We start from the raw sequence: 72,089 nt of genomic DNA on the forward strand, positions 1-72,089 counted from the left end.
TTCTCCTATGCTAAATTCCTCTCAATCTGGCTGCTCAATTGTAGTTATAACACTGGTATATATGTATATATATATATATATATATATATATATATATATATGAATTTTCGGTGCGGGGGCTAACGTACTGGCTTCCCACCGTGAGGGCGCGGGTTCAAATCCCGGCGGTGTTGAATATTTTTCAGAGGTATCTCGATCCCTACTTGAGGTGCTTTGTGGAGGGCACTTTGAGTGAGTACGCCGTCCGTCGGATGGGACGTTAAACTGCGGACCCCTTGGCGCCTTTCGTAAAGAGTAGGCTAATGCCGACGCCGGGTTTCTCTCCACCCTTCATCCTTTCCTGTCCATCCCCTATGGCGCAAATGACCTTAGCTGTCGGTCGCCTCCCCTCAAAACTACTACTACTATGAATTTTCGATGGACGTTAAACCAAGCGTTCTTAATCTTATTAAGTGGGGAATTCAGATGATGACTAGCTACCGTTGAGTGTCCTCAGTGCGAACATTACCGGGCCACCCCCTAACGAACAAGTGACCGAGCCACCCCCTAAACAATGCGAAAAATGTATTTACTCGAGTTAGGGATAGCTAATTTCTTCCAGATTTTATCAAAATGCGTTTTAAAAACGTCCCGCCGTATTGGATCTTCAGAAACGTCCACATCATATTTCCTTATATCAATGTTAAATTTAAGCGACGGATATATCTTTCTGTTAAATTAATAAAAATATAAAAATGCGAATTTCCCGCATGTTTCACGAATAATGCAGTCCATTACAAGGAACCCATACAGATTTCAAATAAAATTAATTTTACTAAGCAGGGCCATTTTCGATATCGCTGCGAGATAATAAAGAGGGACAAAATTGAAAAAAATGGAATAATTGGCGCAAAGATTGAATGGGCAAGTAGGCGTGAGAGGGAAATAGGGGAGGGGGAGCTTTGATGCTTCGTTTATTGCGGTCGAGGGTTTCCCCCACTCCCGAGAGTTCGAAGGCCCTCTATTTTATCTCTCCGATCGAGTGCCATTCATGAAATATTATAAGTCCTTTCATTCCTTCCAAATATTACTAAATGGCCCCGGATCCCTTTCTAGTGTCCTCTCAATTCTTTTAAATTCTCAATGCTCTTTCTTTTTAATTCTGTGTAACCTATCTTGCTATGTTGAAGACCTGTCGTCTTTTTTTACTGTCGGTTGTGGTTAATTTTTATTCCCTTTTTTGTATAAGAACTAATTTATTAGGTGAAATAACCCTTGTATTGAATTGAGTCTTCCTGCAGCATGTATACACCCATATGCTCCCATATCACCTGCCCTTTCTACCTGGTTCTTGAGCCCCCTACCACACACCTTTTTGGTTGATCGCGGTGTATTTAAGTCAATGTAAAATTCTTTTTCCCCATCGTGTTATTTTATTTTGTTCCTCCTTCCCTCTTTCTACTGACCTCTAGATATCTCTGCATCTTTTTATCAGACAGATTCTCCCGTGACATCTTTTATCGAGGCGAAGGTGGTCAGCGAACCTCTTCCAGCCGTTCTTCACAATTTTAATTAGTTTTATAATGGAATCGCAATCTATTCTTTAAGGGAAAAAATACACTATTTTTGGTGATGTAAACATTATAATCGCAAACAAGGGTACACTGAAGTATCTGATTTTATCCTTGTATGGGAGGAAACTACTTTTCCATTTATTGCTCTATTGGTATTAATAATTTGTATATTTGCATACATACAGGTATATTGTATTGTGTATATGTACAATACATATAAATAAATAAATATATATATATATATATATATATATATATATATATATATATACATACATATATATTTATATACGAAGGTAGTACAGGTTTCATATGTAAGTGAGATGGATGGCCAACAAAAAAAAACAACTGAGCATTTGGGATACGAGGGAGGTCAGAAAATTTTACTGCCTAAAAAATAAACGAGAAATGTTTTATTTAAATTAATTTTCATTTTTCAACCTAGAATTCTATTGATTCGATTCACTTTTTCCAGCCATGTTCTGACTTTTTAAACCCTTCCTAATAGAAATTGCCATATTTCTCCGAGAAATTAGGCGTTTGCGTATGCGATAATCTCCTCGTCCGATGAAAACCTCTGTTCTAAAAGCAAAACGTTAAGGTTTGGAAACAGGAAAAATCCAATTAGGGCCAGACCTGGTGAATACGGTGAGTGGTCAAACAATTCGAAGTGCAAATCGTGATAGCCGTCCCGAATTTTGAGCGAGGCCGTCTTCACCTTTTTCAAAGCAGGTTTACTCTTTTCAGTCCACTGTTTTGACTGCTCTTTCGTCTCAGAAGTGAATTGGTGGATTCAAATTTCATCAACAGGTATGGTTGGACGGAAAAAATCTGATTCGCTTCACTTGAACTGGTCCAACAGGCGCTTGGAAATGTTCAATATAATGCGTCTGAGGCCCAAAGTGACCAAACGCGACGCCCATCACGCGGACATCTTACACGTCCAATTCTTCAGCCAATATATGACAAGCGCGTTCTTTGGGTATACCCATATTATCTGCTATCTCTCTAACCTTAATTTGATGGAAATGCAGCACCTTTTGGTGAACTTTTCCGATTCTATCAGCGGTTGCCACAGTTTCTGGTTGTCCCGAACCCTCATCACCAGCCAAGCTGGTTCCACCACCTTACATTCAGCTGTCCGAAATTTTACGAATGCAGATGATGCTGCAAAGTCCCCGTACGCAGCGTCAAACTTGTCTGTTTATTTTTGTAGGCGTATTGCCTTTGAAAAACAAGTATCTATTAATAATAGATTTTTTCCATTTTCACAAAAAACCCTCACAATGACTCACTTATAAGTTTATCAAACAAAAGCTAAGTGCACAAAATGGCTGAAATTTTGGTGAGTTGAACAGTGCTACCGTCTTCGTGTTGATGTCGAAAACCTTTCAGACAACCCTCGTGTGTTGTTGCGGAAATGTAATAGAAATAGCGTTGAAGAAGTCCTGGGAAGGGTAAGGATATAAAGAAGGTGATAAAAAACAGTGCAGACGCAGGAAAATCTCATTAGACCAGCAGATATGTGTGAAAAGTTTCTTATTCAGTATAAGTTCACTTATTAATAGGAAGAAATAAAAGAGTAAGAGAAATAAATATGGTAAAGGGATAAAAGATGTTAAGATAGTAACATTTAAAATAAACGTCTAGGGGTGCTGAAATGAAAATGAATGGAATGGAGACGCTGGAAACCAATTTTTGGATTGGCTTCCCTTGGTTCAGCTGTAATTTCCACCTCCGTAGTTCTACGTTTTATGCAACATTTAATAATGGACCAGATTCAAAATTACCCGTTTATTTAACAAAAAAACGAAAGAGAATGAGTATGGAGAAGCACTTTTATGTTTCATCAGGCGTCCCTTATTAGTTTATGTAGGCATAGATTATTCTTAGGCTATAGTTTTCGTTTAGTGTTAAGATAGTAAACTATACCTAGACATGGGTCTGAAATGGATATATAACTCTCTACATTTCCTATTTCAGAGCAAAATGTTTTTATATAGAACGGAGCCGTAACTTTCTCGGAATTGATTTCACATGGTGTAGACTATATGTGTACTAATTCCACTCTGTTTCAATTTAAGGTTCAGTAAGCTGGAATTATTTAGATATTTTTTCCTGCATTCGGTGGCGTCTTCCTTAGCCGAGGCGTATTTTAAGATTTATTAAACTTTCCGGGTACCTGAATGAAAGAGATACACGAGCGAACGAGTTCAAATTACGTAGCGATAAAAGTGTTAAGATTCCTCTGTGTTTGTCCTTTTCTGCCGCGGCGACTTCTTTTTTATGTCCCGGTGTTGCGTTCGTTTCTTTCCCTTCCAGTGTGCATTTGGGTCAATGCTATATATATATATATATATATATATATATATATATATATATATATATATATATATATATATATATATATATGTATATATATATATATATATATATATATATATATATCCTCATTTATATCTGTGCATGTATGCGACGTTAGGGTGTGGGGAGAGGGATGAGGGGAAGTCGCCCGTTTGTTTGCTCTGCCTGTTGCTGTACTCTTGCCTGCAGTTAAATCAGGTGAAGGAGGCATTACAAATCGAATGTGCGGTTGCGCGGAATAGGAGCCGGCCAGATAAACTGTTCCGTTCGGAGATTTTTACTCGAGGCTTGGAGTTTGTTTCTTCTCGTTGAGATGTCACTGTGGTGGTAAACGTACCATATTTCACTTGCAATGAAATTCTTCATTGTATTTTTGGTGGATGCTGCTAATGATGTTTTTGAAATATAACTTCAACATTGCTACATCATGGGTAATGTCTAAAGCTTGGCATTCAAGAATTGCCAGGATTTTGTTATGGACCGATAGAAAGAAGATAACGATTCACGTTGGTCCTAGGTCGGAATAAATATTTTTTATTGTGAATTACAAAAAATATCAATAGTTCTATCACGCACAAAAATTAATGAAATTGGTTCATATGACAAACATAAAAAGCCAAATTATGACTGATACTGGTATACCGTATAAAAGAAGAAGAAAAGGCAAATATAAAGATGCTGTACTGGTCTTCCAGAAAGTAATAGGGTAGGTATATGACACAGAGCATAAGCCAAATAAGATATAGAAGCCACCTCCAAAGGTATGTAGTCGTCGTCGAGTTGAAACAGGTTTTAATGTTATACAGCTAGGTTATCACTTGCTCACATTACTGAAGCATTCAACTCAATCATAAAACTCATTTCGTCGTACAATTTTGCATTCTAAATGCCATTTCATCTATAAACGCTCCTTCTAACAGTGGAACATCTCAATATAGAGATTCTTACGGCTCACAATTTCATGTGAAATAAATATTTTCATTTTCATCAATTTGTAATCATTTATAAATGAAGACCTCTCGCATGGTAAGGGTTAATTTCCCACAGCTGATCGAAGCGTGTAATCTAGCCATATACGAAATACGAGGTTACCACTCGTACGGTACCACTTGTGGAACAATTATTTACAATGGCTAAAATTGGCATAGTAAATTTCGCCAAATGATTGGTAAAATTAAATTATAATTGCTCGCATGCATTAATTTTCCTTCAAGAGCCGCCAAAATGTCTTGCATGTAAGGAATAGTGTTATATCGAAATCATTTGTTAGCAGTTACCTATCATTCCCTTGCAAATGCAACAGATATCCTCCGAGTGAAACAGATGCGAAGTGGTTGCAGCCATATAACTACCATTCAGTGTATTTTCAAATCAAACCATATGGACGCACATTTTAACGAATGAGTTGGTGTTTTTCTAAGCTATAATAAAAAAAACTTTGTTAATGTTAAATACTGGCTACATGGCACTCAGTTCAACATTAAAGTGCTCCAAAGGGAAGCACTCTCTCGTCAGATACAACTAGCCTTACCATTTTAACTGGTATTTTAGGTTAGGAAAATGTTGTCTTTTTATAGGATAACAATGAGAAGTGACCCAGTGAGCCACAATGAATCAAGTGACGGGTTTAATATCATTCTTCTGGAAAAAAGAGGGATATGGTGTTATTTTCGTTCGCAAAAAATATAAAAAATATTACATTGAATGTTTGATATGCAATATTTATTGCGCCGGAATAATTTGTGCGAGCACGAATACGAAATCAATTTGGAATGAAAAATTAAATACAGTGGACAGAGGATTATTTTTAAAAAATCTTACGTATCATATATATATGAATATATGAGTTTTCCCTTCCATTTACAAGTTAATATTTAATGTATTTTTCTTGGTTTGTATTCACTAACTTTATCACTTCATGAAGCGTCAATCAAATATTTTTCATTGAAAAAATTCATTCAAGTAGACGCTGGTAAGTATGATGAGAGCTTCCAGAATATTTCGATTGCGGGTTAGAGATCGCTGACGAGATGATTTTACTACTTTATCTAAATTATTATTTCTTATGAGATACAGAAAAATTATAAATGAAATGCCATTCATTTTTGTCTTAATTCAGGCTTACGAAGTGATAAATTTAGATCATGTTTAGTTTTTTATCATTTTTATTGCTGTATTATAAAGATGGCCTTTAGGTATTCACGTTACTATTATCCTATTTGCTCACACATTTTAAACGCTTTTTCATAATTGTTTTATTTAGGCTAATGATATTTATTCCCCTCATACAAAATGTTCATGTTTAAGGAGCTATTCGGCTTGGGTAGGACGCAATTCCTTGTTTTTACAATTTCCCCATAAAGATTCAATGTGCCTGCTTGTTCTTTGGATTTCACAACAGTTTTTTTTAAGACGCTAAGCAATAAATGTTATTAGTGCATGAGACTCAATAAATGATTAACTACGCAATGTTTCTCATGCCTGTCACTTCTAGCCTTAAGGAAAACATTTCCCTGTTCGTAATTACTTTTTTAGAGAATATGTTACATAAAAGGCCCGATGTAATTCCCTTAAAAATCAATTTGAAATTCTTAATTGCAGAAATCCCTGTAAATTTGTAGCATAAGTATATTATAAATCTTTACTACCTACACAATATTGTTTATTCATTACAATTAACAATAAAAAAATATCACTTTTAGAAAAAAAATATATTTTTCACTTGAGTGACTTATCAGTTAAAGTTGCTTACTTGACTTTAGAGAAAATATAAAATTACGTATTTTTACAGAATTCTATTTTTATTGTATGAAGCATGGCTGTCATAATAAAGCTAGACATTGACATTTCATTAAAAATTAAATGTTGTCCTTAATATAATGGGTTATGTGTGTAAAATTGTATAAAATTGTGTCAAATTCTTACTCAATGGTGGGGAGGAATTAGCGGGTCTATCAGATTCTATTTCGTTCATAGTTTGTGGAATGGAAGTAAAAATATTAATGCTTAAATGTGCGTCACAAGGCTGTTCCGATTGACTTACAAATGCGCTAATCATAAATATAATTTCCTCTTGATTTGGGTCTGATGGTACGTTTATCGATACCTAGATTTATGAACGAAATACGGCAAGTAGTGGAATCTAATTTACCTTGTTTGGCGCCCAAGCAAAAAAAAAAAGCAATTTTTATCTCTCGGATTGAACTGGCCTCGTTCGATAAAGCACCTCCTTTTCTATATTTTTTTCCCGTGATAAACCTCCCAGTTTATTTGTTCAGATCATTTGCAAATTAACATCACTTTGTAATTTTACCTTGGAATATATTGCCTCGCAATTAAGTCCCATATGCATCACCATTTCCTATCTATGGAAATCGTATTTTACGAACCATTATCAGACTTATTAACACACGCATTTTTGGCACTTTTCTCGTTGTGTGGTGGACGTTCAATTTAGGGGTAGGAAATTGATGGGACAATTTCAAACAGTCAGAGAATAATAATTTAGATTGCAGTGGTGTAGATATATAGTAATCGGTTTCGATGTCCCCTGTCCAGTCAAAAAAAAAGTCGAAGCCCAAATGACCCAGAAAGCTGAAATTTTCCAGACAGGTAGTAAAAAGAGTGTTGGGATTTTCTCTACACCCAAAGGTCGCTAAAATTCGAAAATTTCCTTAAGAACGTTTGACCAGAAAATCCAATTCGGTCTATAAATTTAATCCTGTGCCCAGAAGCGTGTAAATAGGAATTAATGGGAAAATATGAGCTTTTCCGTTTATGACTCATTTAATATGATAATGACTTTCAATAAATTCGTTAAATTATGAAGGTCTTGTGTTAAAAGAGAAAGATACTTGAATGAAAATTTGCGATGGGATTGCATTAGAGTGTGGCCATAAGATTAACGTTATTTATAGAAAAAAATCCTTACAATTAGGTGGGTAAGCTTCAAAAAATCAGTGTGTGTCTGAAAATTTGACGACCAAGTTTTGGGATATCGCATCGAAGGCATTGATGATTGTGGTTCGGGACGCACCTATCATTGTGATTCGAATTGGAGAAGACGGTCCCGTAGTGATTTTAAATGGCTGCCTATTATTACACATTTTGAACACCAAAAATATTAAGATACTTAGATTATATATTTTGATAAATTTAACCTATACGTGAATATTTACCACCGCTAAACTCACCGCAAGTGCTGATTTGGATGAGAATCTAATGACTATCTTATTTTCCGTATCAATTAGAATTAAATGACGTTTAATGCTCTTATTAATTTAGCAGTGGCAGTGTATCTTCTATTTAAATCCTCATCTGAAGTACGAAACATGTTGACAAAGCAGTCTATCGGTAGGCATAAGCTATCGGTAATCACCAATTAACTAGGGATTAGATTTTTTTGAAACGAATTTGAAAAAGTACTATCAGTACGATATCTCCAAACATTATCACCCCTCTTCAGTGCTCATTCGTTCGTAGCATTGCTTGTTGAAAAAAACTTCTTTGCGGCATTGTTTCCCATTAATTTTCGATCATTAGAATGATCACGATGACCCATCACATGCAAACTAACTTGATTTCTTATCAGATGCAATTTTATGTGTAAAGTCCCCGATGACCACGTGCACACACTAATAAATTATGAAAATATTCTGTGGGAATTTGTTCTGGTCAATTTTTGAAATTAATTCACCAACATTGACGAATTGGCAGACATATCCTGGAACTGAAACAAGAAACTAGAGATCTGTAAATATTCGTTCCTATAAAATATGGTATATGATCAAAATGTCTAGAAAGTGGGAATCACTTGTCATCATTTTTAGTTGATTAGACTCAGTTGTATAAAGAAGGTTTTTTTTATGTCAAATAGCATGACTTAGCGCACCATTACTGTGCATAAATTACTTGACCGTGAGAATGATGCTGAATAACGGATGAAATGTCAAATCATTTTATTCTACGTTATTTATCTGTTTTATCGCTTTTAAAAATCTTAAAAGCAAACTTTTGCAAATTTTATTTAATTTTAGGAAATAGTGAGCGTGCACAACATTGTATCTCTTGGTGATTATTCTCAGATTGAAAGGAACAAGGGCAAAATTTGAATACTTAACTACCATTAATATGTATTGTGGTTTCCAAAGGCTTTCAAGCCATTACCTAACTCATCGTCATCTGGTTCATTCGATAAATATATACAAAACGCAGATATAAGAGTAAAATTTTAAGTATATAGCCGGAATCTGGAATTGAAACAATAATATGGTCAATGCAGGCATCCGACTCAAGAATAGCAAATACATGCACTAAAAACAACTTAAGCCAGATCCAAATGGAAATATTTTGATGCTGCTTCCTGGGTATAATTCAATTCCAGAATTTTCATATCGAAATATCGATATTGCTGGTGAGTACATATTCATAAGTTGGCATCAAATCTAAAAAATAATTTAGTATTCCTAAATTGAAATTATGCTATAAAAGGCATATAAAAATGGTATTGGGAAAAGTTACGGAAAAATAAATTTATTTCAGATATTGCCACAATGCCTCAAAATTCTTCTAAAAGTATCCCTTGAGATCCCTTGTATGCTGAAATTTCTCATTAGAGACTAGATTTAAATGGTAAGTGTTTTCGGAATATTTTATGCATAATTAATCGTAATTTTAATGATCAGTACATTAAAAAACACGTGATTTAGACTACGAGGATAATGACATGCATAGCTCTAGAGCGCATATAATTTTATTAAATTTGCATTAGATAATACGAATTAACTCGTCCGTAACCTGGAAAGATAGTTGTTTTCTATTATCTGAGGCTTACGAAATGATATGATATGAAAATAGTACAGAAGCACAAACTTTACGCTCAACAGAATGTACATTTAGTATTCAAACAACTTCATTTGCTTACTAGTCCTGAAGATATTACGTGCAGAGTAGAGAAAATAGAAAAATAATGAATATATTTTCTTTCAAACTCAAAGTTGACACTGTGTTTCTATCACGATAATGGATTACCCCTGTCTCACCTTCAACTATCTCTCCAAGTGATGTATTTAAACGTTGTTTGCGACGCTCGGGTTTGATTTTTCTTAAAAGCAATTCATTATTTATCATTCTTCTTATTAGTTGCCAAGGGTTTTTATATGGAAAGTTTCCTCCATAGATTAAAGTGGCATAATTAATGTAAGAGTATTGACGCTGGCTGCTTACTTAGCGTGATGAAATTCCTGTGCAATCTGTTATATTTGACAGATGCGTTGGTCCTGTTTGATCGGTCGTGTTTGACATTAGAAAACGGCGAAGGAGCAAATAAGACGTTCATCTTATGTATGAAGAAGAAAGTTTGTCTCCCCACTTCTTATGTATATATATGCTCGGGCTCCGAAGGAAGTAACGAAACCAAACATTGATTGCACGAATGTACCCTCAAGCCACTTCATGGGGACTCCCGTCTTCTGATTGTGAGAAGTTACTATTGTCCTTTGCTGGGACATGAAAAGAGGTCTGGTGGCCTGGAGGTTGTACTTTTCTTAAGACGTGATACACGCCCAGGCACTTAAGAGCTGATCTTAGTACGATAATTGTGGTAGGCTGTTTTGTGATAACACAAAATACATAGTTGTTGTATGGCTGTCATTTCCCATAGTAATTTACTGCCCTCCCCAGGTTTCAACAGTAATTTTGCAAATATGATGCATTATCGTTTAAACCCGTCTCGCGGAATGGATTCTTTGTAGAAAATCACAATCAATTATAATTTTGAGAATATAAACCTACGCAAAAGTTAGGGCATGGAAATATTATGCAGGGTGAAAAAGTCTTGAACAGTAATATAAATTTGTCGGGTAGCAATATATTTCATGCATCCCTGCCGTGATATTATAATCCATATTTTATTGTCCACATCCAAAGGAATTCTATTTAATATATAATAGTAATATAAAATTATTATTAAGCACAGGCCCTCTTATCACCTGATGGTGACATCCATTGTCGAAACCTAGGTCGTGTCTTTAATAAAGTTAGTGTGGAATTACCTACCGGAATTAACTGCTTCAATTTCCATCCGTTGAGTGAGTTCCATATAGTTACACCTGAGGCAACAAAAATCACACTCGGGTTCACATATTTAGGGATTGATACATACGGTGGTCGATCATTGGCCTTAAATTGCAATAAATCTGAGCAACAATGTAATTATATTCAATGGCGAGTGGTATGCACAAAATGTAATACGGAATATGTGGTTTCCTTAGTCCTTTTCTATGGAAAAGTCAGTCATGATAGCCGTCAGCCCGGAGGCTAGATTAGACTATTTATGTGTTTTGCCTGGGAATAGCAATGTTTTCATAATTTGTTCAAAAGTTCGGGTAAATGTTAAGCGTACAACTCTTGGCCAACAACAACATTCATATTTTCCCTGTTATAGTCTTTGCCTCGGTCAAAATGAAGTGCTGCTTGCCCTCTCACTCTGGGGTTCTCTATTGTTCAGGGCCTTGGGAAATAATGGAAACTAAGAAACAGCACGGATATTTTGTGTGCAGACTGTACGCACATGATATAATTAAAATTGAATAAAAAGGCTTTAAGATAAAAATTGTAAAATGAGTAAAAAATATGATGCCATAAGTATAGTTACTATTGACTCTACTATTTCCACCGTTACTCTGTGGAATTCATCCGTTTTATAAGTAAGAGGAGCGATTCCACAGTTAATATTTATTGACGAACATGGCTTTGCCACAGGTCTAATTATGCCACCGGATGATGCCACACAGATTCTAAACCATGGTTGTCCATAAATATTAACTGTAGAATTTCTGCATTTCTCTTATCTATACAATAATTACTAATGTAAATAGGATGTAATGGAGCCAATAATTAACGAATGTTTTTGATATTTTGGAAGAGAAAAGGAAACGTTAACTTGCCTTTTGATCCTTCGTCCATTTTGAAGAAACTGCAATTTTAAGCCTGAGACCGTGTTCGATTATTGCCATTTTGTTATTAATTATAAATTATTTGTTTTATTCATTTATTATCCATTCGCACCAGCAAATGGACTATATCCTAATAAATGTCTTACTTCTTCACTTACTTGTCTTTCTTGTAAACGTATAACGAAAAAAACGACATAAATAAACTCGTGCAATAGATAGGAGATAAATAATCTGAGGGCAATCGAATTTCCAGATATGCAATTCACTCCATAAATTATCAAATGTATTATCCACAGAATTTTATTCGGTAAATAAAACTCTATGTTTCATTTACTTCCTTTCAAATATATCTCAGACATTTTTTTCATAGAAGTATGTATGAAAAATTACGTTCACTCTTAGTAACAATTCTTTTTCTGCTATAAAAAATATACCATCATCATTCATTCTTCTATTTCATTCGAAAGGTTTACAACCCTTGTTCTCATTGTGTTGAATGATTCGTAAGGCTTACTTCTATTTATGATTATAAATTTTAATAAAATTTAATGGGTGTACTTTAAATTTTGAATTCCTTATCACGAAAAAAATGTTGAATATTTTTCTGAAAATATTCTTTAAACATTCGTTTTATAAATGTTCCTTTAGTGGTTCCAAAGCGAATAAAAACGAGGTGACTAGCAGGTGAGTCGGAAAAAAATGAACGCAGAGCCCAACATAAATACCTCACCGATGAAGATGAATAACGACTTTTCGTAATGAACATTAATATTAAGTTGGTTTAAGAGGCAGCAGAGGTTTTTACGAGTAAACTTTCCCCCTTGCTTCATTCAGCTGCTAGGTTTTTCCACAGGCGTAATAAAAAAGGTTGATGGATTGCATAGTGTTGTCCTGGCTTCATTTTGTCTTAATTCTAATAGTGAATGATGATAAGTTGGAGGGCTAAAAAAATATAAAAGTTACTTAGGTTTAATCTAACGTAAAATCGTGAACATTGTAATTTCCATGTTCCTTTTTTGCACTGGTTTTGAATCCCAGGTGAACTATAATATAGCATGAGAGCCATAGTAAAGGAAGCCAAGGCTATTATCTAAGACAATATTGACGTTACGCGCTCAATTATTGGGCTGGGATTATCCGATCTTTCGCGGTGAAAATACGCCTCTTTCCAAATTTAGTGATTGTGAGTTAATTTTGTGACTGATTTAGAAAATAATAATTTAAACATAGAGGCAGGAATTTAATTTTCTCATATGAACAACAGTAATCCAGTCGTCAGAAAACGCGTTGTTAAGCTGAAGTCCACATTGAACTTTTCTTATTCTACTTAGAAAGGAAGCAGATAAGGTTAGCTGTAAATGTTATCATTAATATTTATGCTAAATGCATACGAGAACCATCACCCAAATGGAAAACATACCAGAAGGTTATACCCACCCAGTTTTTTTTTGCCTTTTCACTTTTTTGGTGAAATGAATACAACTGGACATCAATATTTATTTTTGAGCAACCCTAATAGTAATACCTAATATGTTATTTGCACAATTACTTTAAAGGCTTTGGCAATGAAATGAAGGTATACTGTGCATAGATTTATTAAAATGCTTATTTAAAGAAATTATAGCATTTGAAGCAATGGACTACATTTTAAAGCTAATATCACCATTCACTCGTATCTCTTTAGTCTTTTTCTAGAAACTTACATTAAATTTTTTAGTGCGGCATTGCATTTTGGGTTGCTGACATCACTGGTAAATGTTTAAGATCCTATCGGGAGAGTATGACAGAAAGTTAGGGCGCGATATTTTTTTTCGACCCCTTTTATTTCAGACAATTGCATTTTATAACATTAACTTATCTAAATATTGCATTGTAACAACGAAAAATATTAATGTATTCTCATGTAAACAGCGGTAATGTAAACCCATTAGTTTAACCACCTTTTGAGCATCACATTTCTCGGTATAATTTTTAACAATATACAACTAACTTTATTTATTAAACAGTACAGTTTGAGGAGTCGATTGGTTGATGTTTTGCGTCAGCAACCTTGCACATGATTTGGGAAGCAGAATTTTCACAATAACTAACCTCCCCTGAAGGACTTCAAAGGGGGAACTCCTTTTACTCCATTAACTACGATAGTTAATGATAAGGGTAGTTAAGCAATCTAAATTAAGTTTAAATATACCTTCGTGCTCATAAGACATTTCCGCAAACTGTAGATTACACTACCTAATGTGCCATGGGTTGTAAGGTCAAGGCCCCTATATGTACGTGTACCGTTCAATACTTTCATGGATAATCCAAGAGATCTGCGTATCGAAAAGGTTTGCTTTTAGTTAACCTCATCTCTTAAGAGACTTTTGTTAAAATTTCATTTTTAACCATCAGTGATTTCATTTTCGTAGTCGATTGAAGTTAGAAACTTTTGTCTATCTGGAAAAATGAAAAGAATGAGTTTCGTGGGGATAAAACACATCTTTTGAAAAGAATTAAACCTATTAGAGATCAAAGCCAAATTTGGTGGAAGTTCATGATATTTGCTCCTGCATTTGCGACGGTTTACAATTGGGTAAATGATTTGAATGTGGCTGTACATTCACAAATGATGAAAATTTACGGGAAGTCCAGAGGAAATGCCTTCCTCCGAAATAATCGAAAAAGTCCGAGATTTGTTTTTTAGTGATAAAGGAATAAAATTTCACGAAATAGTTGAGGTGACAGACATGTCCCAAGGTACGTGTACTCTTTTCAATTTTTCGCGAAAAATTTCACGCACGACGGTGAAATCGGCCTACGAGGTGATGGCCACGGTTTTTTGGGATGAACGCGGAATCGTCGGCATCTATTACTTACAAAAAGGACAAACGATAAATGAACAGTGTTTTACGCTGTTATTGCACCAGTTGAACGAATATATCAAGAGCAATGTCCTCATTCGGCAAAGAAAAAAATTCTCTTCCGTCGAAAAAATTCACGGGTGCACATCTGCAACTTTTGAATGATGAAAATTGTGGAATTAAAATGCGAATTATTACAACACCCATCGTTCCAACAGATTTGGCTTCCAGTGACTCAGTTTCATTTCCAAACTTGATAAAAAGGCTCGGTGAAATACGTTTCACGCCGAAAGATGAGTACATCGCCAGAACAGATGCCTGTTTTGAGGACCTTCAGAGAACCTTATTTTTGGACGACTCACAAAAGTTGGCGAATCATTGCGAAAGTGTATCGAGCAAAAATGAGAATATGCTGAAAAATAATCTACTCAAAATGCTTTGTTTTTCTCTTCTTTCTCTAGGACTCATTGAAGGACCCAAGTGCATTTTGCTGAGGAAGCAACCGCTTTGCAGGGTACAGTCATATGACCTCTGCTAGCAGAGGTTGTATTGACTTTAAATTGAATGATGCACCTTATTCATTTGGTTCGTAGTCTTTAATTTCCTTCAATCTCATTATCATTTTCCACCAGAACGAGGTTTGTTTTATGGATTCCCCCAAAAATAACCTACTAGTTGTCAGTATTTTCAATTTTCCATAATTCCAAAATCATATCATCAACAGCTTCCTGAACTTCGTAACAATTATTTCAATTTATGTTTTCTTACTTATAGTCCTAATTAAGCTTTGTTGACTCCAATATGTTCAGTTAGTGTCACTGTTCTGCTACCGTGAATATCCTCCATGAGCTCCTCCCTTGTACCACTCTTTTTATGGTATCTTTATTTGATATAATACCAATCCCTTTTTTATTATTCCTCGCTGACCACATTTTACTCACCTCCAGTCTTCTCTTCTACTTCAATTGAATATGTCGGACAGATGACCTTACAAAAGTAATCTCCATTTGAGGAAATAAGAGTCATTTTAGAAAAAAAACAATTTCAGAGTTGAAAAATCATTTGCCTCGCCAGGGGTTCGAGTCCGGATTCCACGATATCCGGCCGAGTGCTTTAGTCAGTTAAGCTACCGAGGTGTCCTCTTAAACTCCGTAATTTCTTTTTAAATTTCAAAGGACAAGAGAACGCCTCCGTAGCTTAACTGGCTGAAGCTCTCGGCCCGGTATCATGGAATCCAGGCTCGAATCCCGGTCAAGGCGGGTGATTTGAAATTGTTGTGTTTAGCGCACATTGGCGGACATTGCATTAAAGATACTATGGAGTCATTTCCTACAGTTCTTTGAATTTTCATTCACGAGTTTAAATTAATCTCTTCTTTTTGCCTAGCCTAGCCCTCCTAGCAATAATAAGCTGTTGTTTCTTACGATAAGAAAGCCTCCTTTGCCTTTCCTTGCTTTGCTGAAGTCACAATTGTTCATTCGACTGCTATTGATTTTGCTGCCTAAATAACTCTTCCACTTAATCTTTCCCCAGTCCTTTTCCTTGTCTAATTTCGAGATTATCTCAATTTATTTCGCCTACAATCGTAAAAGTAATACTGATAATGTTAACCTGGAGATTTTAATTTTTTGTCCCTCCTACCACCCATGCTAGTATCATTTTGAGGCCTTTCATCTAAAAATTGAAATGTGCCTTTTTTTCTCAGCGTGTTCGGGCGTTTCTTATTTCCTTTCCCTTGATCTCTTTCACAGCCTTAGCAATATACATGTCAGTAATTTATGAGCAACCCAGGATGACATCTTCCTCTATTTTCGCATATTATCTGCTTTCAGCACTTCCATTCACTGCCGTCTATTCTGTAGAGAGAGATGCTATCAATCTTCCTCCGTTTTGGTTAATTTTCATGTTTTAGGATAATTATTATCCTATTGAAGTCCACGCTGCCAAAGTCTATATTAAAATTCACGACTGAACATAATTTATCCATCCGTATTTCTCAATTATTTTCTCGAAGATGTGTCCAAAAGTGAAAATTGAGCAGCTTATTTTGTTCCTCTGAATAAAAATAGGCATTCAAGTTCTTTTCCGTTCATATATCCATTCTTCCGTAGGTTACTAGGTAAATCATTGCGTAGTCTCGAACGTGAAGTTTTGTGAAATTGGAACATATTAACCACCAAGTAGTAGTGATTTGATTTTAGTAAAACTTTTTTAATACACATCAGGTTCCGATCTAGTGCGTCATTTTCAGGTTTAGATTTTTATCAATATGATTCAGTTAATACGCCATCTTCGTCTGAAGATGACGTGGTAATCTCGAAATCTTGTCCGCAACTAAAAAATTTAAATAGTGGAAATTGGCTAGCATTTAATCATTATTATTTTTTTCAAAATATTTGATGCACGAATTACAGTAATTGCTCGGAAGTTTTCGCATATTTCTTCTTTTCTATTTTTACTATACGGTCTATTATTTTCATCTTAACGTACTTTGGTGATTCTCTCGCATAAGCGTCACCTGTGAAGTTGAGTAGATGCATCAACGGTATCTTTCCTATTTTTTAATTCTGAGAATGTTTCATCGTTACCTGATGCCTTGTTTGCGATGATACCCTCTTACGTCACACTCCGATCTCAATATGAAATTTCCTCTCTCGGCATCATTAATTAATTACTCTTCATCCATTATTCTGGTATTATTTCATTTCCCACGATAAATCGTCTCCGAAATTCATATGGTCATTTTAATATTCTCTTTCAACGAAACATTTCATTGTAACTCTATCAAGAGTGCTGATGTTTGCTGATGCTCTGCGGTCTGGCAGTCTTTCAGGTATGGTTCCACGGTACTATTCTATTCTCTTCATTTTTGAATTCAATTATGTTACCCTGTGCGTCTACACAAATTCATCAATCTGTTTGTATAATTTTTTATTCGACATTCCTCTTATTTTGTGGCATTTCGACTGATCACATTCATTAATTCTTTGTAAAATTTTTGCTCTTCCGTGGTCCTCGAGTTTTTGCATTTTCTTACCGCTTTCTTTTTGGCAGCCCTCTTCGCAATCAATCTTTGATCCATCGTTTACTTTCCACGAATTTTCTCCGGTCTTGTTTTCTCTTCCTTTGCCGCCTAAAAATCAAATCATTTCTTGTCATATTTCTTACTTAAATCGACCCTCTCTCTATTGCTAAGATTATTAATTTGGCCCTACAATTTCTGAGGGTTGCGATACGTCATTCCAGTTCCTTTTAACCTTTTTTAACCGTGTACTGACCTTTAATGTGTATCCATTGTTTCCCTATGCCTTTTGGATTAAGGATGGGAGTAATACATTTACGCTGTTAATAATGGTTTTAAAATCTATTCTTTTAATGCCAAGCAAGAATAATAAATTCGTTTATTTTATAAATCTTTGAATATGGTTATCAAGTCATAGAGGAAAGAGGGTTTAAATATTATGATAAATGGTCGGGTTATTCTCTTGATTTGAAAGGTAGCAGATTGCGAGCTCTGACGTTACACTTTCGGTTTCAATCTAGGAATATTGATTATACGTAATCATTAAACGTATGAAGTACTAATTTTTCCAATGTTAACATTAACATTATCAACATATGGCCAATACTGAAAAATGCATTGTCTCTTGGTGTGCAAGTGACCCCTGCTATGCTTTCTATCTCATTGCTTTAGTAGTTTAACATAAGGTGTAATAAGGAACTCCTACAGCTATCCATATGGTTTTTTCAATGTATCATGCTTTATGTATACCCAGTATATCACTGTTCAGTCTATATTATTGTAGATATGAGCAATGTTTTCCTTATTCTTTAATTACTCCCTTATAATTGGTCACATATGAGACCTATGATTAGGCTAGTAAAAGCTGAATTATTGATACATATTAATACTTTTAAGTATTTATCTCCATTCAAAAGAACTTCTCATCCCATCTAACTGTATATGTTGACATTAGACGACAAATACAGTTTCAATAGAAGAAAGGGTTGCTTATGGGGAGGAGTATGTATGGTGGGTTCTTCCTTCAGGTTTCAGTATCCACACTTCGACTAGTGCAATGAAAAATTTAGAAAATGAATAAGAACAACTGATATACAAAAGTATATCTTATAAATGACGAATAATGGAGTTATTCCATGAAAGACCGATTATTTTTCCATAATATCCTTCATTGTCCGCTAGTTATTTCATGAAAGACATATAATGTTTGCATAATATCCTACATTATCCCTCGCTCCCCAAGATGTCAAGCGGATGTGAAGTTTGGTATCATAATGCATCCTAATATTTCTCGTAACCATTCATGTCGGTGACAATCGCACTTCCGTTTCCCCAGCGAGGTGATTGGCGCTTGATTCGTAAGCACAGCTTTGAACCAGAACCTCGTCCAGGGCGTTGGATATTTCAGTTTACGAAAAGATATTCGAACACGTGGACGTGTACGTAATTTCCCATCGTCTAAATCATTCGCCTTAATAATCTCTACTCGAACCCGGAACCCCTCTGAATGAATTTTAACTGTGAGATTCCTACATTGCAATGCTTATTATCGGATGACTTCGCTTGAGTAACTGTCGCGACATCCTCCGTGATTCTTTCAAGAGGATTTAGATACGCGCCCAAACCACAGACATTTTACTTCACCCTTGCGGGAAATGTCACGCACTATTTTCCTTGTGGGCCATTTCCCGTTCAGTTCAAACGACGATGGAGTTGGGAAAATGGGGGTGGGCGGGAAAGTATTCCTGTTGCAGCCACCGCTCTCGCAACACTTAAAAGCTTTCTTCGAATTAATTTTGATCAATGTCCCCGGTGACCCCTCTCCACCCCGCTGTAGGCTGAAGCGAGGAAAAATTACTTCCAAGGTAGAACGACACATTTAAAGATTTATACCCCTCGCTTATTATATTACCGTTCTTTCACCACCTACCTAGGGGCAATTTTTTTTCTCTGCTTCCTCCCTCACTCCCTCCTCTCACCGCTACTCTCATCTCCTGAATATGAAAGGCTGCGGATCCTTAAAAAAAGAAATCCCAACACCCCTTCCATCTCACGTCCTTCGCTATCAACCCCCGCCCCACCCACCCCGTACCCGTCCCTCCCTCCCCGGGGGGGGGGGCGATGGGAAGGACTGGGCGTGTTTGGTGTAGGGTCGAGGGGAAGGAAGGGCTCGTAGGCCCGGAGCGATCTTGAGGGGGCGAGAGGAAGGAGTGAGGGCGAAGAAAAAGCCCGTGAGCTGCCCCTGTTTGAAGATTACACCGTGGATGTTTATTTATGAGAAAAGGCCGTTGTGAGCGGTAGAGAGGGGAGGGATTCTTGGGCGGGTAGGTGGACGAGGGAGGGTTTTGGGGAAGCAAGGGGTCGGCGAGTGGAGAGGGAGGATGGGTGTGTTGGGGGGGGGGTCGTAAAGGCCTTGACAAGGATTTCTAATATACCGTACAAATTTCCAACCTTCGGAACTGCGGGGTGTCGGTTGAAAGAGGCCAGGAGGATGGGGAGACGTGCGGCGAGGGGGGGAAGCGAGGAGGGGGATGGAGGTTTTTGGAACGGAGAAAAGGGTATTAAGGGCGAGGAAGGAGCTTTGAGGGGAGTGAGTGGGAAGAGAAAGGGGAAGGATAGAGCGTAAGATGTAAAAGGGGTTGGTATCGAGAGAGTGAGTGAGTGAATGAGGAGAAGGGGTTGGAAGCGTTGTAGAAATAAGGGAGGGAGTGGCGGCGGGGGAAATGGGTGTAGGTTGAGCGATGAAGGGTGTGTGGGAGAGGGGGGGAAGGGAGAAGGGGGCGGCTGGGGGGAGTGGACGGGGAGGAGACGGGCGTTAGGAGGGGAGGGGAACCATAAGGCTCAGCAGCTCTGAAACTTTCAGTGAATGCTAATTAAAGCGCCTGGGTGATTTATTCTTTCAAATGAAACTTTTTGGCCGTAGTAAACTTTCCCCATATCACGCTCCTTCCTCCCATCTCTCCCCTCCAGCACCTTCCTCCATCTTTCCTACCCCCACCCTTCTCTCTCTCTCTCTCCGCGGCTCGTTCTATTCTTTCCCCTCACCCTCGACTCCCTACTTCCCACCTTACCTTTCTTTAGGACATCCCCCAATCCACTTCTCACTCCTCCTCTTTTTATCCATCTCATAACACCCTCTTGTCTTTCCTCGCTTTCACAATGACAGCGTCCGATTCTCATTTATTTGGAATGGTATGGGGTGAGATTTCTTTCATGTATGTAGAATTATATGTATATATATATATATATATATATATATATATATATATATATACATATACATATACATACATACATACATACACAGTATATATATATGTGTATATGTGTGTGTGTATATATATGTATATTTGTGTATATATATAATTTAAATTCACACACACATGCATATACATACATACCCGCAAGGTAGGAAGGAAGAGAGCCCTCATCTCCCGACTCCATCTTTATTATTCCACTGTCTCGCCCCCTGTCTTCCAGTGTCGGGAGGAATCTTTTTTTCCTGGCTCATTCCGTATATTGGTCATGCCGCCTTCCCCTACTCTTCGGGGGAATATTTCCAGTTTTTCCGCCGTATCTTTTTATTTGGTCCCCGCGACGGTCTTCTACAACTTCTTTTGACTCTGATTGAGATCAAGCTTTAGTTCCACAGGGTATCATTCTGTCGCTCCATTCATTTTTTTTTACTTTCCCGCTCCGCGAACTTCATTTAGATTCGAATTCTCATTCCTTTATCGTTCCTTACCCGTGTTCAACGCGATTTTTTTGTTTTTTGAAACGGCTTTTAAATTTTTTCGACCTTCCCCCGCCATTATTTGTGATCCACTGCCCTCACCTTAAATTTCTCTCGCGCTCGGATTTCCTTGTGCGTGTGAGGCTTTTTTCTTTACTTTCGGGACATAAATCACTTCCCATAAGTTATGGTCTTGTTAGTTACTCTCATACCAGCTTCCTTCCTAATTGAATCTGCATTACGGTTGGAATGCTTTTTAAATACTTTTTTTTGTAAAAGTGGCATGCAGAGGAAGATTTCTGGAAAGTTTTTTAAAGGTAGTTTTTTTTCTTCCACTGAGAGGAGCAAAAAATGTGAGGAAAAATTTCTTAAATTAGCGTCTTGCATCCCGTGAAACTTTTTCACTCTGCTGAATATTTATTGTACGACTGAATGGAGCAATTATGTATTCAGAAAGTATTTTATTTATGCATTTTGGTTCAAGGAAAATGTGGTGTTATATTTTTTTTACCACCACAACTTGAATGATGTTCATTAGTAAGTTAAGAAATTGCAATTAAAAAAAAAATGAGTGCCCTGAAATGCTAATTCATGTTTGTTTCTACGAAGGATAAAAAGTTGTGCGAAGGTTTTTAGTAAGAATTCTCCTGTTTGAATTATATCTTTCAAATGCAAAAGAAAGCACAAACGAGTTGACTTGTTAGGAGCGCTCGGCGCGATTACCACAGTTGATTGCTGAATATATTTTTGTGGCAGCGGGAGATAAAAAATGTGAAGAGATAAGGTAAGCAAAGGTGAGTCGTAAATAGTTTTATTGAAAAATGCTGTATGAAAACAAAAATTGGATACAATATTATGCTAAATTTGCATATAAAATATTGTACAGATTATCAATCAATTTTAAGCAGATGCTTTGTAATGCAATATACAATACTATTACATTCGTAATACAATAGACAAGCTATTAATGACAATCGTAATGCAATAGATTGGATTATTTCATTACAGTAACGATGTCACCAAAAATAATATATCTAATAATGGAGTGAAAACATGCATTCGCACCTAAGTTGCATTGAAAATAAGCACTCGTTGCATTAAAAATTGCAAATTTTTATTTTATGATTTGGCATGAATCGATTGGTTGATGATACTAGCAATGAATCATTTATTGGGTTTAATGCGTATTTTTCTTTTCGGATAATAATTGGTAAAAATTAATTATACTTTGAGCTTGAATTACTAGTTCCATAAGCAGAACAAATGCGTATTAAGGCTCATTAAAAATGTATTCAATAAATATAAATTAATACTACTTGACTGGTCCAAATTCTGGCATTCAATGTGTGTAAATTTTATTTCTGGTATTCATTGTTTATATAATTACTGTTTTTTATAATTTTATAAGTTAAAGAAAATAATTCTTCAATTTTTAAAGTGATTAATGTGCTGTATAAGAGTCGATCTATTTTATACGGCGCTGTAGATGTTTTTTACTCTCCAGAGTATTTTTTTTCACTGGTGATGCCCCAGTCTTATTGGTCAGCGCGGGATGCAAAAGATGGTCAGCGAAGAATGATGTCTAGAACGCCGACCTTATGTCGGCGGAACGAAAACTAAAATTTAATCAATTAACCCCTTTATCATTCATTTCCAACGCCCTGAATGCAAACAAAATTCATCATCCATCAATCACATTTTTTTCTTCGGAGTTTCTACCTAGGTGCAGGGTTCGTCGGCTGGATGGATGGACAGAGGAGAGCTCTCAAATGTAGGGTGCAAAAACGGGTGAAAACGTAAAACTAATTGACTTCCATCAATCAAAATTCCCTGACGGAATTGAAAAAAAAAACCCGGACGAATGGCTCATTTACCCCGCCGCTGCCGTCCTATTTACACGTCCTGCCCATTCTCCTCCGGAAGGGGAGGAGTGGGGGTTGCTCGAGGGGAGGGAGATAGCAGCAAAGATTAAAACTCCATCCGTTTTTTCTCCCTTTTGTCATTTTTGTGTCGGAACGATACGGTTTTTTTGTTTTCGGTCCTCGGAATGGCACTACTGACAATATCTCGGCGAGCTACGCAACTCTCAGCACGTTCACCGCGGAACGTCCACTCCCGATGCGCGTGAGAGGATCGGGCCGCTGATTGAGTGTATGTAGTATGTCGTGGCGATCCGTCCCAACTAGTGAGGCGGGCCCGACCGACAGACCGTCCTTTTCCCCCTGTGTTGCCCGGTATTCTCGCTCGCCTCCCTCGCCACCATAAAAATGCACGTACTCGGCGTCGCCTCAAATGCGTTACGCCATTCACGGACGAATTTTGTGGAGACGGTAAAGAAAGGTACATATCCGCCGGGGAAACTGCTCGAGAGTCTTCGCAATAAACCTTCGTTCAGCCAAAATTAAAATTTTTTTATTCTATAAAAAATATTAGCCATTAAACAGGCAAAGATTTTAAACCACTATCTCCTTAAACGAGCCGCCGAGTTTATATTATTATTAGTGGTACTCTTAAGATTAAAATTAGTTAAGACATACTTGCTAACCACTGCTACATTTCTAAGTTCCACCTGGGAGTAACGCCTTACAATGTGATAACATTTTAGAGTTAGCTTAGTGGTTTAAACAGTGAGACTTGAGTTAAAAAACAGACAAATTGTGATGATCTTTAAACAGGATGATTACTCCACAGAATTGACTACAAAACTACATTTTACCCGCATACACTTCTATATAACTCTTGTAACTCTAAGAACAGTTTCAATGGGTTTGAGTTTTATTGATGGCGAGGTAATCAACATGCAGATATTAAAATAAACATCAAGAAATTACATGCACATTTACTTGTCTTATCAATATTTATCAGATTGTTGACATTAAAATGAATGAAAAAATAATTTGTGAAATTTGGACGAACTCTACAAGAATGCTACGTTAAAGATTTTTTGCCTTCATTCGTGGCAATTTTATGTAATTAATTAATTTCTTTTCATACGGAAACATGATTTTTGTACCATCTTATACGTATATATATTTACTTCCATGGCATGACCGTTACATATATATGACTAAATATAACGCATGCCTATCCGATATATTCTTGAATGCTAATCAGCGGAAAAATTAACAATCCGATATTAAACTTTGAGGTTTAAAAAAATTCCTTTTTTTATCCGTTAAATTCGCTAGTTCCAGGAGACAACGCCTTTGCGAACAAAAGCCGCGCGTTTCAGCTAGCGGTACGTATAGATTTTATCGATAGGGCTCGAGCGCTCTGCGCAGTTTTAGCCTTTGCGTTGTTTCCCGTCCTCACCATCTCTCCCTCCCTGTTTTTTGATCCGTAAAGCCGAAGCTTTGGTTTTAACTCCGCCTACAACAAACAGAGACCTAATGTCATCCCCTCTCGGAGTGCTCTCTGCTGTTGGTCGTGTCGCTCATATCATTCTTCTTTCGCGAGCCCACCCGTGAGATTAGTCTCTCTCGACACGGATTGACTCCTTGGTATGTGCCGGTGTGGTTTGACGTGTGGGCGGAGCCGTCGAGGTACAACATTGTCACCACATTTATCGACTTTCACTGGTGATGTGCCTGATTTTCATCATCAGAGGTTGTTAATGTCAATTTGAAATGCTGATGAGAATTTTGTTAAGTCCTGAGAACCCTGTCGTTATGATTTAAGACGTTTTCCGCAGTGGAAAACGGTCATTCTTAAATCAAGTGAGGTGTTGAATAAAATCTATGTCATTTTAATAAAATTAAGAATACAAAGTAACTTTCCACTGTCCTTTATTAGCGTACAACCGGTTTCAATGCTCAAGCGTCATCATCAGGTACCCCACATAATTTCCACAAGGTTGAGCCGGGAACAATGGAAAATCTATGTCGTTCTAAATTGTAATAGGTGAGAATGTAAAGGTGGAATAAAGGTAAACTTTGGATATTTTTTTACGAGATCAAAATTTCTATAAATGTTAACGACTTATTTTACCTTGTCATAATACTGTGGAACGCGAAAAATTTGAAGCAATAGAAGGATAAAATGATGGGTATGGTTTAATGCTTCAATGGCGTTCACCCAGAGCAGTACTATTGGTATCACAACACCAATACGCGGCCATAAGATAACCAATCACCAAGTGCCGGGTGCGAGGATGCACTCCCCACGACAATGTATCGCAGTTCATCCGGTGATATAGCAGTGCAATTTAGAAGCATGCTTTTCTATTTCCGTAACTGACGCCGAAATAGTAGAAAAAAAATCACGGGATATGTAGCTGCGATATTGTGGCTAGCAATACACTCCACGAAGGTTATATACATGAAATTATCCATAAACATTGATCGGCATGCTGAAACAAAGGTCACATTGAGCGAAATTCATGTAAATGCAGAGTGAAATGAGAACTCGTGTATTTACCCCACGATTATTTTTTATCGTAGCTATTACGATAACGAACATCATTCAGCCCAAATTACCTTCAGCTACCGACTTTTCACCTGTAATTTAATACTTCACGAGGTAGGCGATTATAAATTACATGAACATAGTTGGTTAGTTAGGAAATTTTTGCGCTAATTGATAGCCCTAACGAGTGCTCAGGTGGTGTATCAGATAACCGGAATGTAAGGAATTGCCAAAGAGATAATATTAGAACACATATTTGTTATGATCGTAACTCACTAATTAAGAGAGGGAGCTTTGTTTTTTGACCGAGAAAGTATTCAAAGAGTTGAGATTAATCAATGAATGGAACATGAGCATCGCAAATATTACTCTTGTGAAATGTTTTTGTATGTTCCCCTTTTACACTTGATCCAATGATTATTTCCCGTAGATGAGGTATTGTTCGAAAGTGCCGTTGATAGTGTTGTTGGGAAACGAAGAGTTGTTTTACACAAAGTGGTATTAATTTTTTAATCAACTATCTAAAATTTAATGGGCTGGGGAACGTCAGGAAAATTTAGTTATTGTGATAGATACATCATTGTTTAATATATACCGACGGCATGCTAACACCATATTTTTCCATTCTTCATGAAAGCAAATATAATTATTTTTAAATATGGAGTAATACGCAGTTCACTTCATTTTCGTATCATCTGACAGTTTTATTTTTTTGCAAAATCTCGGATAACGTCTGAGGAAGTTTTCTAATTGAGAAAGAAACATTGTAAATGTTTACGACTGATCACAGCGCACGATCAACGAATTATTTCAATTGTTTTTTTCTTTACCAGTAAAAAGCTTATGTAAGTGACATTAATTTTAAAAGTGGGTTATCATGTGCAACGTTTTCATTTGTGCGGGGTATAAGTGTCTACTAATTATTTTCTTCTTTCTCGACTATTAATTAAACAAAATACACCTACAAAAACGTGCACAATATTATATGCAAATATAGTCGCATAGTAAATCAAAAGGTAAATATTCTACTCTTTCAGGCTTCACTTCGTGGAAGTATTTCATACCCATATTAAAAGGACTTTTCCACAGATTTTTACTATAAGGTACAACGCGTTTCAAAAGGTAAATTAATTACGTAAATGGTGCAGAAAAGAACGACTCATTTTTCTAGATAATAAAACTACCCATGCCCCAGCATTCGTGGCAAAGTTTGGTTTTAGGTGGTGAGTGTATACCTAACCATATAATAAACCCTCGCGGCGTGGTTAAATTACACGATAGCCGCAAGTATCTCCCCTACCGGCATTACTTAAGGTTGTCCGAGGAAACTGGCATGCCTGTCTAAAATACTACAACCATTGATTGATGGCTGATCATCATTTAAAGGAGAGTATTTGTATAAAATATCTGGGAAACTTAGCAGAAAGTTGGCATCATAAAGGTGGATCATAATTCTTATGAGGCTACAAACCAGCTTCATTTTTTGCAAAAGGGCAGTTGGATATATTTCGGGGTGGAAAAGGTTAGGGGTTTCTTATTAATGGCAATCGTTGAGTAAGGAAAAGCTTGATGAATTATATTTTCATCGATAATATCAATTTTTACTTAATATCATTGAAGGGGTATGCAAATTAGACGTATTTGTTGTGTATTTGTTAGTGGTATGATGGTATACTTGTACATCTAATTTCGGATAGTATATAATATCCGTTTTAATTCCTATAATTTCATTAATAACATATCTCTTAGCGTAGCGTAAGGTAGCAGTCTAGAAAAAAATATATGTGCCAACTTAATTTTTATATGTACGTACCATCTTAATTTTCAAAACAGTCATTGTTGAAAATATTCGAATATTTCCCTCGGAAAAGGTTAGTTGATATAGCCTTAAATCCAATTTTGATTCTAATCATTTGATCAAAGTAGACGAGGTTCAAACTCCACAAGTACACTAATTCCTATTCTTCCAAGTTCGTGTTACATCATGCAGTGACCCGTGGAGCCATCTCCAGGATATTCCAACTTCCATTGCCCTGACGTACTTACTCAATGTTAGGAATCACTGCCGTTGTCCCAACCAAATTTCCGAGGTATTCCCAGAGGAGCGGCGCGTAGAAAACTTAGCAAAACTCTTCTTCGACTGGGAGTTGGTTAGTGAAGAGAGAGAGGAGAGGTTAACTTTGGAGTCCTCAATATGTTTGTGCGACTGTCGGATCTAAATTTCCCTCCACATTCCTTACAGGCTTTGGATATTTTAAATAGGTGACTGACAATCAACTATTAAAGGAAAATATGACAATACCATCTATGAAACCTAGTTAAAAAATTGGGTTAATATTAATATGGGCGGGGGTCGCGGTTGTCCAGTGGGTAGAGCGTTGGACTGCTGACCAGAGGGTCCCGGGTTCGATTCCCGGGCAAGGCACTCTGGGCACCCGCAGCTCCACCCAAGCTAAAGTGATTTTTCGGGTACCAGGTCTTCCTGGGAAACCATAACCGGCACAGGGAAAGGAATTGGCCCCCCTACCCTGATGTGTGAATTTCACACGCCGTATAGGTCTTAGTACTGGGTGATCTCTACCATCACCTACTAAACCGACCTTCGGGTTGATTACTGTGTTTATGGTTTATGGTTATTAATATGGGCATTAAATTATTAGCATGAATTTCGCATTCCTATTAAACAACATCGAAAAATAACTAAGAGTTTAATAAGTTGGGGCATCAATGGAACAGGCACACGTAATTGAATACAATCATACCTCAGGTTTTAATAATAGAACTTTAAATTTAGCGTACTAAGTCTCGTTTGGATAACCAAAGTTAATATAAAACACATATTGTGCGACAATATTTTGAGTAGTTAATGATGAATAATGATTAAAGTGTTTCAACAGATTGGAAAAGGTCTAGAATTTGTTCGCTGCAATACAAGAAAGAATAAAGCTCACTTAAGAATTCAGACGTCTGTCTCTTCTAAAACAGCTCACTTGCATTAGCAGGGGAACAGGCTAAATTATTACCTAATATATAACTAGATTAATATGGTAGAGATTGATTATAATTATTAATAATAACTGTGATGGTTGATGGCGGTGTAAAAATATGATTACGAAATTTAAACAAAAGGAATTTTCATTATATCACGAATACACATATTACTTGAAATATTGCTTAAGAGTACCCTGCCTGCTGTAAGAATGAACAATATGTTACAGTTTTAGGTCCATATCAAAGACTTTTGGTCTAATGCAACTCAAAAAGTATTGCTCCGATATTCTGAAATTTTGGTAAATTCTCTAAAACAGCCGTGATGGTATTCAGTCAAATCCAAGGTGGAGGGTTTCACGAGGGGTGACATGGAATAAATCTTATTAAAGTTGTTTATGCGATCAGATTTGTACAGATGATGCCTCTTGCAAAAAAAATTCCTCATACACACTTTTTTCTTGTGAAACTTCGCCATTTTGCCAAGAGCGTAATATTAACGCTCCATTATATTTTATATTATTTATTAATATGCAAATAAGTAAAAGTAAATAAGTCAAAAACACGAAAGCAATCACTGGGGTAGAAAGAGTAAGGATACACTATGCAAATATTGTTTAACTATAGTATACAACCACATTTTGAGTCCTAATAATTTCATCGACAGCTCTGCCACCTATGTTTACTTTGAAACGCGAATTGCTTGCGTTTTGAAAAGTGGAATTTATGTTCAGGTGTATAACTGTGTTCACGCTTAGTGCAGTTGAGCTCCCCCCGCGTAAATAACGCACAGAGGCTAATCTCTCATCGTCCCTTCCGTCAATATCTATCAGATTGAATCATTTTGAATGTATATTACCCCACTCTAAAAATTAACATGAATATTCGCTCGGTAGCTCATCACATTTCGAATGAATTGAAAAAATATTGAGGCGCTAGAATATTGATGTTGGCTAAAAGCAGATTGGCAGTTCAGAAATATCATATGGACGGCTTAAATTTTAAATTTCCGATCCATCACTCCACTCCACGCCGTTCAGAGTATCTTATAATGTTCACGCACATGATAGATTCGCAAAAAAATGAGATTACCCCTTAATGCCAGTATGATTGATAACCGGGAAAACATCATGATCCATTATTTGAACTCTGAAGTTTGTGCCTTTATCATGTATTGAACGAAATTATCGATCGGAGGCAGCGAACAAATATAAATTGAATTTTAAACACCTCCTGGATACAAAATAATCCGGACGGAAGCCCAAATTTTAATTAATTGGTTCGGTAGAGGAAATAACAATCGACAGTGTTGTAGTTAGTAATGAGCGTATTCATTAATTAAAGGATAATTTTTCAACGTTGCCCGTAAAACATCGGTTCATCTCTCACATATCAAAAATCTTATTATAACCTGGCGCGATTCAATTTTGTATTGCTAAGAAGATAATAATAAGTTTGAAGTAAAACATTTTGTAATTGGCAGTCACGCATGTGGCCAATTTCTTGAGAAATAGTACACAAATAATATAACCGAGCAATTGTGATGATATACAGGATGCGTCACTTAAATCCGGACAAGCACGCGTTTCATCGAATGAGATTTCCTCGCCGGGTTAGCGAAACCTTCCCCCGACTTCTCCGAGGTATTATACTTGGCCACAATATCATAAACAGTTGATCTGGGGTACCCAAAGAATCGAACTATTTCGAAATATAACGCCCAGTGCGAACACTTTCGATAACAGTGGCTCTTCAATTGCATTCTGCTTTTGTACGCAACATCTAGGCCATTTGGAGATTATGACTGTTTACCAGATGCCTATAGCTTTCAAGAACGTCAATCACAACCTCCAGTGGAACTACGATATGGGGGAAATTCAAATTTAAATTTGCCCGGATTTAAACGTTCCACCCTATATAATTCTACTGGTATCCTTGCTGATCATCGATGACGACAGGGGATGGTTAATTCGTCAGAGCATATAAATTCTCTTAGATGTCTCCCAGTTGATGATCGCATGCCGATAGCCTTTCAAGCAAAATGCATTAGTCTCCTGCGTAAGGCGTAAGAGAAGTTTTGCAGCATAATGAAAGTGATAATATCTCTGATATATTAATGCAATCCTTCAGTTTCGTCACTCATTATTGATTGATCATCTGCAAACCTAATTGACTTTATCATCTCTCCACGACTTTTATCCACAGACTTCAAAGCTCCCCTTTACATTTCCTACAACCCCAATCTCACTCCTTTGAAAATCCACAGCCCGATTCTCTCTCTCTTACCCTTGCCTGTGCCGGTCGATTCAAGTCCCGAATAATGCGCATATCCTTCCATTCTAATACTCATATGTTCCGTAACTTAAGCCACCCTACACTCGGTTGAACGACTTCTCAAAATTCAATAAGCACGCAAAGATATCCTGATTATATTAAATGTTCCTTTATACTGTACTTCTCGTCATTAGAATGGCACGATGGCGTCTTCCGACTGCGTTTTTAGTTTTACCTTCTTTTCGTTTATGGCAGATATGGCAGTTTTACCCTCGCCATACCCTGACTCTTTACCTTACTTACACAGTGCTTCAACGTCAACAAATATCTGGAATATCTACATCTCCTACTCACTGATCTGTTCACCACATTTCCTTGATCGTGGGAGTATTAAAAAATGAATCATAAAACCATTTCCAAAAAATGACATGATAGCACAACGGCACGTAAAAGTGTCGTCTTATCAAAACTATAGCATGGAGGCAAAAGGCGGGTATACGTGTCAGCATACAGGTAGACGTCAGGCATACTCCTGTATGCGTAAATGTTCAAGTAATGTGGTGAGATTGGGAGAGTCCTCGAGGATGTTTGTGGTAAAAATAGATAGGGAATGAATGATTCATGAAGAAATGTGGATTAGATTCGTCGCATATGGACAAATACAGGGTACGTTCCGAAATTAATGCAGTCATTTTTTTAAAGGATTTTATTGAACAGATTTGCACAAACACTAAAAATTCTTCAAAATACTGTCCTTGGGCCTGTACTCATTTTTTCCAGCGACTCTGCCATGACCAGTTCGCGCCCGAGAGGGCGTCTTCGGGGACCTCTCGCAAGGTCTTCGTCACGACTGATTGGATCTCTTCTATGGACGAAAAACGGGTTTATTTCAGGGCTACCTTAATCCGAGAGAACAAAAAGAAGTCTGTTGGGACGACATCAGGACTATGAGGGGGTGGTGCAGCGCTCGTAGCGCGTTATCGTGATGGAGTTGCCAGGAAACGGAGATGTCTTTTATCGTCATATCCACGAACTAGGCATCGTTAACTGTGTGTCCTTGAGGAACAAACTCGTTATGGACCACTCTTTGTTTGCCGAAAAAGACAATGAGCGTGAGTTTCCACTTTCGATTTTCTCATTCTTGCCTTATGAGCTTGGGGGACTGATCGCTAAGCCACTCAGAGCTTTGGAGTTTTGTTTCTGGGTCGTACAGGTATGCAGAAACTCAGGTTTCATCACCGCTAATGACGTTGTCCAAATAAGCAGCTTCATTTTCAATACGTTGCAAAAGTTCACTGGAAATTTTCGCTCGGTTGGTCTTTCGTGACACGGTCGGCGCACAGAGGTCTACAATAACTGACACCCTGCCACTTCCACAGTTTAGAGAGCAGTAAGATTATTTTTGCGGCAAAGCATAGTACCCTTTCCACCTCCTCAAAGTTGTTTGATTCCACTCCAAATAAAAGGAGCGGTGCAGGAAATTTAATTGCATTACTTTTGGAACTAACCCTGTGTAAGAGATGTAAATTACACTGGATAGACTACGTTCAACTACCGTTTAAAAAAATTGGATTTAACATCCGATACAAACCCATTCCTTATTATCGAAACCTAATTGACTCGAAATGTTTTCAATTAAAATTAAAAATCAATGTGCTTCGTAAAAATCACGTTGTATTGATACCTAAATTTATTCCTAACAGCTAAAGGTGTATTGCGAATCGGCGTTGCTCAGTCATTTACTGGTTGTCTTGTTTCAGTTAAACCATGTCATTTATTATTTAACTAAATAGCAACGGGTCAGTGTGTCTCCATTTTTCACTTTAGAACAATTGAAAGGGGGAGGGGGCAGAGGAAAACCAGCGAACGCGTCACATTTTCCTTCCTCCATCTCCTGCCACTAGCGTCTGTGAGTTTTTATTTTGATCACAAAATCTAGCTTTTAAAATATGTTCAAAAAACAAGAATTTAGGATGGAAGGACAAGCCCGCGAAAAAGCGGGAGAAAAATAATGGTCACCCGTAATTGCTAGATTAGCAACGATGATCATACATTTTCTTGCCTCCACGATTGTATTTTTTATCTGGGAGGGGGGTCAGTATTTTTTGAATTTCCCCCTTTCCTCTAAAACTCGCCGATTCCGCGCAGTTCTCGTTAACCCCTGCCTTCGAAGCCCGCCTCACATTCCGTCATTTTCGTCGCCGTGCCCACAGGGTGGCTCGGATGTAAAGGACCCCGTCAAACTCTCCCCCATCCTCCACCCTTGCGAAACCTTCCCCCGGTGGACATTCCCTCTCCCACCGGGGGAGGCTCTCTCGTGCCGTCGGCCCCTCGATATCCCTCTCCCGTCCGTCCTCACGCAGGAACCACAAGCGCCCCCTCCCGGACCCCCCTCCCACTTCCCTTCTCGTTGGCATTAACCCTCCGGATCCCCGGTGAAACATTGAGCGCGGATTAGCGGCGGCGAAGGGGATGATGTGACTCGGGGGGAGGGGGAACACGGGACCGCCTTCTCTCCCCTTCTCCCACCCCCCTGCACTTGGCGCGCCACGCCTCTCTTTCTCTACACCGTACCTCCTCCACTTCCCGCTGTCAAAAGGATAAAAATGACGTCCGATAGACTTTAGGGGGAAAAAGCATTAAACGCAAAACTCTCGCCCGCCCGCGCGCGGCTGGGGTGTTTTGTTTTTCCTCTATCCGAATTTCTCCCCCTCCTCTCACCCCCTCTTGTTTATTTTCGGCGATGGGTGAAAAAATATTAAGCTCCCCGAGACCCCGGGTGTCGGGGCGTGTATATCTCCGTTATGCGCGCGAATATCAATGGAAATAATAGGGATAAAAAATAACCATACAAACGCTGCGCGTATCGCTGCTGGAGAACATTTGTTTCCTCTTATCCAGTTCCTGTCGAATTTGTTTAATATTTCGAGAAAATTTTTTTAACCTTCCCAAGCGGAGCACATGTTATTCTTTTTGGGTGGGAGATTATTTTTTCAACGGAGACACATGATGGATGAAACAGTAGAAACACTACCTATTCGATGGGAGAATCCATTGTATAATGTGAGTGTAGAGTAAATTTATGTATTGCTTTGGGGTTGTTTCTTCATGACGACTTCGATAGGACTGTAAATTACACCCATATCCGAGCTTTTTGTTTGCATTCTATTTTTTACAGTTTAGCTTCCGAATAGATTAGCAAATATTCTCGGCGAAGCGATACTCCGTCCGAGTTATTTGTCTTCTGATAAATGAAAACTTCGGCAGTTTTATTGGAGTTGGCCCCAAGAACCTAAGCGCAGCTAATCGGTTGATTTCGAGTCATGCCCGCATAGGGCTCGTATGAATTTGAGGGTATTTCCTTCGGTACTTACTTTCTCCATAAAATTACTGATGGCATGAAAGATGATACCACAGAGGGTAAAATTTTTCTTATAATCGAAATTAAACTTATCGAAAGCGATATTCTTTCATCTTCTACTGTAATTCTGAAGACTTTTAAGTGAAATGCTCGCTGGTTGGTCTTCCCTCGCTGATACGGGAGCATTGTGAGGAGGAGCGGTCATTTCTGCATCAGCACTCCGAGGGATAGCATGCAAAATAGAATTGATGCGGGAATGGCGAAATCTCACATTTATCATGAATAGGGAACCGTATGCACATTCAATTACTTCGTGTAGCCTGCTTCGCCAAACGCGAAGAAGTCGGAGACCTCGAATTATAGAAGCTAGTTGGGATTTCCCATCCTGGAAAAAAACATCGCCTCTATGGTTCGAAACGTTCTTTAGGCATTTTGTTAATTCAGAGGGCTCATCAATCGAAATGAATAATCTATGGAAATGTATGAGTAACATCGACGAGCGTTTGGGCGTGTGATGGATCATCGATCTGCCTCCGGTGCAACACATTCTCGAGGCCGCCGACTGCCGGTTCATCTGGCCGGCCGCATTTTCCGCTTCTGCCCACGGGGAGGGGGAACGGCGGTCGGTCGGTCGGGGGGGAAGGGAGGTGTGGGAGGGGGGAGAATGATGGGAGACCCCGCACTTTGAGCAGACGGACGGACGTATGCGCGGATCATGCAGTCTCACGCTCGCCTCGCACCCGTTGTCCCGTGACGTGTGGCCCGCTGTGTGCGAATGTTTCACATTAACGTCGGTTGAAATTCTCCGTCTCCCCCCTCCCCCCGCCTCTCTCTCTCGCACTCTCCGTGACGGAGACACTAATCTCCGACAAGTGACTTTAATATGCGCTTGCGTGTGGCGGAGCAGACTGGTTGCCAAGCGCAGAGTTGCATAACCAAGGAGGGATTTGACACGTTTTACTCCGGTATACTTTTCATGAATTTACGGCACCGGTGCACGGCACTTGTTAGCATAGTGTGTGTATTCATTCATTAACTGGTGCCTCTTCCCCGGGTAATGCGAAAGGGGATGTTAATTTATTGAAATGTTGTTCATTTTTCACGGACACCTCTTGGATTGTGGTATTTGCGGATGCTAAGAGTGTTGATTTAATAGTTAAATGAGTTCATAAATATACGCAAATTTTATCCCAGACACGTATGCGCGAATTAGGTTTTGAGAGTCGTAGCCGAGGAATTATTTGAAATGGAAAGATTAGGTGATTAGCCTAAATTTGAACTTTGCGCCGCACTTTATTCAGTAAGGCAATTTTAAATTACAAAATTCAAATAAAAACAAATATTGACAAACCACGCTGCAGGAATGTAGCTCATAAATGGGTAGAGTATGTAAATGACCACGTAATACTTCAACATGACATTAATCATGTTGGTGACTCGGTTACAAATAATAATATGGGGATTAATGTAAGTAGGAGTAAGCATATACATTTTTCAAACAAAAAGAATACACAAAAGGAAATTTACACTATCGTGGGAGAAAGAATCCTATGTAGCAGACATTGCAAATATTTAGGCATTTACTCAACTAGGGATCTTGGGTGGGGAGTCCAAGTAGATAATTTGGCACGGAAGGCATTTAAAGTATTGCATTGAGTAATGAGAAATTTAAAAGGAAGTAGCGTAGCCCCAAAAGAAAAAGCATATGAGGTACTGGTTATCCCTATCCTAGAATACTCGTCCAGAGTATGGGATCCATATGAGGTGGGACATATGAAAAAGATAGAAAACGTTCAGAGAAAGGCAGCAACATATGTAATCGGAAGGTACTAAAGAACAGATAGTGTTACGGTAATGCTAGATACACTGAAGTGGGAGAGTTTGAAAAATAGAAGAAAAAAGAGTAGGTTAGGCGCGATGTATAGAACTGTTAAAAAGGACGAAGCATGGAAAGATTTATGGAAAGAGATAGAAAAGCCTAATTTTAAGGGAAAAAACGACCATAGTTTCAAAATGAAAATAAGGATACAAAAAACAAGTAAGAGAAAATACTCTTTTTTAAATAGAACTATTATTGTTGGAACCACCTGCCTGGAGGTTAGCTTGAGCCCTCTCCATCCAATTTTAGGAGTTTTAAGAATAAGTATAAATTAGCCACAGGGTGATGAACTTTATTGATCAGTGATTATTACTAATGTAATTATTACAATATTGTACTCTGCGTGGTGTAGACGGCGTGAGAAGTTGTATTGCAAAAGTGAATCATGTGATAACGGGCGTGATTTGGAACGGTATATGAAATTGAAGGGTGCGTGATTAGGTTATGGACGGACTGCGGCGGTGTACAGTATGTATGGTGTGAACCTAGCCCTAGTGCGATGGTAAAGGTGCGGCTGGTAATCTTAAATTGTACATCTGTTCTTCTTGTTTATGTATGTACATATGTGCATTGTAAGAGTGACCGTTTCCACCAGGTAAGATCACTAAAGATGTTAATGAGAAAAAATTGAATAACTGATCAGTTTAAGAAAGAATTTTAGGGACTTAAGTTCGGTACTGCGAAAAAGTAGTCAACAATTAATGAAATCGTGGTGCTCAAGGATGGTAATAGGGGGAAAGATGCTTTTGAGGTTCAAAGCCTTTCTGTTATTCATAACCAATCCAATGAAAAAATAACAGTTACATTAAAATATGCAATAGAATCTAAAACTGATAAGACGATTGTTTTGAGAAACTCATGTTACATTTCATCTTCATACATGCCTTAGTATCATTCATGGGTGCTTGATGAGAATGGAAGAGGCCAAATTAGCCAGTAGGATTTTTAATTGCTTCTTAGATAAAAAGAAAAGGAGTGTACGGTTTATGAATTTGAAAAGGGACTTGTGAGAAATGGGAATTACTTTTCGGACCTTTGCGGCGGAAAAATCGAGAACGGGGCCCAAATGGATGGAATGTAGGAAAAAGGAACACAATAAGTGTTGGAAGAGGGAAAAGGACGAACACAACTTGGGAAAGCAGTTACGTTCTTGCAGTCGGACGAATAGAAAGAAGTATTAACTTAAGATTAAGAAAAATCAAGCAATCCTAATAGGCAAACATATTTTCCTAGCTTTTTGATATCGATAAACAAATCTTTATAAAGAGAAAGGTCTATTGTGAATGACAGAACTTGTTATTTTGACGGAATTTATTATTATTATTTACGTAGTTATATATAATTATGTTCAGAGTATAATATGTATCACAATATACTAAAATTTTATTCCATTAAAAATTCTAGAAAGAGGAGTTAATTTCATTCATTGGGGTGTCACGATTCTTGGTTAGTTACTCTAATTTTAGATACCATTTCCTCTCTGAAGCCGATTCTATGAAACGATGTCGGGGAAAACCCATGACAGCGATCTTCATCATTCTATTTCTGTTTGTTTGTATTAGGATGAAAGATTTTGTATGCGTATAGATAGCGTATACGAAAATATTTATATAGATCAATATTATCCAATAAGCATTTGTATTATCCCTCAAACAGGATTTTTCTGATAGTAGAACTACCATGAATGGCTATCATTTGCTTAATGTGGAAAAAGCTTGACTTATTGTTTTTATTTTATTATTTTTCACCACCTATGTATGCTTGACTATTGTACCATGACTAATTAACTCTAATAAGGAGGCTGCGTATCGATTGCGAGTAACGTCCAATGTTGCGGGTCGATCTAAAATTCTCTTCCCCCAGCTGACAGTTTCCGAAAAATAAAAAACCAGTTTTTACTGAAGACCAGGTGCGAGTCGAGGTTTTTTTAATGCGATACAGGCTGTGTGCTCCAATGCACCTGCGGGATTTGCTAAAAACAGTCGGGAACACGAGCGGGTTCAGGCAGTACACAATGAGCTTCCGACGTTTGTTAGGGACTTAGAGCGAGAAGGATCTGGGGCGTAATTTTGGGGCCTGGATTTTGCAAATGACAGCGGGAATCGGTTTTCATTATGCGCGGAAGGGAGTTTGAGGGCGCGGGAAAGTTTTCCCCGCGCTCCGGAAGGGGGAGACTGCGGTGAATGGCGAAGAAGGTGGCAACTACGCGATGAATTATTCCACGGGAACAAAAATGTGGCAGGGGCATTAAATTCATAAAATCGAAAATGAAGCGATATTTGCCGGAGATTAAGATTTCTGGATTTCTTCAGGAAATGACTTCCATGTCCCCGAGAGTTATTTACGGCCGCAAATATGGAGCTTTAGTTTTTATTCTACAATGCGCTAAAGAGAAGGAACTGGAGAACACATTAGGTAGGCATCGAGGGCATCCCAGGGAACATAGACTTTCCAAAATGCTGAAAGTATGGAAATGAAAATCTGCGCGAGAGTTATTCTCAAATTATTAGTGCAATTTGTTCTATTCTTTGTTCAATTTTGTCGTTATATAAGGTAGAATTTCGGCAATAATTACAGCAACACATCAATTTTATTCAATATTTCCGAATTCGGCAATTTTCAAAAAACCCTGTCTCAATCCTTTAGATATTTTCCATTATTATTATCGGTGCACTTGTGGTTTACTCTTCTATAAGTAATATCCACATTCATCCAAATTTTACTTTATGCGTAAATATTTTAGCAGCACTATACGCCTATTTCTTGATTTTTTCCCCATATTCAACTATTTGAAACACCCTATGTGTAGCATAATCTTCGAAGTGTGAACGACATATCAATAACGCTGCACATAATTTGGAAATTTCCATCATAGTAATAGCTAGGAAAATATTATTTGAGGTAAATATCAAAATTATAATTTTTGCCTGAATATCGCGACATGATGAGTAAAGAAAAAACTGCTAAAACTTAAGGGAAACACATTTTTCGATTTTCATAAAGGTGTCATTCGCTATTAAATTAGACTATAATGTGTTGAATTAAAAAAATTAATTCGATAAATTATGAAGTTAAATATACCAGCATACCAAAGTATTATAACATAATCCTCGGTAGGGGAAAAATTGCATTAATGAAGCCTTAAGGAGGTCCATAAAAGGTATTAAGAGGAAAATCAACCGTGGTGGTATGAGGGATTAATCATTGCCATTAACTCCTAATGGATGTGGAGATTTAAGTTTTAAAATACATTTACTGTAGGCAGTATTCTTCTCGAGAAGGAGGGATGATGTAGGGAAATGAAAATGGAAATACTGCCATTCTCGTGAAATTGCTCTTGATCGCTAGGGGGAAATTATTAGCTAATGAAAATCTGGTTTTAAACATATTTCTAAAATGTGTAATATTATCCACGTATCGCGTTGTTACTCTTTTCAATATATATATATATATATATATACATATATATATATATATATATATATATATATATATATATATATATATATATATACATATATATATATATATATACATATATATATATATATATATATATATATAATGAGCAAAATTCTCAATTTTGCGGCCTGTTTTAAGTGCGGACGGGTTTTGCTTTATGTGTCTTAAATAGAAGAAGATTACTGTGCCACCTCATTTTATCCAGGCCTTTAATTTCAGCGAGGTATACATTAAAATGATTGCGAGATTATAAAAGGAAGAAAAATTGCGATATGAAATTAAAATTTAACGGTGCAGAGCCATTTGTCCCAAAAAAAAATTTGAAAAATTCTTGCAATTATAAAAAGAGCATTTTATGAAAATGTAATTGAATTCCAAATGGCTTTAATGGATATACTGACAGTCCGCAGAAGAATTTAATCGCAACAAATTCTAATATGGCAATTTTTAAAGGTGATCTGCAACCCATTTTCAATTTCACTTTTTCAGTTTTCTGTTTCGAAATTATTTTTTTTTAACTCAGCAGAGGAATAATTAAGTTAAAACACAATAATTCAATCCAGTTTTAATCTCTCGACGAATAAAATATGGGTTTATAGTATCCAAATGCTTTTTGAAATTGAATATAGGTAATCATCTGCTTCATAACTGCATTTATTGACGCAAATTCAGGTCATTGGGCTTGGTATATGGATGTCCTACGCAATGGAAATTGCAAGTAGTTTTAAACGTATTAAATTTTCCTTCTGATGAAAGGAAAACAACTTGTGAATTGACCTCATGCTCCTGAAAATGGGTCTTACATCAGAACATGTGAATAGCCGAGTTAGGTCACATACGCTTTGAGTTTAGCTTTCATGGGAATTAAATTCTGATTTGGGAGGCCGAGGTCACTTCATAGTACTAATCGATAATCTGAAATATCACACCACATTAGCCCCTAAAGCAGTATTCGGAAATGCCGGCTTAGGGCCCGCCATGAACATCAATCGCTAGGACCATCCGAGAGATAACGTTCCGATAACGCTAAGAGTTACGGAATCTCAATCCACTCGAATCATATCTACTTTGTGTGCCTGATTCGACTATTGCCTGGTGTCCTACCATATTTCTCCATTTCCATTGTGGACACTTATCCAGTCGATTACCGCGATGTCCAATACTGTGCTTAAGCTCGACGTCGTTGTTCCTTCGCAAAATGATGAGCATAAGCGATCTCGGTTGAAACTCATTAGAACTTCTTAATGTAGCCAGTACAAAAATCAATAGTGTCTTTAGATATATTTTCATTAATCGATCGAAGGCTTGATTTTATACAAAGGTTTGAAAATACTTCAACTTAATAATCCCATAGAACTAGTTTAATCGATTCTCGTGTAAGATCTTTATCCCGAGATTCTCTAAGGAGGCTTGCAAGATACCCTTATCCTTGATAAGCTTTCTAGTAACCTTAAATTTATGGATGATTTAGCTAATACGATATTACAGTTTTTTTTAACGATTCTCTAATCAAAATCCCTTTATTTTCCTATCCAAATTTTTTTAAGTTATGTGCTGTTTGGTCTTTTGCTGACTTAGGCAAGTAAAATAGTCCATATTTTATGTTATCATTACCAATTGAAGGATGATTAATAGAATAAGTATAAATTTCAAGCTTTAATACCGATGGATAGACAATTTATTCATTAGAAACTGCACTGTAAGCATTGAAAAGTATGCAAATGTCAGAAATAAGACGAATACTACATATTTTCGAATGCCTATATGGTTGATGCCGAAGGTGAATGGAGCGTGGAGTGGTTGTACGGGGACTTCGCATTGACCGCACACATAACATCCACCAGATTCCATCAATCGGATTAATTCAACTATTTAATCATGTCCAACTTAACTCTTCTCCTTTGTTAAAAAAAGAATTACCATTGAGTTAATTTTGGAAGGGTGTGATAATGAGGTCGTACTTCAAGGAGGGAAAAGAGGTTATTCAGATAAGAAAACGTGGGGTTTTTTGTTTTGCCTGATTTGATTCCTAAAATTTTTCCCGTTTTTTAATATATAATATTGCAGTCTTGAAATTCAAGTTAGTAAATACCATATTTGATATTTTAGTGCCCTGCAAGCCACTGCTAGGGTGTGTGGTAGTGGTGAATACACGCCAGACTAATTTCGGCCCGAATATGACCCTACCGCGGTCGGACAATGTTATCCTGATCCCTTATTGTTCGTGGAAAAAATGATATCTCAAATCCAATTATTTTACGCTTAATCTCTCATTTTTTTGACATGATCTCTCCTGCCGTGGTACGATGGAAGTAATAGTACATTTTCAACATTTCAATGTCCTTATAATTTATGTAAGAGATTTAATCTGTAATTCAACCTTTGCTCATTGAATGATTCCAAGCCTAGCTCCCCTAATATTTTGGATACGCATTTAAGTTATCATAACAACGTTTAAAAACTCTAGCTCTTCTATGCTGCGTCCGATTCACATTCTATTTTAGGGTTCCCGATGCAGTACGCATTTTGGAGGGAATTGCTCTTTTTCCAAAAATTCATGGCTATGCACTTTTTTAAGTTTAATTCTAAATGCGAAGTGCCACATCAGCATTGTATGGCATCTAGGTAATCTGATAAAGCTTTTGTGCCCTCAAGATTATGGATATCACAGTAAACTAGTGCATTGTTGGAAAATAAACGTATATCACTAGTGACTACGTAGTCATTGTCATTGACGTAAAATAGGAATAAAAGAGGTCCGAAAACACTTCCCTGGGGAACACCTGAAGTAACTTCTACAGCAGAAACAAAAATATATGCATATCTTGGATTAATCTACAGATTGAAGTACAGCCCTGGATATATCGGTATTATTGAACTGCGCAGTGTTAAACGCAACCATGGTATTTCAAGTGTTTGATAGTGGAAATGTAGAAGTGTTTTACAAAGAGACCCATGCAGCTTTTTAAATAATGAACACCTTTCCGCTCGAGGCCTAGGTATGGAAACATTCCGTGATGGACGCGAGAGTGTAAAATGCGTCAGGTATAGATGGGATAGTGAATCACACTTTTGAAGGCCTTCCAAATGATCTGACTCGCGAGTAAACTTTAAAGTGTGACTACCGTTCGATAGCCTGATTGATTACTTCCTAGGTGGATTGCGGAATCGGTGGCAATATTATATATCCGTTCGCATTTGCATGGGATAATGTGCCCATCCAGTCGATATTAGGGATGACTGCACCACCAAGTGGTGACTATTTTGATGGGTGGACTAACCGCCATCACGAAGACCATTTATTTACGTGTCGCATGGCGATGACTTAGCTCGAAATTACCGAAAACTGTTAATTCATATCGGGAAAGGCTGTGTTTTTTTAATCATAGGGCTCAGAATAGTACCGGTCATCGCCGAATGCATTATTTCACGCATTGAATCTGCCTGAGTCCGTTTTTTTTAGGCTGGCAATTGTTTCGAAGCACCAGCGGTTTCTCTTTAAATTTATGGTTATTTTTTCCCCTTCGCCGGCATCCTCCCTTCCGGATGGCGGGGGCGAGTAGGTTTTTGCAGAGGGAAACGTTATGGCCGTTAATTGATGCACGGTGTTTGGATGTTAATTCAAATAATGGGCCGTTGCATACATCTCTCCATTCCGGGAACCAAAACGCCCATTATTTTGACGGCGGGATGCAGGATCGCACGCGTTCATCAATAACCCTGAAGGCCTTGCGAATCGGTTGCAATTCTAAAACTCCGCTAGTGGTCCAGGAACTCATATTTTACACCTGGCGCATCACAAACCTGGGTTACAGTGCATGCTAGGACAGAAGCAAAAAAAATAAATAAAAAAATAAGAGCCATGAGAAAGTTAGGAGTCGAAAGTATTTTTCCCTATTAGGCTGGTGTTCCGTTCGATGAATATGCAAGCCAGGGCTTTGTTTTTTTTATTTTAGAAATTTGCGATTGAATATTTCCATTCTCTTGTTCGTCGGGTCTCCCTCTTTTTTATTATGGACGGATCGAGCATGTGTGGAGGTAGCTATTTGTCAAAATGTTCCTGCCCGTTGCGTTTTTATTTTCGGGAGATAGGATATAGGCAATTGGCTTTAAAATCACGAACTGAGCAATTTGAGTCGCGTAATTTCAATTTGCTGTTCCGTTTCATTGCCCAACGCGCCCCTACGCTCGTTTCAGGCCTATTTACTTTTTTTTTTGAATTTCGCTATAACTCGGATTTGAAAAAAATAATCGTATTTCTCTCTTTTTTTCCATGTCAATTTGAATTGTTGCTTTATTTTTCAGACCATTCCATTTTGTCGAGGTAGTTGATATTTATTTTTGTACCGCGAATGAGGAATGCTATAGTTAGGTATTTGCTTCTTGATTCCGGATTGGGACTTAAAAAAAAGACTGAAGGGCAATAAAGCGCAATTAAAATCCGGAAGGATCTGTTGTCGTGCAGGGAATTCACCCATGCAATGAGTTAGTGTGCCTATTATGGAAAAAAAATTAAGTTGAATAATTCTGGGTATCGAGAAGGAAATTGAAAACAACACAAAATGGCAAGAGCTCTTTTTTAATTTCTTGAAACAAATATCTGGAAGCAGGAAAAATGGTCTTATAAAAATATTTGGATTGAACCCAAAATCATTTGAATTCCAAAGAAACTGCGGGAGATGCCGCCGATGTTACATTGAAATCATTTGAAATAATAATTCAAAAAGTAGTGGGTAGGAATAAAACACTATTAGTTGTATTTTTTAGCTTAGCAAACAAGTAGATAAACTGGTTATATTAACACCAAATCACAGTTATGTTACGCCAGCAATATATATAGTATTGTGCTACGTTTTATAGAGGACATTATTACGAAAATGAATTGAGCAGGCAAGAAATGGCAATGTATTTATTTTTGAAGGGGTGCATTTGAAAACTTTTTCTGGAAGAACCGATATTTTTTACCAAAAATGTGAATTGTGATTTTCCACGAAAACTTGATTAACTGAGATTTCAGTTAGTAATGAATATCCACCACTATTTCGCCAGTTAACTAACGCATTCATAAAACGTGGTATTAGTTAGAGTAAACTTAAAAACGGTTTCTGTTTTTTGGTTTAATCAAACCTTAACATTGTGAATTCTAAATAATAAATAATAAAAAACCATTTTGAAAAAATATAATAGTCAAATTAAAATTTTATCGCTTCAATTGTCGAGTATAGGTGTACGTGTTCTATTTAGAGTAGGTTGTTGATTTATGTTGTATACTTAATCCCAAAATCAAAGTTCCCACCCATAATTATTCTAATTTAATTACTTGAGTTTACAAAATGGATAGATGGGCACTGTGCAGAGACAAGGGAATGAACTATCAGAAAGCTCGAAGAGAAATTTGTGCATATAATGATAAATACGGCAGGAAAACTATTTATTGAACCCAGAAATATTTTAGAGAGATGGCAAAAATACAAAGTGGCTTTGTGTTTTGTTATTATGACAATGCTCTTCTATATTTGAAGGGAATTGTCACCATGTCCTTCTATATAGAAGAGCTGTAAATATGGTAAGGTATTAGGTAAAACATAGAGAGAGAATATGTAACAAATGAGGATAAATTAAGCCAGGCTTACTCGGGCATTAAGGAAATTGAAATGGCTGTGGGAGTAAATAACATTACCGCGGAACTACTTAAGGCTTAGAAGAACGTGGGAAGAAGTTTTTATGGACAGATGCGTGGAATTTATGAGTGAGGACTTTGGCCGGTAGAATTCGTCAGATCAGTTTTAATTCCTATCCAAAAAAAGGGAAAGGGATCATTAACAAAAGGATGGAGAGTAGGGCTAATGATTGCTTAGGGAATGATCAGTTTGGGTTCAGGAAGAGGAGAGGTACGTATTATGCCATAGCAATAATGAGATCACTAATGGAAAGGAATATTGAATGCAATCAGGATATATTTGCTTGTTTCGTAGGTTTTGGAAAGGCGTTCGATAGAATAACCGTAGTAGAGTTAATGAATATATTGCAGATTTTGAAGTAGATTTGAGGAACAGAAGACTTATAAGTACACAGCCTATGCATATCTGAGACTGCTCAGATGCGAGGGGGGTAGAGAATTTGGATGGGCAGGGTTAGGAAGAGAAGTAAGGCAGCGTTATACATTATTGACTGTTCTGCTCAACGTATACGTGGAGGAAATGGTTGAAGAGGCATGGGAAGAATTGGAGATCGAAATACATGTTATGGATAATAAAGCTTTATTTTCCAGTAGGCTAAGGGGTATTATTGCTGAGAACATTAGAAAAAAGTATCATAAGTGTAGGGTGAAGATCGGTATAAACAAAAAAATATGTTTTTTGAAAAGAGTGAAGACTAACTTGAACGCTAAAATAAGGAAAACAATTATAAATTAGGTTTAACTTATGTATCTGCGCAGTTAACGAAAATGTCTGTCTCGAACCCGTTGATAGCTGTGGACGCTAAACGAGTATGAACGTTCAAATTAACTGCAAATATATCCTCTATTCTTTGGAAAAAACCACGAATTACCCATTCTTGGCATTTTATAATCATATGCAAAAGAAAAGAAATAGTTGTCTTTGAGTAAGAAAGAGTTGTAGCTAGACGTATATTTTGATGTCCTCCTTCAAAAGATTTTTCCTTCTGTTTTGCAAATTTCATCATGATTTGCTGGTTTAATCGCCATTTTCTCATTTGCATAAGTGCTGAAATGGGAAGAAATGGGAAATTTTGACTTTAACCAGACTTGAAAAACTTAAACGTTCATTTTGTAAAGGTCTAAATGTTTTTTTTAACACCAAAAAATAACAAACGGCTACAACGAACTAATTGATTGAAAAGGCACTGTACCATAAAAGTCTTTTTCGAAGACGGCCTTAATATAAAGTTCTGGCAACGAGTATTTGTTAGGGAAGTGTATGAGTTTACTTGCGTTTGCGGTATTAGGAGAATGGATCGCTTAAATCCTATTTGCCAACACATCGCCATAAGCTAGACATAAATGAGACCGAGATGTATTAAAAGTGCACTTGATGAAAATTACTTCACATTTTTCTCGTTCTCTAGCTGTATCTCCCTAAAAGAGGAAGAAAATTAACTGAAATTCGATTCTGCATTGAAAAAAATGGAAAAATGCCACAATTCAGGAACGAAACTTTCAAGTTGTGTCCACGTGCATCGCTTTTCGAGTTAAATGCCGTAATTATTGAGGTACTTTTGAAATGAGTAGTTCTAATGAGAGCTGTAAAAATATTCCATCGTGGAATGAGAGACAGAGAGAGAGGGAGAGAGAGAGAAGGATGGAGGAAATAAAAGAGTTAACAGCCTCTTTCAATGCTCCTGCACTCTCGAGTTCCGTTTGAAATTCCAGCCCTGCAAGTCGGCATTTAGAGAGAACTTGTTCTTTTCCAGTTCATTGGTGGCAGAAAAGTATTTAACGATAAAACTTTCTGGCCCTCACTAAAAATTAATTTTATTTCCTCTAATATGAGCTCTCAGCTTAAATGTTTTTGATTCAATGCACTCTATCTAGACTCATTTAAATTATTAAGCTTGAATTGCCCACCGTTTATTATTAAATCTATCATTTATGCTTGAGTATGCGAATAGAAGTCTGTTTTCTCTTTTAGGTTAATTACTGAGGACAATAAAAAAGTTATGGAGAATTTATATTTTTCATTTGCATGTAAAATAATACCTACAGTATGTTTAGTTATTAATAAGGTGAATTCAACCTTAAACCATTCAATTATCTTCGGCAACGGTCACTTGAAAAATTTCATGCCAGTCATACTAGTTTTATACATGCTAATATTTCTACTTAATTCACTCTGAATATTTATTTTGAGAACGTACCCAGGAAACTATATCTGAGACATTGAACGTTATCATATTAACACCAGATCACATGGCTATATACATACGAGGGTGGTCTGAAAAGTTTCTGGCTTGAAAAATTTCAGAAAAAATATCTTGTATCTTTCTTAGGTCGGAAACGTTTCAGACCACCCATGTATGCACAGGTCATATTAGTTAGAGTCTTCATATTAAGGAAATTTTCTCCTGCTGTTAATAATTAATACCGAAGAAGAATACAAAAACTAAGAAACTACAATTATTCCATAAAAGAATGAATTACTTGAAGAATTTTGAAATAACCTTGATTATTTTCCATTCGTACCACCTCAAAATAAGTTTAAAAAACAGAAGACTTCCTTGTGTTGCAAGCAAGTTCTTGTACTTAAAACTCATTGGACAACGCACCTTAGCAGGATAATCATTCTTGTAACTTCATGAGCCGATAAATGAAATTTAAAGGAGCACTGACCTCTCTTGTCCATCAATCTATGATTCAAATAATCGGCGCTGCTTATAGAACGATTGGATTTCAACATGCAATGTGCTCGCCTGCTCATAGCAAGTGGAGTCGTGCTTACATTCTACATCATAACTTAGTTGAACATGCTCGAATGAAAATGGCACAATGCTCTTTATTCACTGAGGCATAAGCTTTGGGTGCGGTAGAGAGGCATAAAATATTCATGGGGGATTGAAAAGTCTTTTCGTGTAAATTATGTCCTCATTCATCTTCAAGCTTCATTTTAAAAGCAGCATTATAGTGGTCATAGCATTTCAGGGTTTTCAATTGAAACGGAAAGGCGAAAAATTCTTGTTGGAGAAGAAGCGACAACAGCCGGGGTCATATCAGTATAATGTTGCATGTGCTAGTGAGCATTCGATGGGATAAAAAAGTGCTTAAAGTGTAGTTACCATTAAAAACAATGCTGCTACCCAAATAATAATGCTGCATATGTATGCAGTTCCCCGGTTGCATATGTTGTGATAGTCGAATTAATATGGTCACAGTCGCCATTCGCCTCTGGACAAAGTGGTTTGCTTGACATGGAATGTCTTCATTGCTATTTCGTGGCCACGCTAACATTGCAATAAAACCTAAGTTTCGCACGTTTCAGACCACCCATGTATGCACAGGTCATATTAGTTAGAGTCTTCATATTAAGGAAATTTTCTCCTGCTGTTAATAATTAATACCGAAGAAGAATACAAAAACTAAGAAACTACAATTATTCCATAAAAGAATGAATTACTTGAAGAATTTTGAAATAACCTTGATTATTTTCCATTCGTACCACCTCAAAATAATTTTAAAAAACAGAAGACTTCCTTGTGTTGCAAGCAAGTTCTTGTACTTAAAACTCATTGGACAACGCACCTTAGCAGGATAATCATTCTTGTAACTTCATGAGCCGATAAATGAAATTTAAAGGAGCACTGACCTCTCTTGTTCATCAATCTATGATTCAAATAATCGGCGCTGCTTATAGAACGATTGGATTTCAACATGCAATGTGCTCGCCTGCTCATAGCAAGTGGAGTCGTGCTTACATTCTACATCATAACTTAGTTGAACATGCTCGAATGAAAATGGCACAATGCTCTTTATTCACTGAGGCATAAGCTTTGGGTGCGGTAGAGAGGCATAAAATATTCATGGGGGATTGAAAAGTCTTTTCGTGTAAATTATGTCCTCATTCATCTTCAAGCTTCATTTTAAAAGCAGCATTATAGTGGTCATAGCATTTCAGGGTTTTCAATTGAAACGGAAAGGCGAAAAATTCTTGTTGGAGAAGAAGCGACAACAGCCGGGGTCATATCAGTATAATGTTGCATGTGCTAGTGAGCAATCGATGGGATAAAAAAGTGCTTAAAGTGTAGTTACCATTAAAAACAATGCTGCTACCCAAATAATAATGCTGCATATGTATGCAGTTCCCCGGTTGCATATGTTGTGATAGTCGAATTAATATGGTCACAGTCGCCATTCGCCTCTGGACAAAGTGGTTTGCTTGACGTGGAATGTCTTCATTGCTATTTCGTGGCCACGCTAACATTGCAATAAAACCTAAGTTTCGCAACTGTTGACTCGAGTCAATAGTTAATGGCATGCTTCCATTGTACGTGGAATAGAAATTTATTTTTCCTATTTTTAAAGTAGTTTTTTCTACAAAAAAATATTAATGGATATAATTCAAATCAGACGAATAGTCTAAATAATCTTCGAAATGAATGCGTTATGCTCTGATTGCGTTACATCAGGGATGATTTAAGAGCATTACAATAATAGACGCAGTGAACTAATATTAGATATTATTGATAACAGAGGCGGGGAAGTAATTTTATTGCCAGTTGTTAAAAGCTTCTTAATTGTTTTGTGGCAATGTCAGGATGCTAACAGAAGTCACTGGAACAGTCAAGGAATGAATGTCTGCGCTGCCAAGAAGAAATACTTGCAAAACACTACAGTCAACAAAATCAAAATTCTTAACACATGGTGATATTTAACCATTACTGCGAGAATGGCATCATGTGAAATCACACCTTACCTAGTATAGTCGACATTTTAAAAGTCTATAATTTCTACATCTATTATATCAAACCGATAAAGAATCATCGCATAGATTGTTTTCGGTGGAGATAGATTCATTAGTTCCAGTGCCTGATCACGTGAATAACACTAGCTTTTCCACATAACCTCCGCGCAACTTTGGCTGCATTTGATGAGCTGATGAAAAGTGTGAACAGTGACAATCAATTAATTTTCGTCGTATCAGGAATATTATTTTTAATTCGAGAACCTACTCGTCGCGTTGCGCAAAGCGTGACATATTTCCTTGCGAGCCACCGCGATCATGGCTTTGACTAGGAGTGAATGAGCCGGGGTCTTTTTTCTGCCTTTTAGCCCGAGGGTCGGCATTCATGCTTGCCTGCCGGGATAAGCTGGTTATTATTCCTCTTGTCACAATCCCTCAGAAGTCCGACGAGATCTTTGAATCAACGTGCCGTCACTCATTTTTCCGCACACGGCTGCGGTAGTCGCCGGAGATGTAACTTTCCCAAAGCCAGGGTCAGGGTTTTATTTGCTTTGCCCCTTTCCTCTACGGTCCTATTGTCTCTTGATTTTGAATCTCCACCCCGAAAGCTCACTCGACATTGCCTCTGCCGCCTTCAAAAGGCAAGATCCCGTGCCCATTCGTCCAACACGCTCCGAGACTCCGTACCCCCCCTCCACCCGTCCTCTCCTTCTCCCCCCTCCCCTCCCCCGTCCTGTCTTCGCCGAACATTTCTAAATACCGAAATCCCAAACTATATCACCGCTATCCCCTTTGTTCCTGCTCGGGACTCCCACCCATTCCCGCTCCAACCTCACCCTCCGACCTCCCTTCTCTCTCACCCCCCACCCCTGTTTGACTCTAACATCGTCTCTTTTGCATCCCATCTCTCAATCTCTCTCCCAACTCTCCGAGGGGAGTCTGGAGCTCATCGCTTTGCGTCGTCAAACTGCCGTTCGCTCTTCGTTCCTCATTTGTTTCTTTTTTCCCCGGAACGAGTCTGCCCTTTTTTCCACCCCTCCTCCCTTCTGCCCCGGGAGCGTTTTTAGCGGGGGGGGGGGTTGTGAGGTTTGGGAGGAGTGTTATTTTCACCATCGCCTTTTATGTCTTTCTCTCTCCTCTCTCCTATCGACACCGTGGTCCCAGCTGCTCCGCTTCCTCTCTCTCCATCTCTCCCGGCATCCCTTGTCTTTTTTGTTACTTTTTCTAGTGGATTTTTTTCAAAGGCGTGGGACCTAGATAGAGGACTAGGCTAGGACGCCGAGACGGCTAGGGGATGTGAAAGCAAAAAAAAACGATATTTGCGCAGCCTACGTTTCGCCCGGATTGCAAAAAGCTTCGCGAGACCGTATGAAACTTCCCCGCAGGCCCGCGGGGCGGCGTTGACTTGCGGGAACACAGCTACTATATTTGGATAATCGCGGACCCTGGAGGATCGCCGGCGTCCGGACAAAAAGTTCTCGCTTCAAAGAACCGGCCGCCGAATGCGGTCGCCAAATACTCATTCTGTTTAAAAAGGGAATTTGGGGCATAATTACCATGGTGATTGTGGGGAGAACTGTTTTTACTCATCTCTGTGCTCTGCGGTTTTGAGTGTTTATTTTCCGTTCGTGCCCCATGGCGATGTCCGGATATTCGAAACAGATCGACGGAAGTTTGCTTGCTTGCCACGAAAATAGAGATTTCCATTTTGAAAAAGTTTCTTGCGTGACGAAGACTCAGCTTCACTTCTCATGTGATCCCAGTTTTGCTGAACATGCTGCAATGGCCTGAGAAATAATAGAGGCCGTCGTGGTGGAGATTTCAAGAGTGATGGTGTAGTCTTCAGATGCGTATACTTCAAGCCTAGCATGAGAATCCTTCACGCTTGCAGCGCCCTCTTCCCCTATGGATGGAATTTTTTATGCACCTCTTAGCAATTTTAGGGATGCGACTGAGGGAAATGATTTTCGAAAAAAGCTTCTTGCGACGTTTAAGGTGCGATTCATTCGAGCATTATAATTTTATGAACTCCATGAAATCTATTTCGCAGATTTTGAAATTTCCTTTTTTTTAATGTAACTGGTATTGAAATCAGTTACACCAAAGAATCCAACTTTTGAAATTCATCCCAAGAACTTAAAAGTCTTGAAATTGTATTTTACCTATTTTCTAATCGTCCTTGCGTCTCATTAATGGCCTAGTTTTTTCGAAGTAATTTCGAACTGCGAGGAAAATTCTTTGTAATGACCTAATTTAGTATTGAAAATGTAATTTCTGTTTTAGAGAATTATATGGATCGATTCATGCTGCGGTAAACCTTTTTGTGCAAATATCAAAAGCAATCAGTATTATATTATGTACAGGAAATACCTAAGACGACTAGAAAATGGGTAAAATACAATTTCAAGTTCTAGGTATGAATTTCAAAAGTATCTACTATATCTCTATATATGTGTATGGACATATATATATATATATATATATATATATATATATATATATATACATATATATTTATATATAAACCATATACCATAAACACAGTAATCAACCCGAAGGTCGGTTTGGTAGGTGACGGTAGAGTTCACCCAGTACTAAGCCCGACGGCGTGTGAAATTCACTCACCAGGGTAGGGGGGCCAGTTCCTTTCCATCTGCCGGTTATGGTTTCCCAGGAAGATCTGGTACCTGAAAAATCACATAGCTTGGGTGGAGCTGCAGGTGCTCAGAATGTCTTCCCCGGAAATCGAACCCGGGCCCCTATGGTCAGTCCAAGCCCCCTGGACTACCGCGACCCACACACTCACACACAAACATATAGTATATGTATGTATAAATGTATATATATATATATATATATATATATATATATATATATATATATATATATATATATATATGCGACCGTTTCAACGATGTCGTTTCTTCTACATCAACAAAATTGTATGGATTAACATAAAGTGTTACTATTTTTAACTGTTATGTTGAACTTTTCCGGAGAATCTCATGATGTGGTTATGTGCTGGAATTGCAGTGAATTATGACATTAACCTAGATGTTCACGTCGTATTGTTGGGCCATCTGTCTTTATTTCAGTGAATATTTATGTGGAGTTTTTATTGTATGTGAGTGTTTAGCACTTATTGGTTGCGAATAACTAGAGTTGATAAACAATATTCCGCCCAACGTTTCACTCAGCGGTGTATCAGCGTTCTCTGTCCTTATAACGCAACGAATTTCTCGCCTAATTTGAGAAATTCAATCATGCTTTATAATGAAACTTTATTCCTACTCGTAGCCATTTAATCTATTTATACTTTGCATTACGAAGTATTGAATTGACTTGTGATTTGGCGCGTGGAATGCTGTTTGGAATCAAATTCATCTGTAACAGAATGTGGCTTGTAGTCTAAGTAATTCACTTAAAGATTGCTTGTCATTAAGTAATTAATAATAACACAAGCGGTTGGGGTTCAATCATCTTTGGAAAATATATGCGGTTTGAATTGGCTTTAGGAATTCATGTATGAATCCAAGAGCACCGGGATGCGAGGTAGTATACGTTTAATTGGATTACTCCTCTAGATTCGACACCAGTACGCAGTGGATTAATGCAGGATTTTCAACATGGCTTCAAAAGAACAAACATCACTGCTGAAGAGATCTTCTTCCAATTTTTGCCATAGCTTCAACCTATGATTTAACCTTCGCTCCGTGAATGATTGCCAGCATAGCTGCTCTAATATTTTCGATATACTATTAAGTTTATCATAACATCGTATTACAAATCTATGTAGGTCCTCTACGCTGCATGCGATCCAATGTGGCAGTTAATCCAATTTCGTGAGGATTCCATATACTTGCAGCATATTCTAAATGAGGCCTGGCCAACGACAGATAATACTTCTCTTTGACCTTTTCATCACATTTACCAAATACTTTTCTTATAAAGCCTAATCTATTTTTAGCTTTTCCACATGTTCCCCGTATGTGTTTCACCCGGGAGAGATCGTGAGTGAGGGTAACGCCTTGGCGTTAAATTGAGTCTACATATTCCATTTCGGGGATCCCAATGCAGTAGCCGTTCGAGTGGGAATTACTCTTTACCCAAAAATGTAGCACTCCGCACTTTTTAAAGTTAAAATCTAATTGCCAAGTGTCGTACCAGCGTTGTATAGCATTAAGGCTATCTCACAAAGCTGCTGTGTCCTCAGGATCACGGATATCAGGGTAAACCACTGCATCGTCGTCAAATAAACCTATCTTACTAGTGACTACGGAGTCAATGTTGTTGACGTATAGTAGGAATAAAAGAGGGCCGATAACACATCCCTGGGGAACACGTGAAGTAACTTCTACTGTATTTGAGCTAACTCCATCTATCACAACTCTTTCAACCCGACCATTCAAGAGGTCTCTAGTCCAACCCCGGATATTTTTATCTATGCCATATGCTTCTAGCTTTGCGAGTAGTTTTTTATAAGGTACTTTGTCGAAGGCTTTCTTAAAATCTAGAAAAACCGTGTCCACTGGAATATTCCTCTCTCCCGAAATAAGAATTGCCTGTTGCCATCACCTTCGCCTTCCCTTTGCCTTTCCTCACATCCAAATGGATGGGAGGAAAGGCAAAGGGAAGTTGATAGTGATGAGGATAATCGGCGAGGAAGATATGAATGCCATGGTGAATGAAGGAAGAAAGAATGGTTTGCAGAAAAAATTGTTAATTGAGAGTTGGAAGAATGCGGTTGAGGCTAAGGGAATAATTTCAATGGCAAAGGTATCCATTGGAAGAAGAAGAAGTACTCTGAAATTAATGCAGATGAGATTAACCAAATGCTATGCGTAGTTTGTTTGGATGCACAGGTGTGAAGCATGGGCGTTTGGAGAAGACAGAGAGAGAGAGAGGGGGGCAGGATCGATGCTTTTGAGATGTCCGTGCAGAGGGGACTGGAAAAGATAAAACGGGTGCCCGGAATAAGAAATGAGATGGCGCTTTACAGGGTTAGCGTGGATAGAATTTTCACATTTTGAACTCTTTTCATAACAAAGAAGAAAACTGAATTGAACTTACAAAGGGATACTAGCAATGTCTACTAAAGGAAAAGGAAAGAAGAAGAAGAAAACTGCAATTTATAGATGATACGAAGAGAAGAAGAAAGGATATAAGGAGACCAAGGCGCAGATCAGGGACGGAGGTGGATGGAGGCAATGAGACAGAACGTGACGCCCGGAAAATTTTGCATGATGGGATTTTCAAATCGTGTCAACCAGACTGTAGGATAGCTGTAAGCATTGGCGCACCAAGTAACTACATATAATTCATTGACTTTAAAAGTTGCAGTAAAGCACATGATGATGAAACAATTTCAACTTACATATGATCATGAAATTCTAGACATTTTATGCATTTCCTATTTGTTCCGGAATGGCCCCTGTAGAACGTATATTTCCATCATTGGAAGTAATCCTGAGAATTTGCTATCGACATATTCCGCATGCAAAAGCTACATTCTGAGGAGTCGAAACCCGTATTTTCTTATTTTTGCAGAAAAAAACCATTGTTAATAATATGCACTCAGTCCCGTTTAATGTTTAATGCCTCTTTTCTGAAGGCTCTATAGCCTTTGAGCCGTGTCCTTTAAATCTTAAGGATTGGGTGGAAACGGACTACTTTGCTCAACCGACCATTTGAATAAAAGATGGCTTCATAGGTGAGTAGAAACCTCGTCCCTTAGTGATCCATATGATAAAAAATTCAGCGTATTCTAGTGTATTTTCATGTTTCGCTTTTTTGAGTTTTTCCATTATTATCTCGTATCCCGGAAAATTCTTCACTTAATTAAAGCTTAAGTTCCGGAGAGGGGTCAACGAGATTCGAGCCCGGATACCCCGCTTTTGGAGGCTTAAATTCCAATAATTAGTACACATTTACGTAAATTTATGCAGAAACATATCTCGGTCCAGGCATTGGATGAGTTGCGTCTTTGAGTTATCGAGAGGCAGAAAATTCCCAAGTTCCGAGGTTTACGTAGGCAAATGCCTGATTTCCGAGAAGCAAAGTTTACAAATTTCTTGAATAAAAGTGCTTTGGAGCAGGTCGATAGGCTCCAGTGTATTCACCTTAACGAGGTAAATGAATATAGTATCTGGAACACATAAAAATGTCAAAGTTGATATATTTCAACGAATAAAATAAAATTATAAGAGTCAGTCGTCTGTCTTTGATTTTTTCCGCAAAGAAAAACTTTTGCTTGATTGAATGTATTTCAAGGATAAGAATCCGAAAATGCGACTTATAATATTTTGCCAGCCTGGAGAAGGCAGCCCATTGTCCAGAAGTGAGAGCTTATCTTTAGATTATGTTTGCTTTGCTTCTTTCTGCTTAAATTGCAATTATTCTCGTTCATTAATTGTTTTTTTTTGCATTTAAAACATACTTTCCTGTCTTAAAAGCATGGGAAATGCCTAATGAGTAGCACATTTTTGGGACGAAATTTTGGGAGTTACCTCACGAGTATTAGTCAAATGTTGAAAGATCAGCTAAACGCGAAACATTTACATCTACATCTACATCAATACCCTGCGAACCACCGAAAAGGTGTGTGGCACGGGGTGTAGCACCAGGACGAGAGTGTAAGGGATGAGGGGGTTAGGGTTTTTCAAATGGGTGGGGGAAGGTGATGGGAGCCTACAAAAAATCTATATTTACGAGTGATCCCTCCGTTCGTAATACGTTGGGATTCGTATTATGCTCTTGATGTCATCGGAAAAGGACGAATCTTCAAATGTTTTAATAATAAGTTTAATCTGAATTATAAACGCCGCTGTGTAAGGGAACTCCGGACTAGATTTTCTAGCAAAGTAGTCACGCTACTGCGTTTTTCATAACAATGTTTGACAAATCTAGCCCCTCTCCGCTGAACTTCATCTAATTTCGAAATCAAATTTATCTTTTGAGGATCTCATATACTGGCAGCATAGTCTAGGTGGGGCCTGACTAGGGCAAGAAAACATCGTTCCTTTACTTTTTCTTCACATTTACCTAGCACTCTTTTTACAAATCCCAATTTTTTATTGGCACGACTGCATATTTCTCGCATGTGCTTTCCTCAGGACAGATCGTGGGTAATTGTTACGCCCAAGTATTTAAAGGAATCTACCCTCGCGATTTCTGTTTGTTTCACTCTTTAACTAAATGGGAGGGAATTACTCTTTTCCCAAAAATGTATTACTACGCATTTTTTCAAATTTAATTCCAATTGCCATGCATCGCACCAAATCAAAATTGCATCTAGGTCGTTAGATATCGCTACTATGTCTTCGCGACTTCGAATGTCCCCATAAATCACTGAATCGATGGAAAAAAGACGGAGTTTGCTATTAACCACGGTATTGAGGTCATCTATGTAAATAAGGAACAAAGGGGGCCTATGATACTTCCTTGTGGTACACCCGGCGTGATCTTGACAGTATTGGATGGTACACCGTCCAAGACGAATGTTCGATCGCGTTCTCTTAAGAACTGTCTATTCCAGCAAATAATACTCTCTAGTATTCTATATGTTTCCAAATTCGCGAGCAACTTGCAATGAGAGACTTAATCGAAAGCTTTTTTTAAAATCTAGGAATATCGCATTAACTGGAATATTGCTTTCACCGGAATTCATTATATCATGAACAAAGAGTGCGAGTTGAGTTTCGTTGGATCTACCTTTACGGAACCCGTGTTGGTTATTAATCAATACATCTTGGCTATCGAGGCACCTCATTGTGGAACTAACAATGATATGTTCAAGAATCTTACAGGAGATGGAGGTGAGCGATATTGGCCTATATGGGGTCCTCCTGGCCTCCGTTATTAAATATGGGCGTAACAGATGCTACCTTCCAGCCGTTTGGCACGCTCTCTTCTGCTATTAATTTCTTAAATATTAATTAAAGATAAGGGGTAATTTAAGTCGAAAATTCTTCATACACGCAAGCCGGTATTTCATCAGGTCCCGAAGATTTGTTGGGGTCTTTCTTTTTAAGGAGTAACTATATTCCGCGGGTGGAAAAGTCGATTGTTTGCACTGGCTGCTGAAATAATAAATATTATTTCAAGTGATAAAACTAAAAATTACCTGAAACATTGTGAAGTGTGACAATAGCAGCTATCAAACATGGTTAAGAGGTATGAAATTCGTATTCGATGATACGTAAGTTACTGTGAGAAATGTTTCATGTAGTGAGTGAATTTGGAAGAATGCTACTTATAATAGCGAAATCCATGGTCACAGTTACAAATTACTATTAAAATATTTTATATTCCAACATATGCACAATAATTTTAAAAAATTCTGTTGGTAGAAAAACTCAAAATTAGGCCGGGAAATTCTACACGTCATCATTACAAAATACTGGCAAATATTTTGATTCGTGGAAAGAGCTTCCAAATTATTTTTATGAAATCTGATCATTTGTTTTCTATCTTGAATTATGGAACATATGAATTTCCGTGTTATTAAACATATGCGTGAAAGTATGTAAGGTAGTAATTATTGCTTGGGCTTTGCATTATAATTAATTTTGTAAGCAGTGGCAGGTCGTGAATGTTTGAGTGGGACTGCTTTGAAGGAAAGAAATCAGTTTGGACCCCTAACCCTAAGTTTTGCCAATATGGCCAACACACCCTATCAAGTATACATATAACAATCAAAATAGCAATCATGTCATTTCCAAATTATTCGTTAAACATTAATATAACACAACGATATTCAAGCCCATATAATTATTCTGATAGAAATTCTCATTATTAGCCTCTGATTTTCTCCCTTCTCCATCATTCCTACTTTGATGCAAATCGTTCAGGCTTATGATGCGGGTGAGGAAAATTAATTTTAAAATGCGGAGTAGTTGAATGGATTCTGGTGGAGAAAGTCCTTCCAACGTTACATCAGGTGGGCAAATTTGTTGAATATCTACCCTATGTAGTTTTCTCTTATGGTAATAAGTGATTTCTCAATCAAAATCATAGATAAAGTATTCTTCACTCATTGATTTGCTTAGGAATTTTTGCTCGTAATAAAATTGAAATGCAGGATTCAGCATCAGAATCTTTTTATGGAAATGATTGTAACAACAAGTAACTGTAAAAGAATCACTATAACTTTTTACGAGTGATTAAAAAAAATAATAACAGAGTGACAGGTAGTCTTCTGTGGGTTTCACTTCCGTGCGACTGTACGAACTTTCGAGTTCCATCTCCAATATTTCTCAGTAAATAAAAGGAAATAGCTTGATTTTCATTTTAAACTCATGTTTAAGAATCATTATACTGAATTGTAAAAATCTTCAACGGAAGAACATTGCCGATGCTATGAGATGGACCGTGAAATCAACTCATTCATCGGTCAGTTATTACATCTATCTCCTCTAGAGCATCAAATTTATTTCCCTGTCTTATCTTCGACTAGTTTTCCGCGTTTCCTTGCTGGCTCAACTGTTAGACCTAAGCAAACGTCGTCTCGCAAATGTCTGCTCTAATTTCTTGCATGATGGAAAATTAGTCCACTACAATTATCCTTGTGTTTGTGGCATCCAGCTCTCTTAATTGAAGAGTATGGCAATAAATCCGCATTAATCGCTAGTCACAGACAGTGAAAGTAATTTAACCACGCTCTGAAGCTGCTTGTTTCATCATTGCTCTTTGTCGTCTTTTGCACTCTAGGCTTTCTGCGTTTCTGCGTAGATAGCGCAGCATTTCAGTGGCCCTTCTTTGCAGAAGAGGCCGATATGCCTTTGGGACTAATTTGGGACAAAAAACCATAAACACAGCAATCAACCCGAGGGTCGGTTTAATAGGTGACGGCAGAGTTCACGCGGTACTAATCCCGACGGCGTGTGAAATTCACGCGTAAGGGGGACCAGTTCCTTTCCCTGTGCCGGTTATGGTTTCCCAGGAAGATCTGGTACTCAAAAGGTCATATAGCTTGGGTGGAGCTGCAGCTGCCTAAAGTGGCTTCCCCGGGATTCGAACACGGAACCCCCCGTGTTCTACCAATGCTCTACTCCCTGGACTACCACAACCCACATAATTTGGGATAACAATGGCTAAATTGGGCTTTACAGTTCTGGTAGTGTTTCCCCATTTTATGGAATCTGGGTGGAAAAACAACCCTAAAAACGTTCTACCATATCTCCGGTACTGAGCTTAAAGACGTTACCAGCTGCACATAATTGGACACACCCTTCAGTTCAGGGATTGTTCTGTTTCATCGTTTTCACGCATTGCCAGTTCAAATGCACCCCAGAAACGAACAGAGTTAATAAATTGAAGTTAAGAATCTCTGCTTCTAACAACAACAAAATTGTGCTTTCTCTTTACTTGGCGACATGTACCTCTCCAACTGACTCCTTAGGTTTACTCTACCTTCGATCTCTTGGTTGTGAACATTGTATATGTATCTGCATGATCTCTCACGCTTGTTAGTTTGGGTGTTTACTTTACCTAAATGGGCTCTTCTTGTTTTCGTCAAAGTATTAACTACACCGAAAAGTAAACAAGGAAAACAGAAGTGAATGTTTGTGCACTAGCAACGTTAAATCAGGTCATATATACTGTATATGTTTGCGTAAATATGCTTAGATACGATGAAGAACTTTTACTTGCAGCCTTTGACTGATTAGCAGTAAGGATATTGATTCACCAGTTTCCTTTATTGCTACGCTTTCCTCCGAGGTAAAACGGAAAACTGGCTCTACTCAAGTTCAAGTACATTAATAACCTCGCTCTCCAAAGAAACTGCTGGAGATGCCGCAACAGTAACTTTTAACGGAGTCATCCGCTAATGTGCATTTCAATGCAACAATTTCAGAGCCTAAAAATCTTTCGCCTTGACTGAAGGCGAATGATTTTTACACTCTGAAATTGTTGCATCAACCTCATTGTAATTTGCGACACTATTACTAGCACTATTCATCATCCTTTAGGCAGAAGACCCCTCGATTTCTACGGGAAGTATGTATCAGGATCACTTTACGTATCCCGGAATCTTCATGCCCACGATATTTCGTCAATCTCATTTATGTACATGGTACACTCACATTTCTCTGATCTAGCTGCTTTGCAGATACGCAGTTCAAAATGAACAAAGTTCCTTCGATGTCGTACGTGTAAAGTATATTGACAGCTATACCGATTCCAAGAGACGGATATTGAGTTTTAAGCTGCGCGCTGGTGTGTTAACCTGAGTTCTAAAAGTAAACCTGTGCCTAAACTTTTGCAAGATTAACTTCAAGCGAGATTTGATCGTTCATCAAATTTAAATATCATCGAAACTGTGATTTTTGGGAGAAATACAAAATGAAAAATACAAATTAAAAAATAAAAGCACAAGTGAGTATATATAATGTCATCTCATCTTTACTATAATAGTTATATCAATAACTCAATTGAGTCGAAATTTCAGCGATCAAGCCAACACAAAATTATAATGCACAAAAGAGTGACAGAGAGGCAGAGGGATATCATAGACAAGTGAAAAAAATCTTGGGCTAGCGATTGGCATAAAGAGCGCGTAGAGCATTCTGATACCTTGAACATTATTGTGGCTGCGGCGTTTCCAAACAGGCGACATATTTGACTGAAAGTTACACTCACTAATCAGGGAGAAAATGAATACATTAAAGTGTTAACATTTTCAAAATTGTATTCCTGTGAATATGGCTTAACGTTTCAATAGGTTTCATTCCTAACAGTTTTCCAAACTCGTATTTTACCTTTTTCAAATGCTTTATATTACTTTTTATTGCACACTTCAAAATTCTATAATTCAAATTGTAATGCTATCACTGCCGTGGATACGCGGGGCCCGTATTACTCATTTTCAATAGAGTTAGGACTGCTCGAAAATATGGGTAGTGTGAATATGTCGAATTCGTCCTGGAATTTGAGTTGTTGATACATTAATACGGAAAAATACGGAGTAATTATTGAAATATTGACTAGTCGCTTTCCTCGTACGACGTCTAAGTGGCCTTCTTGCCCATTGTGAGGCTCAATAGGGGTTCAAAATACTCTAACCGATAAATTTAATGATGTGGAAAATGATTTCAAAGGTCATTACCGAGATAAATCTATTTGAATGCTTCATTAATGCAGTGGTTTTTGCACACCAGCCCTCGATTGATGGAATCAATTTGCAAGAATGAATTCCCATTGAGTCTTCAAACGAAAAAAAACGTTGATGTTTCCAAAACTCAACTCCCAAACATTAACGTTTTTCATGCAATTTATATCGGGATTAAGGGTATTTGCTTGATCTGATGTGAGTTTAATTCAAAGTTTGTATTTTCCCCAGCATTTAGCATTTCACGGATATGAGTGCTCTTTTCTTGGAGATTTGAAATAAGGGTATTAAAAAAATTGTAATTAAAAAGTAGAGTATCTTTGACATAGGGATCGTGAGTTGAAGGGCGCTTTTAAAAATCTGTCTTGAAACAGTGTAAATAAAATAGGCATAATGAAATGTATTTATTGGCAATTATCGTTGATTTGAATTTCACTTGTTCACCCTTTATTCTCTGGGATTGAGTCGTGAGATAAAATGTCCTCATAAATCACATTTCATGCCTTGAGGATACAAATATGATTTTTTCATCGAAAGCTTCGAAATGAATGCGAAAAATCTTGATAGCTGTATAGAATTACTGTTCCAAGCATATCATTATGTATTGGTGCTCTGTAAAATTGCGACCGTCCTTAAATAAAAAATAATCTTATTTGGCTTATTAACTTATCAATGTATTTACCGCCGACATTGATTAGGGTTCAGAATCCCTGTCATGACTTTGAAAGTTATTTGAGACTTGAGGGTAATGTTATTCTTTAATTGAAATTATAAAGATTTCACAGAAAATTAAATCGTTGTTAAGGCTATCTTACTAATGAGACTGTCGAAATATGCATCAATCATTAGTTCTGTGGATGACAATATCAATGTTTGAAACAAGTCGAAATGTTCGGTTTTTAAAGAACGAAATATTTTTTCACGTGATTACCTTTTTTATTTCATTTCATTTTACTTGTGTTTTACAGGGCAAATGATTGAGAGTACCATTTTTCATTCAAAGCGCCATTTAGGAGATTTTATCAGTACTTATTCTCATTTGAAATTTTGTACTTTGAAATTTTTGTCTTGAGAGAGCCTCATATGACTAATTTCGACGCAGTTCAAACGTGACTCCATTGTTCAAACGTGACGCCGTAGTTAGATGGGGTAATAATACAAAAGAGACATGCGCACAGACAGCTTTTCAAAGTGAAATCCAAAGATATCAGCGGAGTTCGTGCACCAAGAGATTCATTTAAAAGATTTTCTAATTGCAATAGTAACATAGCTTGTACGTATGAGACTGATGAGATATCAATTTAAATGAAAATAATATAAATGCCATCCTTGAAGTACTATGCGAGGGTGGTCTAAAAAGTTTCCGACCTCAGAAAATTTCAGAAACAATCAACAACTATCAACAATCAACAACTCAAACAAAGATGCAAGAAATTTTTTCTGGGTTTTCTGGCCAGGTCGGAAACTTTTCAGACCACCCTCGTACTGAACATGAATGTGCCTGTTGTGCTGAATAGGTTAAAGATACAAGTTTCTTTCGCCATTTGCAATTCACATGCCAACTGTAAAATATTATTAGACGAGAGTATCCAAAATCAAAACTTTTATATATATTTATATATATAGTTGCTTTTAAAGTTATAAATTTGAATACTCCCTAAATGAATTAAGTCACAAAAACCCCTACTACATGGGGTTGTATGTATCCCTGTGGCGGTTTGTTGGGTTTCATATTTCCTGTTGTATGTTTGACTGGATAGAAGATATATGCATGGAGCAACCACGTAATTAACCTGGATTTTAATTTATTTCTGTGACGTAGGTATTTTTCACAGTTTCCAGTGACCGAATTCCACTAAAAAGCGATCCGTGATTCTAATTAAAGTCGATAGTTTTCACTCTACGTTCTCGTGGACGCGGTAGGTACCTTCGTTGGAGAATTATTGATTTCGCGTCGGCCGTCAACGGATGATTGTGTTCCGGGGTGTCCTAGTGGTGCAAAGCCGACCCCTCCTCCCGTTTCGATTGCCTGGCGTAACTCTGGCCTTCATTAAAAAATAGAATTCCTGGAGGAGTATCGCGTCGCGTATGTGTAATTGTGAGTGTGCGTGTGTGTGTGTGCGTGTGTGTGTGCACGCGCGCCCGCTTCGGGTAAGCGTGGGTAAGGGAAGAAGATCAAAGGCCGACCTTCCCCGCGCGCCTATTTTCACTCCGACGAGTGGACGTAAACTGACGCGAATAAAAATAAATAGGCGAATATCAATACGCTCCCGCGTCGAGAGATTAATTGGGTTAGTTATGCATTCCAAATTGCCGGGTGAATTGGGTCCGCCTTTTTATTTTTTTCGAAAGAAAATAGTAATCACATTCAGAGATTCCCTTACCTTTCGCTCTCTTTCCCGTGACCTTTTTTCGATTTGAATAATCCGGTTATTTGTAAAAATGATTATTATTATTATTTTTTTCCTGATAGGTCTCCCCCAAAATTTTCATTTTTATTCACTCTGTTCTCATTTGGGGAGAGCAAGTGAATGTTTGCTCAACAAATCACACGAGGAGTCTGACTGTATGCATCAGGCGTAATAAATTGGAAAGCAATGGAATTTTTACTGCTCATTCGCCAATTTCCCCTCCAGAGCAATGAAGTCGATTTTCTCGATAAAATTTCAATTGAAAATTTGGCTACGTGGAACACGGGATGAGATGCATTTTTGATCGGCTTTGGAACGTTGGTACCAATTTTGTGCACCCCTGCTCTACCCGAATTTGTTTCTGGTATTCAATCAAGATTAGAAAAAAAGCCCCGTGAACTCTCTGGACCCTGAAGGCCACATCTCAAGTTTTCAGAGGATATTCACCCTTCTTTTATCACTACTGAAATGGGATTTAGCTGTACAATTTTAGTTTGTTCATAAATGCATCGGAGATATGAGAAAATGATTTTACCGGTATCTCCACTCTGGGTGACCGGAGGTGTCGGTTCAAATGGTCCGATAGGTTTTCGGGTAACCTGCGGTGGTTTCAATACCCCTAGATGCAACTGGCTGACCTCGATAGTGAAATCATCTGTATTATCCATTTGAAATCGGTCAATCCTTACCCAGTTTCAAAGAAATTGAAATTTATGCAAATTTCACGGAGAAATTACAATGTACCAACTGTCGTTCTCTTTCACTTCGCTATATTTCCAGTGCCTGAAATTCTTTTGTTTATTAAGATAGAAGGATACCTATTAATAGATTAAAACTAATACGTTTTGAGATATAAAGGACAAACTCTTTGGGAAAAACTATTTCTGTAAGTTGCCGCCCTCTATGGGAAGAGATCGAAATGATTTATTTGGACAGATCAGGAGGCTGAGTGGGATAGTAGGCTCACGGAAAGAAATATTATGTTATGTTAGGAACGGAAGCGTTTACGAAGAGCGAAAGTTAATGTCTGATACTTCAAGTAAAGACGTAAAGTAAAGAATAATAAAAACTTTAATGTGGAGATAAGTTTTGTGGGCATCGGAAACTTGTTCGCTCTGGCAAAGAGGATTGGTGTAGATTGCAGTTCTTTGAGATGTGGATGTGAAGAAGGATAGATCGAATGAAATGGACGGAAAGGAGAACAAAAATAGAAGTTCTAGTCAAGGTACGGGAAGATAGATAGCTACTGGGAAAAATTTGAAAAAGGCAGAATAATCATTGCAGAAGATAATAAATGTCAATGAGATTTAGATGATGATGATTGAGGGGAGAATTCTGGAAATCGAGGGGAAGGAATGGGCAGGAGAGGCACTTTGGAAGGAATTAAGGGAGCTGGAAAGTATGTATTGCCAACGAATAAGTTATTGTAATTTGAAGTATTGGGTGTAAGGTTATGTTCGTCTCATCTACAGTGGGACTGTGAAGTACACTATTGTGAAATGCTAATGCTCATCATAAACCTACCATTATCTTTTTATTAAAAAATAAAGTAGTTTTGAACTAGCAATGCATTCAAATTTGCCAAAGTTTGAATGTTTCATATCTGTGACTAAATATCGCACTCACCTTTATTACTAAATTAAATATGGATTTTTTTCCAAAGATTGTCCCACTATTCTGTCATTTTATTCCCTTGTACTCACATATTACCCTAAAAATGACGTACAATTTTGAAACCGCAAGCATTTTGAAACATTCATGTAATGCGATCAAGTAACGGATTCTATTATTTTTTGTTGTCTTTTACATCTTGAACATTACGGATGCTAAATTAGCCGCAAAAGCATGTTTTTCAGCATTTTTGCGAGTATTCTTGTAATCTGGAATCTTCCAATTCACCTCTTAAGTATTGAGGGGAATCAAATTTTTTCCATCAGAGACTAAAAGGGAGTAGCTGTCGTCTCTTAGAAAACTAGAGCCAGAATGCCCCCATGAGGTAATAATCTTTCTCATATTTTTTTCGGAGGATCATTTCCGTTTTATATTGTTTTCATTACAAAATGACAGCAAAAATAATATCGCCAAAATGATTTCTTCATTTAGGAAAAATGTATTGATTCAAACACATCGGCCTCATGATTGCTCTTCTATGAGCGCCTCTGCCCAAAACTTAATCCTTGGTAAACTTCTTTGCACTTTTATGACTAGATCATCCTTTCAATGATAGCAGTCACGGATGATTTCCTCGGTGGAACGGGGTTGGCGCCGTGCATGTCCGTCGGTGGCGTAGGAACTGTTTTTATATTAATAAGGTGCGGGCAAAGATATTTTGGAAAATATGAAAAAAATTCACTTAAAAAAGGATTAAAATTTTCCCCAAATCATCCTTTTGTTTCTCCGTTAGCTTTCCTCTTGTCATCTATGCATTGATTGTTTCTTTAGTGCAGTAGAAACTATCTCACTATTTTAGTTGGTAAAAAACTTTCAATTTCATAAAAACAGCTAGGTAAAAAATGCCTTTGCAGAATTTTATGTGTATACTTAAAACTTTTTTGCAACCTCATACTAACTGAATGCCTCTGAACATTTTGGGATTGGGTTTTTTGACGTTTGCATGGTAGGAAAAAGAGGGGCTTAAGAAGTGCTATTCTGGGTGCCTAGTTCAACATTACTGGACATTTAAAATGCAAAAATTTCAGGGTGTAAAAACCATTCTTCAGAAATCAACTCATCAAAACCCTGAAAGGGTCTTTTAAAAGTTTAAAAGTTACTGTAGCGATATCTCCCGCAGTTTCTGGGGATTAAATGGACAAGTTTGAATTTGGGCTGCTGAGCTACTGGTATAGTTGAATAATACTGGGAGTACGAACAAATGGACCTTTCGTCATTTCAACGGTACAAGGCACCAAAATCAGTGGTCCGGTGGTCAAATGATCGGGAGTTGGACAACCCCGCGTAAAAATCACTCATTGTCCTATGTCCTCAATTTGCGAACGGAGAGGGAGGATTACACGCATTCACATCTAAAAACTATCAATAAATGAGCAAATCAGACGGAGCACTGAACACTGTGTGCCAAGACAGTTCGGTTCGGATAAACGCGTGGAAAAACCAGGTTAACAAGTAAGTTTTAAAACCGGTCTATTGTGCGTATATCATCTCGCCTTATACATAAATATATATATATATATATATATCTATGTATGTATACATACATATACGTGTATGTACATCCTCCTCCCTTATACGACGAGCCACGTCTCCCTCTCCGCAGTCCTTTTCCCGCCCCTTCTCCCCCGCTCCGAGGATTCATCCCATGGACTATTCCTCCGCAAATTGAATGCGGGAGGGAGAGAGAGGGCTCAGCTCCGCTGAGGGCGACGAGGCGACAGGGTTTCCCCCCCATACCACCCGCCCCCGACGCCGCGACGCTTCCTCATCCCACCTCGCCCTCCTCCTGCCCCTCTTGTTCTCGTCACTACCATCGCAATCTCCACCCACCCACACTCAGACAGACGCGCTCACTCTCTCCGGGTACATTCTCACCCCTCTTCCCCTCATCCCTGGAGGCAGAGGTGGGGATGGAGAAAAAAAGGCCGCCACCTTCCATCCCCGCAGACCTTCCCGAGGCCCCCCTCTCCCATTCGGCGCGACCCCTTCCTCCTCCTTCCTTCCTTCCTTCTTTTCCCCTATCCTCACTCCTATTATCCACTCCTCTCCCCTCGCGCCTCCCCTTGACCTCTCCCTCCCACACACTCCCTGCAGCCTCCGCGTCCCCACGTAATTACTTCTTCCTTCTACCCTTATGATTGCCACTGGCTCCTCCCAGGCGTCTTCCTTCGCCTCTCTTCCCTATCATCTCCAAAAATTCCTTTGCTTCCTTACAGCCCCTCCCCCCCTTTTATGTATCTTCTTTTCTATTATCATTATTATTACTACTATTACACCCCTCTCTCTTCCACCTCCTTCTACATACATATATATATATATATATATATATATATATATATATATATATATATACAAAGTATTATATTATATTATATATTATATATCCCTCTCCCAGTCTCTCCGTTTTTATCTTTCTCAGGACCAACCTTTCTTCCTCCACCTCATATTCCCTCTCATTCTTGCACCCTTTCTTACCCCCTCCCTCTTCTTTTCCTTTGTCCTATTAATGCGATCGCACGAAGTTGCCCCATTACTGGAACTCGGTGACAAAAGCGGCTAAATGAGAATTTTTTCTCTCCCCACGCCTAAGAACTTCCGATGGGAAATATTTAAGGGCCCAGAATCTACGTGGACGCGAAGTGGACGGTACTCATCTCCAAGCTGTCCAGAACAAAATGTTATGAACCTGGAAAAATGCATTCACTTGCAAATGGAAAAACTTTTGGGCGATGGTGGGTCGGTCATATGATGGACAGTATCTATATGGTAAATACGCAGCAGTGGAAAATGATGCAAGACGACCTGGTGAGTAAAATTACATGCATTTATAATCCAAGTTTCTTGGCTCCGATGTTGATGATTACATGCCAACAATGAAACCTACTCATATACACCACGTTTGGCATTCCTTAGGAATTTGGCTCAAGAAAATTCGTTTTGAAATCACCAACCAACCTACTTTGTCATATCCTACTGTTGATATCAACAGTAGGATATGACAAAGATAATTAATATTTAAAACATGATCATTCATTAAATATGCCTTCAAGTATTCATATTCATTGAACAATAACATATCTTGATAGTAGGTGAGACTACCTTTTGAAATTCGAAATTTGTTTACGATTCTTAAGGTACCATCAAAAAGGTTGTTACATTTCTTTTGCAGTTATCTTTATAAAGTGATTTCATCTATTATTTCTTGAAAACTCTTATTAGTATTATGCTACGTCAATTGCCTTCATTTATAATTTCATTCATAAGCATTTTTTGGATCACTATGATCCAAACTATTCCATCTAGTATTCTTATTTATCGTACATATATGCGAAACCATACCTCTTCAGCTCACTATAAGAGTGCTTAACTTTAGATTATATTTATTAAAGTCGTTGCCATTTTTCATTTTTGGATTCTTGCTTAGGAGGTTTGCCAATGCGATGTTTATTTCAAATAAGATTGAAAAATGCGCTTCAATGCTCAAGCACCATATCGCATCAAGACTATTGATTATCAATGTACGACATCGACCTCCGTGAGGTGCAAATCATTGTCTTTAGTCCATATCGAAATGATTGCTGAAGTTAATGTCGGATTTCATTTTCACATGCATCGTGGCATTAATTATTTGCGTAGCTGGCTTTTCCCGAAAATTTTTATTTTGTGTGTTTTTGTTAATACGCCATCACCATGAAAGTGGGTCCAACATTTGCGATACTAGTGCGAACTGTAATGTTTCACCTATCCGTCCAAAAAAAAACTCATTCGAATGGTGAAGGGACGGAACGATCACGGCCCCTCGTCACGATTCACGTATTTTGCGTCACCGCTACCCTAAATCCTCCCCTTCCCCCTCCCCTCTCCCGCTCCGCCGCCGCAACAAATGGAAATCGTTTTAATTTTCGCCGAGCCCTTCAAATCGTTCCTGTAATCCGCGCTTTAATTGCGGGTCGTCTTCGCGCGCGTCCCGAGAAACTTAATGACTCCCCGGCGCTAATAACAGAGCGTCGACGCGCCTTCCAAATCCTTTATACACACCACTCTTTCAATGAGGCGCGGAGGTGACTTGCCGGGCGGAAAGGGAGAGTGAGAGGGTTTGCTAGGGGGGGGGGGGAGGGTGGAGGGAGGGCGGGTGGGTAGAGTGGAGAAAGGGGAGCAGTGATAATAACGAGTGAAAAAAGAGAGATGCCTGGAAGGGCGGTGCATGGAGTGATGGAATACGTACGCCATACCCCTAGTCGTCAGCTCACGAGAGCAAGGCAGCCGCGTCAGCCGACCGCTACCCCCACCGGCGGGGCGGGCGCGAGGCGGCCGGCGGGTGGGCACTCTCTCCCGCAAGAATAGGGGCGAGTAAGAAGTGCCCGAGGGCGGAGACGGGGTCAGGGATGAGAGAGGGACCGGGTAGAAGGTATGGGGGAGGGAGGAAAGAGGTGGGTGGAATGAAGAAAGAATGGGACTCTTTTCGCGACCCTGCTTCACCTCCCTCCGTCCCCCCCTCTCGCAGGCGCACACATAAACACACATTCCTACCCCCTGTGCGAGGTGGAGGGGACAGAGGGGGAGGGAAATAGTGAGTTGTTGGGGAGAGGAAAAAGGAAGGAAAGGGGAGCAACTCCATCCTACCCCATCCCACACCACATATATGAGGGAAACGCTGTAAGGGGAGCGATTGTTGGCAGTTTTCTGCCCATCTGCCGCGGGCATAGGAGAGGGATTTTTTTATATATTTTTTATGTACCTAGATATATGAAGTGTGGAGCACAAAAATGGACGGTCTAATGGAGGGAATGGTCCTCCGTGGAGATTGCTAGGGGCTGGGAATTTTGATGAATCCGGGACGTCGAGGGGGCATTATTAAAAACACTAGTGGAAAGTTCTTGGGCAATAGGGATCTCAATCGGGAACCCTATTAATTTCACTCTTTCATCACGGTAAAGGAGGTGGTGTACTTATATTTGGACAATAGTGAAGGGATTGAGGCTCGCTTAAGTTAAAGATGCTTGATGCGTGCTTATAGGGTTTGAAAGAGAAGGGAGATAGGAAATAATAGGAAGAAGACTCGTGGATTGTTTGAAGTTCAGCGTTTGATTCGTAGAGATCCAGATAGTCTTATTTATCACCGAGATACTATTGGGAAAGCAATCTCCATGAAAGTGTGTTTCTTTATCCATCTTATTGCGAAAACAAGGAGGCGATGTTGCCGTTTGGAGATTCCATGCGATTTGTTTATCTGGAGCAATAGGGTTCTTCGATGTTTAAATAACATCCTTCGGCGCTATTATAAATTTCAGGCCGATGTGACTATTGGCGAGTGGTAACCTCAAGTATTTTGCGGTGGCGTAATGAAAGCACGTACCCGGAACTTTTAAAAGTGTATGTAGAAAGACAGAAAAAATTAAGGTAATTTTTTCTTAATTACTGTCAGTTAATTCAAGCCTTACAAACAAAAATAAGGCCACTAATTTAATAAACTTGTTCAAGAACTTGGTCATTTTAAGAATTCTTACCAAGAATTATCAAGATCTTGTCAAGAATTTAATAAACTTGGTCATTAAATATATAATGGAATTTTTAATGCTCAATAAGATACTGATGCCAATAGCAAAACATCTGATAAAACCAAGTTAAAGATACTCTAACACACG

Source organism: Hetaerina americana, unplaced genomic scaffold (assembly GCF_022747635.1).
Source record: "Hetaerina americana unplaced genomic scaffold, ioHetAmer1.1.p SCAF_8, whole genome shotgun sequence".
Classification (NCBI taxonomy): domain Eukaryota; kingdom Metazoa; phylum Arthropoda; class Insecta; order Odonata; family Calopterygidae; genus Hetaerina; species Hetaerina americana.